The following is a 72,089-nucleotide window of genomic DNA, read 5'->3' as shown; positions in this document are numbered from 1 at the left end:
ACAGGAAAGAGAAAGGAACAAAACCAGGAATGAAATCAACTTACCTTAACTACGGGTTCGCAAATGTAAGTACATGTGCCACCTCCGCTCATGTGCAGGACCTTCCGTGCATGCGCAGAGCATCAGAAAATGGGACATGATGACGTCTCAGCAGGTGGATGGAGCCTCCCACCATCACCTCTATCGGTTCACCCGAACTGGATAGAACCAGCTGAATTGCACCACTGAACAAAACTCACAAGGGTAGCAAATTCTCTTTCTCATTATTCAGTCAACAATTTCCTGATCATTTGTTTTAATCTGAGCTTTGTGTCCCTGAAACTATTCATCTGGATACTTTAATAATTCTTCCTTCGAGAATCTTTAGGTACAATGAGCAGAGGGAACACTTTGCCCACTGGTTTTAGCTACCTGCTCAAAAGTGGGTAATTAAAGTTTCTTGCTGCTAGACTGTAATAGCTATCCAGTCAAAAGGCTGTAGTGAATGAGTTCTTCTGACCAGCTGCAGTGTGCATCCTATTTTGGTTCAAACCACCTTTGAAACGGTGGTCATTGGGCCTAGTCTTCAAAGTCAAAGCATATGCTAAGTGAGCCTGATCATTAAAGCAAAGAGGACCAGAACACAGAAAATGAGAACAGCTACTGCTGTTTATTTGACTTTACATATTTGACACAACCATTCATCAGCCCAAATTATTTACAAGTTCCAGGCAACCTTTGTCAAGGGCATGGAGAATAGAATCAAAGGCCCAGTCCAGCCCACGAAAGCCTGGCTGCAAGCCTACCTCATTATTTTATCAAAGCTCTGGCAGTCAATCAATAGGATATTATCTGTGACGTATTGACATAAATCATAATTGGTTTCTTTTGAATGCCATGCCAAATCCCTAACAGAATGAATTACTATATTCTATATGCTACTTCCCTTTCTTTATCAGTTCACATGAAATCTTCTTCTGAATGCAATCAAAAGGCAAAAGAATCACAAAGATGATTCTCAAGAGACTTCAGGAATGGCGACCTATATCTTTAATCTAGCCTGCCTCCCTCTAGCAATGGCTGATACCTCCGTGCATCAAAACAAATAGAAAGCTGACACATGAGATAGGAAAATAATAGTATCACTCATTTGCACTTCAGCAATTTATATGGAAGAGGGACTTAATGTCTCTTCCGTGACTTACACAAATTGAATGCACCTTGGAATATAAAGTGTCAGTAGCAGCTCAATACTGGGTTTTAGAACAATATTTAAGATGAGCTGTAGTATATATCTATCCCTATATTACTATTAAAATATCCCTCTATTACTATTAAAATATGCAGTTATTCTTGTTAAGAGAATGGAAAGGTAAAAAAATGATGTGCATAAATATATGTGTACATCTTGCACTAATAAAAGTAACGTAGGTAAAAATAATAGCTGCAAAAATATGGTCTGATATTGCCAATTTATAAGATTTGGGAGTTAAAAATTACCACTGTATAATTTTTTTCAATCAACTTCATAGTAACAAGCCTAATCATTTATCTTCTACAGTAGTTTGTACAGAAAATTCTTAGACATCGAAATCAGCTGGATGCAAGTCCCATCCCCAGACCAGTAGACCATCTGATTTAGCTGTAAAAATAATCAATTGTGCTAATCATGTTGTACTTATCGTTCCTTATCCACGGGATTATCTACAATTGATAATGGAATCTATGCAACAATTCAGAATGGTATTCGAGTATCAAATTAACAAGAACAAGATATAGATGATAACATGGAATTTATTTGAAAAGGAACAAAATTTTGTGTTAAACCAATTAAATACTTAGGGCTGTACTTAACTCAAATGAATGAGGATTTATATAAAAGTAATTAACTCCACATTTGGAGGAGGATAATGATTGAGATTAAATGGAAAACATAACTTGGTTGGGAAGAATATTGATAGTAAAAATGAACATAACTTCCAAATAATAGCAATTCATCATTGGGAAAAATATGGATGGACTGAGGATTAAATTTAACATGTAAAAGAATTAAAGATTTAAAATGATCTAAGAGAAATGTGGGAATTGGCAAAACCAAGTTAGATGTTATAATATCAGGCTAGTTGTTTTAACTTGGATTATTGTGTGGATTATTACATCTATGGACACATTTCATTTATAAAAAGTCCAGAACCTATAGATCTACATAAATATCTTTGGACTGATATGAAGATAAGAGTTGCAAGTCTTAGGAGTACACTATCCATAAATAGCTTATTAAAAATATCCGTGGGAGAGATTATCTATATCTATATCTATATCTATATCTATATCTATATCTATATCTATATCTATATCTCTATCTCTATCTCTATCTCTATCTCTATATCTATATCTATATCTATATCTATATCTATATCTATATCTATATCTATATCTATATCTATATCTATATCTATATCTATATCTATATCTATATCTATATCTATATCTATATCTATATCTATATCTATCTATATCTATATCTATATCTATCACACACACACACACACACACACACACACAAACACACACACACACACACACACACACACACATATATATATATATATATATATTCTGAGGTTTTCACGTGTGTTAGTATGTAGGTCTTTGGTTATTCGGGTTTTCTCCTGCATAAAATTGGAGGTGTCTTGGCGACATTTCGATGAAGTCTCATTTGTCATCTTCAGGCTTCGTGTTTCCAGGAGCAAATTCCTTTATATAGTGAATGAATATATACATACATACATACATACATACATACATACATACATACATACATACATACACACATATATATATATATATATATATATATATATATATATATATATATATATAGTGTCACAACCCCTTGTTTATCAACACACACACACACACAAACAAACACACACACACACACACACACATACATATACATACCATCCAGATACCCAATATTTTTACTGTTGCCTTTGTTACATGTGTGTTGTATTTGTACTGATAAATAAATAAAGGGAGACTAGTATAAAGGGTTGTGACATGTAAAAATACAAATCATGAAGAAATGTAAGTCAAAAATTGATCAATGGGGAGAAAACTGGTATATGCATCTACAAGACTTAACTGTTATGAAAATAAAATTGAAATAATTCAGAACTCTATAGTTATCCAAAAGCACTTGAATCTAAATTTTCATTTCTTACTAGAATGCTTGAGTGTGTCAAGGCTATTTAATTCCATTATTTTTTTGCAAGTAACTGTATAGTATGTGACATGGATTTTTTTTCAACTGACAGCAAATCTTGAAAGTATAGTGTGTCCCTATATTTTCAAGAGTTAATATAATGTACAGTCTTGGATTGGAAGGCTGATGATATGAGTAAACTTTTCTTCAAACACATATTGATTAGGAATTTATTGTCCAGGGATAAGGTATAAAAATGTTTGGCTGTACTTACTAAAATGGGTACATTGCTAGATAATATCCCAGGCTGAAGCATTATTACTAGATGATCATCTAGTTATCTATGGCTAGAAGTACTTTTAATTTAATAGGCCTGGTGCCACAGATGCTCCATTCCCCGTTCATTCTTTTGTAAAATACAGCAATATACTACATGGCTCAGCCATTCGCTATCTGAACACATTTGCTATGTAACATTGGTGATGGGGAGGCTGTGTTGTAATCCTGGAGTTAGTTATACCCATTTTTATATTTTGAAAGCTGTTGTGAACAACTGCTTTTGGGAGGAGGAAACTGAGTAAGTCGGGTAAATAAATGAAACCATAATACAGTGGTAGAGAACTGGGAGAGAAAAAATAGAACAGGTGTACAGTCACTGGCAGTTACTTGCTTTAAAGGCTAGTGTAAGTGCAGTGATGTGCAGTGTAGCATGGCAGAGCTCTGGTTAATAAGATTGCAGTTGGCGCTGATGACACTCACAAAGCATTGATCAAAAAGTCACTAATTGGTACAACTGTTCAAGGAATCCTATCATTCTTTTGTATTGTTCGGATATTAACACTGCCAGCAACCTGCACCTTTGCAAATGTTAACAATATTATCATACTGTTTACATCCATAAATATTAGAAATGTTTTCAAGCTTAGAATAGCATAGCAGCCTTCTATACTGGACGAGGAGTCTGGCAATTCTTAATACCCCTCAAAGCTCACCAATTTAGAAATCCGATTCACAATAAATAGTTGGCTTAAAACTGTCATCCATCTCGCCCACCTCAAAAAATATGTAAAGTGAAACTGCAAATCTTTGCAGAGGTTTCTCCCTAGGCAAAATACAAGAGGAATTTTCAGGAATGATAAGCATTAAAAAAATTCCTCAGACAGATTTCACATATCTCCAAGGGAGTCTCTATTTATTATTATGTTGCTACCAAAATCCTCCTAAAGCAAAATTTGAAGCAGATTTGCAGGCTTCTGTTCTAGCAAAACATCTAAGGAATTTCAAGGGGAGCTTAAAATGTTATCTTAAGACTAGCAATGTTTCTTTGGTGATGGTTATTAAGATTTCACATTTTCTTGACAGAAAATAAACTGGCTATGCTTTTTTTCCCTTTACGTGTTGAATCCTAATCAAAAGCACGCTGAAAGTTCATTCACACCTGTCTATTTTCCTGTTTGCTTGTTTGTGTACTTTTATTTTGCCTAAGTGGCAAAAATCATAGAACAGTTTACAAGCATAAACTAGAAAAAACTGTAATAGCCATAAAACCAGACAGTAATATAGCCAATATATTTTTAAAAAAAGAAAAGAAAACCAGCAGTGAAAACTGAGAGAGCTCTTCAACCAGGAGCATTTGCAGGAAGAGGAAAATTTCAGAGTCCAAGCATCAAACCTGCAGATAAAAAAACCATTACAGAAAAGGCTTTTTTTGTTCTAGGTATTTTTTATGCCATGTGGATGTCGTTATCTACAAAAGAACCTCTGTAAATTAGTGGAATGGGTGCCTGTTCAGTTGATGTACTGATCCTAAATCTTTAAGGACTTTCAAGATCAACTCAACTAAATACCACTTTGGATACTTACACCAGCTTTATCCCTGGAGTTGAAGGACTCAAAATGACTTACTAAGTCATGCTGAGTCTTATGAACAGTCTTGCTGTTCTATACTATCCTAACTGGAGTCTTCAGCTTTCTTTAAACATAGCCTTTTCAAACAGTTTTAAATGGCTGGATCTTACTAATGCATTGATCTTTGTCTAGACAGAAGCCACAACTGACAGTTTTATGTTCTGTTTTATTTTAAAGGTTCATCCTGCACTGGAACAATGGAAGTTATATTACCCAAGTCAATTATTAATGGCATCTTAAAATATTTTATAATGTTTAATCCTTTAAGAACATTTTGATACTCCCAGAAAAGTTCAATTCAGCCATTGGAATAATAATCCTAATAGTAAATATCTGGATAACTATGTGATGAACAATAATAACTGACATCATCGCATTGACAAAAATCACCATCAATCAATTGCAAAAAGCAGGTTTACTTGGAACAGCTTACATCCTGCAATGATACTTTTAACACCATGAAGCAGCAACATCTGCCTATCAAGGTGCTTGGGAAGGAGTTGATAGATAGATAATAGTGTCAACTCCAGGCTAAATTTCTGGCTGACTAAATACAAACCACAACAATAATAATAGGCACCAATGCCACTTGGACATAAGCTGGATCAAAAAGCCAAGGTGGCGCAGTGGTTAAATGCAGCACTGCAGGCTACTGCTAGATCAGCAGTTCAGCGGTTCAAATCTCACCGGCTCAGGGTTGACTCAGCCTTCCATCCTTCCGAGGTGGGTAAAATGAGGACCCAGATTGTTGGGGGCAATATGCTGACTCTCTGTAAACCGCTTAGAGAGGGCTGAAAGCCCTATGAAGCAGTATATAAGTCTACTGCTATTGCTATTGCTAAAAAAAGCACTCTCAAAGGACAAAGTTAGTTTTTCTTGGTGGGGGGTAATCCCACTTAAAGCAGAGAAATAAATAATTTATTAATCAAGCAAAGGAACCACAGAATACTCTGTTTATTGCCTTCCATCCAAACTAATCTCAAATGTGTTTTTTTTCCTTCAAAAAGCAACTGGCCTGGTTCCCCCCCCCCCCACTGGAGGAAGAAGAATAAATGTTTTGCTCCTCATCCAAAAAGCTTCATCAGTTCTGATGGTGGGGAGATGGAAGGACAGGTACTAAAGCTGAGCTAGATGGTGGGGTATGTCTGTACAGAAGGATTGTATTTATTTGCAGTTATCTGGTTGTTGACACTCTCTGAGAGCTGTTAAGGCCACTTGGGGAGTTATCTGTCACCCTCAACAACCCAAGTGGCCTCAACAGCTCTGAGAGAGTGCTGCTGACCAGACAACTGCAAAGAAATACAATCCTTCCACCCTACCCCTTACCATCATCAGAACCTATCCTTCCATCGCCCACCAACCAGCTTCAACTATCAGTACCTATCCTTCCAATCCCCCGCCATCAGAACTGATGAAACTTCTTGGACAAGAAGTGAAACATTTTCTTCTTCTTTCCTCAAGGAAAAAAACCAGACCAGTTGTCTTTTGAAGGGAGAAAAAGCACCTTTGAGACAACTGTGACCTGAATGACTGATAATCTCCACAGACATCCAGGCTAATGTTGAATCCAAACAATAGTTCAGAACAGCCACAACCACACCATGATATGATGAAAAAGAGAGATTTACCTATCCTCTGCATAGACAGAATACTCATTTCCCTCTTCTATAGACCTTGCAACACAGCATTCCTCAGCATCCAAAAATTTGCCATCTTCTTATTGTAAGTCACAAAACTTTGTCCCTAATTTCAGCATAACGGGATACTTCAGGAGATACTCTATAGTACAATGGTTTGTATTTTGCATATGATTGTCAAGATACTGGAAAATGTCTATGAACATTTCCCCATCTTAAATTGCACTCAGCTGAAATATGGGTCCTCCAAGTTTTCACTTAAGAGGGAAATCAACATCTGTGAAAATATTTCTAATAATATGTCAGATTTGTACACTTGCAATCTACTTACATAAAAGCTGTAACACATGTCTCTTCTACTTTGCAGAAAGGAAATCAGACTGATAGAAAGTCACTTAGGTAACATCAGATTGACTGAAAAATAGAAGTGTATACACACCATAAATTCAGTGCAATGGTGGGTTGCAGACGGGGTATGCCCTGGTATGGGTGTACCGGAGCCTGCCCGGAGCACCAGGTACTGTTCCGGTATGGTGCTCCAGAGGGCCCAACCACCCGCCCAAGCTCCTTAACTGTCCTTTAAGCCTTTGGCACTTATATGTACACGCATGGTGCTCCACCGAGCAGCTGGAGCATTGAGGAGGCTTGCGGAGGCATCGCAGGCAGGTACGACGCATGCGTGAGCTGTGCGCATCCATGTGGGTGACACCGGGCCCATTCCAACCGTACCGGTTGGAACGAGATCCGGAACCCACCGTGTCAGTGATAAGCTTCTTGTAAAAGCCATCTTATTGCTGTGTTATTTAAAAATGAACAGAGTCCTTTTGCTGTTATTGAACTAGGAAGAACCTGTTTTTCTAGTTGTAAAGAGTAGTAAAGACACAGTTCTTGCCATTGTCTGAATCAATAAGTTACCTGGCCAAACCCAATTGCTTCCTTGCTCCAATATGAATTCCTTAAGAGCTGTGTATATTTCTTCCCCTTCCTCCCTTTCTCCCTCCCTCTCTCTCTTTGTTTTGTATCAATTATAGCCCAGGTGACAGAAGAAGGAGAAAGGAAAAGCAGATGTGTAAATAGGTTTAAAAATCACCCTCAAGCCATATATTTCCTTAATAGGAATGTTGTTGCTTATTTCTAAAGTTCTAATTCTTTGGGAACCAAATAGCTGAAGGGATGCTTCCAACACTACCCAAATGGAGGTATATTCTCATAAAAGAGAGGATTTTTCCAGTGAGTTTGTGCCAGTTATGGAATGACCATTTTAAAGAGACCTTTTTTTTTAATGCCTTGGGTTTCTATATAAACCTGGGAACTTTGGCTTATTTAGAAGCTAAGCACGAATAGCCCTGATTAGTACTTGGGCTGCTAGCTAGACAAGGGAATTTTTAAAACATCCCAGACGACACTGCTGTAATATTGCCAACAAAAGTGCAAAGGCACAGTCACTGGGAATCAAGTTTAACAAGTAGGCTGTTCCTTTTTATAAATCCCATGGCTGAGATTTATAATGTTGTTTAGATATAATTACACCAATGATCAGCTGCTCTCTGTAGGTAGTAACAACTATATGGATTGCTGATGATAGAGTAATGGTAACACAGGGGCAAACATTTGAGGAGGTAGAACACCACCTAACTGAAACCCTGGTAGAGCTAGTTCCATATTATTGTGATAACCAAAGGCCAAATCCAGCAAAAACTCAGATATATGCCTTCTATCTTCATAATAAGCAGGAAGCTGCACATTATATGGAAAGAGATATTATTGGACATTTGCTACAAGCCTACATTTTTAGGGGGAGTCACTCTAGATAGGGCCCTAACATGTAAGTAAGAGTGAACTAACATTAAACTGAAGGTCAGAGGAAGAAATAACATCTCCCAGGAAATTAATGAGCTCTACTTAGGGGGCCAAACCAAAGGTCTTTAAGACAACAATTTTAGCTCTTTGCTACTCAGCAGGTGAACATGCCTGCACATTCAGGGAAAGTAGATGTTGCTCTGAAAGAAGCCAGCAGAATTATTACCAGTTGCCTAACACTTACCCCACTACATAACATCTACCATCTAGCTGGCATTGCTTGCCTGCTGTTAAGAGAAGCAGAGAGAGAGAGGCTCAAATCAGCAGTAAAGAGACAACACCTTTTCTATGGTTTACAACCAATCCATCAGAGATCAAAATCCATTAGGTCAATGTAAGACTTCAAAGAATTTGAAAGCTCCTAAGAAACAACACTGGATGGAGCCAATGGAGGAGCTGGCACTTGGGTGTGGCAAAAGGTGGGAAATATGGAAATTGTTGCACAGACTGTGCACAGGTAAAACAAGATACAGAGACACTCTGAACAAACTGGGCTATCCAATGGCTTCTCCTTTTTGTGATTGTGGTGACAGAAGTATACCTAATTCTTTGTGCTCTGATCAGTCTACACTTCAGTACTTCATGGCAGCATGACAGAACACAATGAATGTTGCTAGTTTCTGGGTAAACTCCTGTTTAACTTGTACATATTTTAATTTTGCATTTTATATTTTAAATATTAAGCTGTATAATATGCTCTATTTTAATTGTGATGCTTCTGTCACGAATAAAGGAAAAAAGATAATTATCATCATCATCATTGCCACCACAAATGAAATTCTGTAATTCCAAATTCATCCAGTTCCTCAATTTCTGTTGGGATATACTTCCCATCATTTCTTGCCATTAGCTATGGATTATGGAGTACTCCAAATCATTGACCGTGTAACCATATTCAAAATTTAAAATCTTCTAGAGTCTTACTGTCAAAGAAATGCACTCTATTTAAAGAAAAGTTTTAGTTAAGCATGCTGAAAGGTCAGGTTAATATAAAAACTCAACATAATCCCTTAACTCTCAAAATCTTAGGTGGGAAAAAAAAGCAGTTGTAATTATAAGCACACATAAAGAATTAATTTGGCTCTAAAATTATGATTAGCAAGTACATAGCAAAATAGTAATCTGTCTTAATGAAATCATTTGCATGTTAAAAGATTTTCGTCCATTTGCACCTCAGTTTCCACAGATATTAGAGGAATATTTTATTGCTTTCCTGACTTTGAAAAATGGTCTTTTATTACAATTTAAAGAAAAGGCAATTAATATTAATATATTGCATTTTAGATTTGACACTACAAAAATTATAAAAGACCATTAATTTGTTATACCGAATAAGGATTCTACAGTCTATTAAGTCAGGAGGACAAGGTTTTATTGATTTATGAAAATAAAGTATTGTTCTCATCCTTCAGTCATTCACCTTATTTTTCCCAATATCTCCCTACTTTGAGCAGCCTCCAAGACCATAGAGAAGTTTGCCGAAGACAACTCGGAAAATATATGAGCTGCATGAACAATATTATTCCCATTATTTCTAGATTCTGCTGTAACATGTAAAGCAATGTTCAATACTTAGGTTCTACTGTAGAGTTGCTTTGATGTCAGTGTTCCCCAAATCAGGCACTTTTGGAGAAGTTTTGAGATTGCAACTGCCACAACTCCTAATTCTGAGCATGGCTTTTTATATAGGACATCTAGAAATTGTACTCTCAATAAATATAGAGTAGTGGTTCCCAACATAGGGCCCACGCCCCACGGCGTGGGTGGGGAGGCAATTTGATTTTTAATGGGGTAATTTGAACCTTGTTTAAACCAAATTAATGGCCTTTTAGGCTTCCTCCACATGAGTAGAGTTCTCTTTTTGAGTGAAGTAAGAATTATATGTCAAAGGGGGGTCATCAGGGTTTTAGAGATACTTAGGTGGGGCATGGCCAAAAAAAAGGTTGGGAACCACTGATATAGAGTGCACCTGACTGCAGAAGTGTACAAGTTTATTTGGTTTTCAAGTACAGCGAGTTTGAAACAAGTGAAACATGGAAGTGACTCAAAATTGTACACCTTCCAGGGGTGGGCTGCTACGGGTTATGGCCATTTCATAGAACCTCCAAATCCCACCCCTGGCTGGCCCTCCCACCCTGCCCTCCCATCCCAGGAGTCTCCATCTGGCCCATTTTGGATGTGAGGTAAGTGCAGGGCCTGCACAGAGGCTCAGGGAGGGGGGAAACAGGCCTTCAGGAAGGCCTCCAAAGCCAGTTTTCACTCTCCCAAGGGCTCGAGGAAAACCTCTGGAACCTGGGGAAGGTGAAAACATCACTCCCCCTGCCGTGGTGCAGGAGGCCAACTAGGCCATGCCTACAATGGCCACGCCCACCCAGCAACTGTCCAGAAAATCCGCTGCTGAAACTTTTGAAGCCCACCCCGCCTTATACCCCTTGTTTCGTTATGCTGACAAATTTTTTTTGTAATTCTTTTCCTAAGCAATATTCTAAAAGGTGTGAAAAAAACAGGAGAAATGTTCGCCCACACAATGAGAAATCCTTATGTGTAATCATGTTTGTGATGAAGCTTATTCTGCTTTCAAGAGTGTTTTGCCACTTACTCCTAAATTGAACTTGACATTTGAATACATTGCAGCACATGAACTTCATAAGGTTTAATGTATCAGTTGCAAAGGAATGATGATCATCATTCCTGCTCCAGAGCCGGACAGCTATGAAACCTTCTTTCAAGTCTCCTTTCTCCTGTTGACATATTGTAACATCAGGGCCACATTAGGCAAGGCATGGTAAGGCCTTCAAGCTGCAGTGGGCTTTCCAGTACTGTTCAGACCCAGATCACTGCTAAGCCTGCTCTCCTTTGAAGTTTAATGCCACCCTTCTAATTCTCTAAGACCAGGAATTCAGAGCCAAGCACTGATGAGAATGCCAAACAATTCTGGCTTTTTTTAACCGCCTCCTATCACAGGCCAATTAATGCAAAGGAGAATCATATCCATCAGCATCCTGGGAATGTTCTCTTCATCCCTTTCATTTCTTAACCCTTCTAAGCAATAGTAACTAAAGTCCTGTTCAAGTCACTGTAAGAAGAAAAAAGTAAAAGGAGTTCTTATAAATGAGACAGTAGAAAGAGTGTAGAGAAGAGCAACAAAGATTATTAGTGGAATGGAGGCTAAAACATATGAAGAATGGTTGCTGGAATTGGGTATGTCTAGTTTAATGAAAAGAAGGATTAGGGGAAACATGAGAGCAGTGTTCCAATATCTCAGGGGCTGCCACAAAGAAGAGGGAGTGAAGCTATTCTCCAAAGTACCTGAGGGCAGGATAAGAAACAATGGGTGGAAACTAATCAAGGAAAGAAGCAACTTAGAACTAAGGAGAAATTTCCTGACAGTTAGAACAATTAATCAGTAGAACAACTTGCCTCCAGCAGTTGTGAGTGCTCCATCACTGGAAGTCTTTAAGAAGATGTTGGATAACTATTTGTCTGAAGAGGTGTAGGGTTTCCTGCCTAAGCAGGGGATTGGTTTAGAAGACCTCCAAGGTCCCTTCCAACTCTGTTATTCTATTCTATTCTATTCTATTCCAGGCTGTTCTGTTCCGTTCCATTCCATTCCAACTGTTTTCCCCCCTAAATGAGTGCTCTCCAAATGTGCTGAATTATAATTTTCATCATCATTTTCCACTATGGCTTTTAATGGAAATTGCAGTCTAATTCCAAGCAGAAATGAAGGTTCATGGTTCTGCTAGTTAGACATCATTCAAACTGAAGAAAGCATAGAACAAGATCTAGGAAGAGAGAAATCCAGGCTTGCGTGATTTAGATGTCTTCCTTTCCTTTCCTTTATTGCTACTTTTATCTGCCTCTTCTGGACCAATTACTCTCTCTTTCCCATAACCCTTGCACTCCTCATATTTGTCAATAACAACAAGTAGGAAAGGATAAAATTACCATATTTTTCGGAGTATAAAATGCACATTTTTCCCCTTTAAAAAGGGTGAAAATTTGGGTCCGTCTTATACGCCCCCACCCTTTGGCCTCTGCCTCCCAGCAATTTACCTCTTTGTAGCAAACATGGGCTTGGGAGACTTCAATAAACTATAGCAATCCCTGTAGCCTGTAACAGCTGATGATCGGGAGAAATTGAAAGTGAAACTTGCTGTTTGGTCCATGTGGCAAATTCCTGGGAGGCAGATTTTTTTTCTTGTGCTAATCAGGCTGTTTGCTGCAAGGAGGTATGTCAACAACTATAAATGCCTATAGTATGTTCAAATTATTAGACCCATTTTTAAAGACTGCTTTATTGTTGTTCTAGACAACTTAACAAAATGAAGAAGCTTTTTAAAACAAATGCTTGATCTGATGAGGCCCAGTACTATTGTATCTTCTTTTAAATAGCAGAGAATAACTATACTTCCAGAAAGCTCATCAATTTTAACAGCATCTGTACAAGTACAGTCTGAAATATAACACTACAAACAGTGTATATTGTCTGTACTGTTTGTTGCAAGGAGGCAAATTGCTGGGAAGCAGAGGCAGATATTTTTCCCTTGTTTTCCTCCCCAAAATCTTGATGTGTCTTATACTTTGGAGCATCTTATACTCCGAAAAATACGGTAAGCTAAATTGGCCCATAGAAATGTCCTTTGTGTGATTATTTATTATTCCTTACTATCAGATTTCAAACAAAATGTCAACAAAGCTATCAACCCAGGTTGGAGGCCCAAGAGCCATGTGCTGGGTGAACTTCCATTCTTTCCCAAGCTCTTGCCCACCTAGCAGTTCAAAAGTATGCCAATGCAAGTAAATAAATAGTACCACTTCGGCGGGTAGGCATTATGTGTGCTTTGCCATGTAGTCATGCTGACCACATGATCATGAAAATGTCTTTGGACAATGCTGGCTCCCTTGGCTAAGAAACAAAGCATCCCAGAGTCAGACACAACTGGACAGGGAAAACCTTTACCTTTATACTGCATAATATATATTTTATATAGGTATAATTAGTTAAACATGTTTTATGTCTATGGAGATTCTCAGCCATCCAGGTCATAGTTGTCCCAAAGGTGCTTTTTCAAGAGGCAACTGGATTTTCTCGCTGTTTTCTGAAGATGCTTTGCTTCTCATCCAAGATGCTTCTTCAGCTCTGACTGGGTGGTGGGAAATGATTTATAGTCCTTGCAGACAGCTAGTAATTTGTATTCTTATGGAGAGTTGTTGAGGCCACCTGGAGGTTTATCTGTGTCATAAGGGTCAGCTGAATAGTGCAAATGGGTGTGGAGTTGTCTTGGAACTGTTGAAAGGACTGTGTTGTAGACTGGACATATATGATGTCATATCCCACCCCCTCTGTTGAGAGAGGGCTGTTCAATTTTGACATAGATGGCCTCTTTGACCCCTCATTAACTGTTTTCTTCTTCATCCTGCCATAAAGAGAAAGAAGAGAACAACAAATGAAGTAACATCATTCCATATGTTGCAGGAATACCAGAAAAGCTCAGGAGGCTCTTCGGCCAACACAAGATACATGCACACTTCAAACCCAAGAATACACTAAGTCAGAAGCTTGTACAACCCAAGGATAAAACACCCAGATACAAACTCAGCAATATGGTATATGCAGTATACCATGTACAGATCTGTACATTGGAGAAACAAAGCAACCACTCCATAAATGCATGGCACAATATAGAACAAACCAAGACAAGATTCAGCAGTCCATCTGTGTTTAAAAGACAAAGCCCACTCTTTTGAAGACAGCAAAGTCCACATTTTGGACAGAGAGGACAGCTAGTTTGAAAAAGAGATCAAAGAGGCTATCTATGTTAAAATTGAACAGCCCATTCTCAAAAGATTCGGGGGGATACAACATCATCTATCTCCAGTCTACCACACAGTTCTTTCAATAATTCCAAGAAGGCTCCACAGCCATTTGCACTATGCAGGTGACCCTGATGACAGAGATAAACCCCTATGTGGCCTCAATGACTCCCTAAAAAAATGCAAATAGCCAGCTGTATGAAAGGAGTATAACTCCTTCCATTGCCCACCATGCAGCCAGAACTGAAGAAGCTTTTTGGATGAGAAGTGAAATGTCTTCAAAGAAACACAAGAAAGTCTAGTTGCCTCTTGAAAAAGCATCTTTGGGTTAAACATGTTTTGTCATCAAATATCACATTGATATTAATAGGAGTTGCCAGGCCAAGAAAATGATACCCTATAAAGTATATTAAGAGAAAACAAGATACAAGGACAAGGATGGGAAAGATCAGAATGAGCAATTGATCTCTATTGCATCAGAAAAATACACATGGTTTCCAAGTTAAGAGAGTACATTTTACAAGCTTGCAGTTCTATAACACTTACTAAGAAATAAAATCCAGGTTTCTATTGTACCAATTATAAGCTGATTCCATCCATTTCTGTTATTTCACATTTTAAAGCACACAAAAATAAATATTGCATTTATTTTCTGGTGAAGTCTCTGTAATTTGGATCCGCTATTAATATTGTATAAATATTGTAGCCCAATGTTTTTTTATTGAATTTGCAAAATATACATTTGCATGTATTTTGTGGAATTAGGAACTGAACTCTAAATTTGCATAAGAATAATTGCATGTGGATTCAAGATTAGTCCAAAACTTGCAAATATGACAAGGCAAAATCTACATATGAGCTCATTTTATATTCTAGAACTCAGGGTGGGGGGGTGTCTAGTTTGAAATAAAATATATGTGCACTTTGTTTCTTCCTTTTCCATATGCTCAACACAGTATATATACTCTAAAAAATTCCAGAAGCATTAATATGTCTAATTATGACAGCACAATCTTATTTGCCAAAACCTCACTGCAGCCACTAGGCAAAGGACCAGCAGGATAGCAGGATATACAATATGACCATGAAATATTCATCTTGTAACAGTGGAAGAGTTCAGACATATTAGAAGAGCCACATCTGTGATGATCAGTAGCAAAGCAAGTACAGATTTTGATATAAACAGTTGCTTAGATCAGTCCCAGTTCACTTTAAAGCACAAAGCAATCACAATTCCTTAATATCCCACCTATATTTTCATCCACCCCTCTGTAAAACCTGATCTCCACCTTAATGGTTTCCTGGTTTCTCATTAATTACCACATGTTCTTTGTGTCCTGATCACTGAAATGTCTTCCTTAGAGCAAAACCTCACTTTGCACAGGTGAGTGTTTTGCATAGCGATGCAATCTTCAAATCAAAGCCAGCTTATTTTAATAAAATTGTCATTTGCCATTGCTAAGTCGTTTAGGTAAATCAAGATAAAATGAATTTATTTAAATTATATACTGTATTTATATTACATTTTTATTCATGACTACTATATCTTGGAGTTAGCAGCAAATGAATTTCAGGTTCTGTGGTTTATCTTCCCATACTCAGGTCCCAAAGCACATTCCAAGATGGCTTTTTTTTTAATCAGCCAAAGTAAACATACATTTTGCCTGTTATAACAGGAGGCACACACCTAAAATGTTCACATATTCAGTCGTACACTGTCCCACACCCAGACTTTAAAATCCTGTAATTTCCTGCCACTGAAGGAGTACATATGTTGAAATATTATAGTTGACAGTCTGATGATTAAAACCACTCTGCTGAAAACACATGTAGATTCCTGCTTTACAAACAAATATTCTGGTAATCCCCTTCATTCCTTCAAAATATTAGGTGGGAAAAGGCGGTGCTTACATAAAATATTTTTTAGCTGCAAGGCTGATGTTACTCTGAAGAGTGGTCTTCTTTGCATGTGAAAAATAATTCTTGCTTTTTTTTCCACACTGAATTTGTGTCTCAGATAAAGTTCTGAGGGTGCCAATTGAGTGTGATTTTTAAATTCCAGAAAGATGTATTTAACAATCATTTTTAATTGGCTGAAGAGAGGGTGTAACATGTTTTGCTTTTCAGAAGTAATAAAACATTAAAATAAGAAAAAAGTCACAGTATATTATCCCATTTTAAGTAACTTCCACTAGAAAGCAGAAAAAACAAAAAACAAAACAAAGATAAAACAAAGATAAAATACTGTACTATAACAAATTATTGTTTATAATAAAAGAAAGCAAATTAATAATTAGAGTTTGGCTTATGAGAGTCCTTCCTTCCTTCCTTCCTTCCTTCCTTCCTTCCTTCCTTCCTTCCTTCCTTCCTTCCTTCCACAAAGACTTAGACTTTACCCAGTTACAAAAAGCAACTTGAAGTGAAGCCCCTGGCAATATTACTCACAATTAATTATCTGATGGGATGAAAATGAACTGGATTGATACAAACAGTCCTCCATGGGAAAGACAAGGAGGCAAATGAGGACATATGAATGATGGTGTAACCAGCAAATGACATGACCTACATACAACACTTCCATCAAGTATTTTTGACAGTGGAAAACAGCTCCATGTTTACTCCAGAGGAAAAAAAAATAAAGGCAGCTTCTTAACCTTGAGCAACCCAAATGATTTAGCCCCCAATCTTTTCTCTAAATGAGGGATAGTCCAAATGGTAGTTGATGATTCGATTCCCAACCTCCCCCCTCCCTTTCTGTTGATGCTTTCAGGCCATACTCCTGGTGGCTTCCTGGACGAGTCCTTGCAGTTCTCTTGACAAGATTTTCAGAAGTGTTTTGCCCTCGCTTTCTTCTCAGGGCTGAAAGAGACTAGCTGGTCCAAGGTCGCCCCTGGGGCTTCGTGCCTAAGGTGGAACTAGAACTCACATTCTCACGGCTTCTATCCTAATGCCTTAATCACCATGCCAAGCTGTCACTCTTGACTCCACATTAGCTCTATCAAATGTTATTCAAATTATGTTAAGATCTGTCTAAAGTTTTATTGCTAACAACAAAAGAAAGCATGCTCAGTTGTAAGAAATGACGTTCCATGGAGCAGGTAGTTCATCTGAAAATGCATGTTTGCATGTAATGTCCAGGCTCTCATCAGCTATTGCAAATTAGATAGCAGTTGTTTTCATTAAATGTGTGATTCCTTTTTCATTAGTTTTAGCACTCAACAAATACAATTAATCTTTACCAAATATTACCCATCAGTTATGGAATCATTTGTTTTATAGTCAGAGGAAAAGAAATTCCTGTCATTTCAGGAGTGGAAAAAATAATAAAAAAGCAACTGTAATATAATGAGAGCTACACTATTAGTGACAGTGACGTGCGGTGAGGATTATGGGTGGTGAGGCAAGAGCGCGACAGTGGCAATAAGCAACGTCCCCGCCACTGTGTCAAACAGGCCAGGCATCTCGCGTTTATGGCGGACATAAACGTGAGACGCCTGTCAGACACAGTGGCGAGAACGTCGCTGCCACTGCCGCGCTCCGCCACCTCGCCCCCCGCCTCCTCCGACCCCACCGCTGTGAAGAAAGAAAAACACGCACACACACACAGAGACACAAATTCCTCACAATAAAAAATTACAAATTAAATTACAATAATTTTGAATCCCCCCCCTTCCATCCGATCCACATGCCTTTTCTACCTGTGGATTTCAACTCTCCTCTTGTCCACCCACCATGATGAAAATGTAAAAAATTAAATAAAGCTACTTAGGCACAATTTGCTGCTGCCAGATCAGGAGGCAGAGAACCACGTGCCTCCTTTGCATAAGGAATTTTTCACCTTTTAACCCTTGCTTAAATTCCTTATGCAAAGAAGGACCGTAGTTCTCTTGCTTCCCCCTGCAGTTAGCACTAAGCAGACTCCACTGTGACTCTGGAGTCTGGCAGCAACTACCTTAGTCTTTTTCCTTTTAATTATTCTTTTCTTTTCCTCATGACATTGGTGAGGCCCCACCTCCCCTGCCTCCACTGACTGCACATCCCTGATTAGTGAGCATATAGATTATATAGGGTCACAAGATCTGGGTTTAAGAAATGTATAACCATTAAAAGGCTACAAAAAAACCCTCAACAAAGTAAGGCAAAAATGATATGACCAACAATCATGGATATTCACCTCAGATTAAATGAACACCAACACACCATGAATAACCTCAAGGAACATCTGGGAACATACCATGACCCCAGAGTACACTAAAATGTTGACAACCACCATCAAGACTATATACTTAAGACAAGCTGAAAAAAGACAAACAAAATTCCAAACTGAAATGTTTATGCTAAATCCCAGAAACAAAGAAGTACCTGAAACTCATTGGGTTACCAATATGTACAGTCATCCATTATCCACTGCAGAATACAATTTATTTATAAATTTATTAAAACATTTATATAGCCATCCATCTTATAACAAACTCTGGACAGCTCCAATCCTACAGAAAGACCTCTTCTATAACATAGATTATACTAAAACAGTTAAAATCCTTTGTAGTCTTACAAGCAGTACTTAAAAACACAGGACTTGCCATAGAGGTCCAAGAAAACACAAGGCAAATCACAGACCAGAAGAACATAGAATCAAAACTAATTCAAAGCAGAGGATAGAGCAATGTTCAAAAACCTAAAGATCAAGCCATCATCATCCTTCCAGCAGACAAAGGCCAAATCACAGCTATAATGGACAGCTCACAATTCATATAAAAAGCCAAATAATTGCAGAAAGACAAAGAATCTATGTCCCCAAATAAACACCAACCCAATACAGAAACTAGATGACCTGATCAAACTTTAATGACCAAACTAAGAAAGATAAATCACAAAAGAAGAACAATATCAAAAGCAGTTACTCATCTTCTCATGCTTCTATGGATGCCCAAAAATACACAAGCCCAATATACCTCTTCATCCAATTGCATCATTGCTAGGGACTCATAGCTAAATAACTTACAAAAAAACTTGGACATCTCATGGGGGAAAATATTTCTTCAACTCTCCAGAGTGCCTTCAAAAAAAATCAAAAAGCTTATAATGAAGATGAGTATAGTTTCATTTCATCACCTCACAATTTTCTTCCATAGACCCAGAACTCATGAAAGTCAGTCAACAACCAAATATCCAGGGATTAACACCAGACAATCAATTTAAGGTTTTAACTGATGGTAACCTACCCTCTTTGACCCCAATAAAAATTGTTACTCTAGTCAAGGAACTACAGCTCAGACAAACAGTCAAGCAGTAAACAACAGCTTAATCAAGAAACTATCATGGAAACATCCAACAATGCTAGCAGGGCAAACCACTGTATATAAACCAGGCATGAAATCCTCTTACCTTCGCTTACCACATGCGCCCGCGCTCTCGCTTCACTTACATGTGGTACTTCTGCTCATGTGCAGAACCTTCTGCTCATGCACAGATCATTCTTGATGACATCTGGGCAGGTGGGCAGAGCCTCCCACCACTGCTGCTACTGGTTCACCCAAACCGGGACGAACCGGTGGAATACCACCTCTGATATAAACTCTTCAATTACTGAAGATATTACCTAGTCTGATAACAAAACATCTGTAAGCAAACAACCGAACTCAGACACCATCAAGGACTCCACAGTTCAATCCTGAACTACATATATTCTCTTCTATTAGAAAATACTTCATTCGCATTAGTGCTCAGCTAGTTTTTTGCTAGATTTAATAAGGATCAGTTTTCAATAACACATCTTACAAAATTCAGCATGGAAAAAGGCTTCTTTTAAAAGTCATCCACAGTTCCCCTCCTATTTCTTAAGCAAGATCTCTTCAAATTTTAAAACATTTAAGAACAGAAGCGGTTGGCAAGAAATCTGTTTCAGACAGTATCTTCCCTGAGTTTTCCATGAATAATTCACAGCAAACTATGTTGTAGGAAATCTCTGTGTGTGTCCATGCATGTCTTTGAAAGCACATTTAAACTCCTAAGGTTTCTGACTTGGACAATGAATTATTTTGTTTGCATTTCTGTAATACTATAATATTTGGTAACTGATTGGGCAAATTCAAATCTGGGGTTTAAAAATTAGCTTCCTTTATAAACATTTGTATGTTGAATCACCAAGTCATGTCATTCCATCTCATACCTGGGCTTTTAAAAATATCTGACAAGAATTTTTCCTCATTTGAAGGGCATATGAAGGGCATCAACTTATTATTTTAATATTTTCCTTGCCTGATACAAACATTATATGTTATAAATCTCAGCAATTGGGATAAATCAGATCATACCTTAAAACCCTTATCAGCTAATTAGATGTTAATGTAGTCATTTGTAAGACTATCAAAATACAAGAGATGAACTTTGGATACATAACTCATCCTGTTTTAATTTGAGATGTCACATAAAGCATCTGCCTTGACTTCCAATCCATTAAAAACCTGCTAAAATAACACAAAGAAAACTTCATACCTCCATCACATGGAAGAAAACGACTTGTTTTCTTTTTTTTCAGCTGTGTGGGATTTTTTTAAAAAAGTTCTGATTTTGGTTTTAAGGATGAGAATCCTGCTCTAATCTTGTATTCCTTTGGTCCCAAGGCCCAAAGACAGGAGATGGTATCCAAATCAGGATTACCTTGAAAAGAAAGAGTCTTTCTGAAGCCTTTCTGAAAGGAAGCAATGGAACACATGCTCATGGTCCCATTTACAGACGAAAGGGTCAAAATAATACAGTATTTCAGTAATTAAAACAATCACATAGTGACGCTTTTCCACTCAAGTCAATATCACAAATCAGTTGAAATGCAGTTTTCCAAAATAGATCAAAAGGAACAAGGGTGGTAGAGCAGGAGGAAGAGGAAGAAAAAGAATCATAGGAGTTTGTTTATGAAATTTATATGGGTATCCAATTCACACATGCTGACTCTAGGCAGCTTATAGAATTAAAAATTCACAATACAGAAACACATAAACCCCATAAAGGGAGCAGCAGCTGTGAATGGACTCATACAAACATTTTTTTCCTACTGGGTTCTGTGGGCATGGCTTGGTGGTGGTAGTGGTGGCATGTGACTGAGTTGGCGTGGCCATGAGTGACATTGAGTTGGCCACACCCACTCAGTCACAGGACCCCACCACCAAGCCACACCCACAAAACCAGTAGTAAAAAAAATGAATTTCACCACTGAATTAAACTCAAGTTATTTAAGCTAGTGAGCCAGTTACCTATACCGCCTCTCCTCTTTCATTAGGTAGCTTACTTGTGATCATCACTGAAGTGCCTTAAAAGTGAAGTATTTTGAAGAGCTTCCTTCAGTGAGAGTTTCAAAAGATTGAATTTGCTCCTTTAGCATGATGATCCTTTGTTGAATGGCACTATTGCTTGAAATGAGTGTAAACATCCCGCATGTCTATGACTATCTTTGAAGGATGTTTCAACCATTTTATAACAAGGGCTATCCATAGACAAGTGAGATTTTTGTCTATCCAGAAAGCATTCCATACAATGACAAAAGACAAGGGAGAAGACAAAATTCAATTTATATAAATGCAACTTAAACAAAAATATGTAAAGTAGAACACAATGAATACAGCACACATTTTCTTGCATGGTTGTTTCTCTGGTACTGTTTGATAAACGAACATTTAATGGTATGTTTATTATAAAGATAATTACTGAAATTGTCTCTAAATCTTAGTGAAATGATAAAGGTTTCCACTTGGGGGCAGATATTTCTTTTAAAAAAACTGTAGCATATCAAGGAATATAAAATGTATAGTTGAAGTTTTTATTAATAAAAGTGTTGCTCTTATGTGAGAGTCAATAAAAAACCGGCCAGTCCCCCAAAGGAATGATTGGATGTATGAGCCCTCAGCAATGAATGGAAGATTATGCATTAAGTACAGATTGTTTTAAATTGAAAAGACAGTTTGATATAGTGATGAAGACATTAGACTAGAAACTGGAGTCCTGCCTTAGACTCAAAACCAACTGGGTGACTTTAGGCCAGTCACTCTTTCTCAATTCTAGGAAACAAGCAATGGCAAACTACTCAGCCGCCCTGAGTCTCTTGAGAGTGGGCGGCATACAAATCCTAATAAACCGTAAACCGTACTTTTGAATCTTGCCTAGAAAACTGACCAGTCCAGACAGTCACAGGAGTCAGCACTGACTAGAAGGCACCAAAACAACAAATAATGTTATCTTCTGGCTAGCATTTGAATATTTTTTCAAGAAACGGCTCATGAACTATAAAGTTTTCAGCAATAAGACACCTGTACAATTCTTAACTTTTGGTATAAAATTCTGGATGTTCTGTGCTTCCTCCAATTCAAATATTACAAAGGACACTGAACTTAAGGAAAGAGAAGTACAAAACCTTTGTTAGATGATTCTGATTATCATCATCTGATGTAAGTGTAGAGCTATAGATCCTGGAGTTTTGTAATAATAATAATAATAATAATAATAATAATAATAATAACAACAACAACAACAACAACAATAACAACAACAACTCCGACGTTGCCGGTCCCAAGCCCGGATGAGAAAGGAGGAGGGTTGGGGTCAGATTGGCAACTGGCCCCATAAAAAAAACCCCGCCAACCATACAATATGGTGAAAGAAACGAATAAAAATTTTACACTGCATCGGTCGTCGCACGGGTTAACAAGGGCCGCAGTGGATGTTGGGGTCCCTGGACATCCATCGACAAGTGGGCTACAAGTGGACCAGCCAACAAAACGACAAAAATATAGTGCAGATGAAAACCGTGCCATAATGGCCTGTTACTACAACTCAGAGCCAGAAAAAAGAGGTTATTTAAAGCGAATGTATGAATTATGGAAAGAACAATATCCAGATTCAAATGTTAGTGAACAATGACTAGCAGATCAAAGGCGATTTATTATACGGAATAAAGTGTTTAGTGAAGTTGAACATGAGGAAATTCAGGCAAATTGCAAAACCAAAAAAACAATATCACAAGCAGAAATAACTGATATTCAAGACACAACTAAAGACATTATAGTAGAACTCCCAGAAGAAGCTCTCGGGGAAGAAATAACACCACCACCACTAGAACCAGTTATCACTGAACCAACTGATGAACTAACTCAAAAACAAAAAGAATTGAAGGATAAGATCATGGAGCATTTTCTGCTTAATGAGGAAAGGCAACGTTTACCATCACTAAAAACTGTGCCTAAGAAAATTTTGGCCCCCATCATGAAAATGGTTATTGCAGGGTTTTCAACAATTGAATCAGGATCCATATTGGAAACGAACCAGTTAATGTACAACGCAGCTGTAATAGTCACTAATGAACTAGGCATTAAAATCAAAGTACCTAGTCACACAACAGAAAAAGCATCAAAGTCAAAGTGGAAAATCCGATTAGAACAAAAAGTCAAAAAATTAAGGGCAGATGCTAGTAACTTAAAGAACATGCATGAGCAATGGCTTAAAAATAACAAAACCATAGATCGGCTAATCAGAAGATATAGATTGGATACAAGAAACATCAATGAAGCTGTAGAGATTGTAAAACAGCGGATAACAGCAACAGCTAGAAAAATTGAAAGATATGAGGCACGAATCATCCAATATAAACAAAATCAGCAATTTTGATCAGACCAATGGCGTTTTTATCAAAGTCTTAATGTGAATGGTGACACCAAAAGGGAAAAACCAGAAAAGCAGGCCACAGTTGAATTCTGGAAAGAATTGTGGGAAAATGCAAAGGACTACAATAAGGAAGCAAAGTGGATACATGACTTTGAGAAAAGCATTGGCAACAAACAAATGCAAGTATTAGAAATAACAACTGAGATGGTCAAAAATCGAGTAAAAAAGGTAAAGAATTGGACATCACCTGGAAAGGACCAATTACATGGTTTCTGGCTCAAATATCTGACCAGTTTACATGCAATATTGGCCAGGCAACTGAATGAAATTTTACAAAAGGGCCAAATTGATGAATGGTTGACAACTGGAAAAACATACTTGATTCAGAAAGATGCAACTAAAGGAACAACACCTGAAAACTACAGACCAATAACATGCTTGCCAACAACCTTCAAATTACTCACAGGCATTATTGAAGATAACATGATGGATTATTTGGAAACAAACAACATCTTGCCAGTAGAGCAAAAAGGCAACAAAAGAAGGAGCAGGGGCATAAAAGATCAGCTCCTAATTGATAAAATGATATTAGAAAATTGTAAGAACAGAAAAACGAACTTGAATATGGTCTTGATTGATTACAAAAAGGCATTTGACTCACTGCAACATAGTTGGATCATAAAATGCTTAGAAACAACAGGCATTAGCAAAAATATTACATCCTTTACTGAAAAGGCGATGAAACAATGGAGAACTGAGTTTGCAGTAGGGAATGAGATCTATGGAATGGTTAATATCAAGCGAGGAATTTTCCAGGGTGATTTACTTTCACCTCTTCTCTTCATCATCGCAATGATCCCACTATCAGTAATCTTAAAAAAAATGAAATTAGGCTACCAAACAGCCAAAGAAGCTGAAAAAATTTCGCATTTACTATATATGGATGATTTGAAACTCTATGGAAAGTCAGAAATAGAAATCCAATCATTGACAAATACAGTCCGAGTATTCAGCACTGATATTTCAATGCAGTTTGGCATGGAAAAATGCGCCACTGTATCAATAAAAAGGGGCAAAATCACTGCATGTGAGGGAATTGAAATGCCCAATGGCCAATTAATTAAATGCAATGAAAATGAAGCCTACAAATACTTAGGCATTCTGCAGTTGGATAATATCAAGCATGGAGAAGTAAAAACTATTGTCAGGCGAGAGTACACCAACAGAGTTAGGAAAATTTTGAAATCTAAATTGAATGGTGGAAATACAATCAAGGCCATAAATACCTGGGCAATACCAGTTATAAGATACACAGCTGGTATAGTTAACTGGACACAAGCTGATTTGGACATTTTGGACCGAAAAACCAGGAAACTAATGACAATGCACTACAGTTTACATCCACATGGTGATACCTGATAGACTATACCTGCCCCGAAAATCAGGGGGCAGAGGATTATTACAAGTGAAGCAAACAGTTGAAGAAGAAAAATATGCACTGGCTGATTATTTAAAAGAAAGTCAAGAACATCTATTAATTGAAGTAAAGAACAAAAAACTACTGAAGGCCCAACAGACGAAATAAGAATACAGAAAAGATGTGATAAAATCAAGAATGGAGAGTTGGCAGAACAAAGCACTGCATGGCCAATTTCTGGAAAAAATAAAAGATAAAGTGGACATTGAATAAACTTGGTTATGGTTAACAACAGGTACATTAAAGAAAGAAACAGAGTCACTAATCCTGGCTGCGCAAGAACAAGCTATCCGCACAAATGCCATTAAGGCCAAAATCGAAAAATCCTCTGATGATGCCAAATGCAGACTTTGCAAAGAAGCTGATGAAACTGTTGATCACATACTCAGCTGCTGTAAAAAAATTGCGCAGACTGATTATAAATTGTGGCACAATTCAGTAGCACAAATGATCCACTGGAATTTGTGCAAAAATTATAATATTAAAACAGCAACAAACTGGTGGGAACATCAGCCTGAGAAAGTCATCGAAAATCAGATGGTCAAGATCTTGTGGGATTTCCGTATACAAACGGACAAAATACTGGCGCATAATACACCAGACATCACACTGGTTGAGAAAAACAAGGTTACAATCATAGACATTGCAATACCAGGTGATAGCAGGGTCGCTGAGAAGGAACATGAAAAAATCGCAAAACACCAGGACTTAAAAATCGAAATTCAACAACTATGGCACAAAGCAGCAGTGATAATTCCAGTGGTAATTGGCACACTAGGTGCTATTCCAAAAGCACTGGAATTACATTTAAAACAGTTAAAAATTGACAAAATCACCATCAGTCAAATGCAAAAAGCCGCACTGCTTGGATCTGCATGCATATTACGAAAATATGTTACGACGTCCTAGGCCCCTGGGTGGGGCCCGACTAGTAACCAATGCCAAATGCGGCGAAACAACTGGCCGCTGTGATACAATTGTATAACAACAACAACAACTACTACTACTACTACTACTACTACTACTACTACTACTACTACTACTACTTTACCTTGTCCCCTCCGAGGAGCTTTACCTTGTCGTGGTGGAGGGGCTTGCATGCTGTAATGATCCTAAGGGATATGCTGAACAGGTACAATCATCTCAGACAGATCTTAGGTGAAGGGCCAAACAAAATTTGCTCCACAACCCATTCAAACATGGTGAATATGGAAAAAATGAAATTTATGTCAGCTGAACTGTCGCCCGGATTAACAAGGGTTCCGTTGGATGCTATAGCTCCTGGGCATTCTACGCAAAATGAGCTACAGGGCTCAGCTCCCTCTGCTGGGCAACCAGGGCATGGAGCTGACAAGCTACTGGGAGAAAAAGCGAAAAAGCAAAAAATCTGGACTAGAGAAGAACATCTCTATTATGAAAGCTTACTATCAGTCTGAGCCAGCAAAACGTGGATTTCAAAAATGAATGTAACAGATTTGGAAGGTGAACCACATGGAGTGTGATATCAGTGAACAAAGACTAATGGACCAATGACGTGTAATTCTAAGCCACAGATTTTTCACTACAGCAGAATTAATAGGAATCAAAGAGAAAGCCACAAATGGTCTGAATATACCAACAAAGAAGAGTAACCTCAAGAATGATTTGCAGACTTAAAAGCAAACTGAGGAAGAAAGGGAGGAAGAGAATGCTGAAATGGATGAAGATAAAGAACAGGGAAGCACTGAAGAACAAATACCAACAGATATTGCTCAATTAGCTGAGAAAATAAAGCATCAAATGGAAGATGCTGAAAGAACACGTTTACCAAAGCTGAACCAAGTGAACCGGAAAGAATTGAGAAAGGTACTAAAAAAGGTCAATGAGGCTGTGCAAACCATTCAAACCACTACATTAGCTGAAACAAACCAGCTGATATATGCAGCAGCCTTCATAACCACCAAAAAATTGGGTTTGAAAATACAAAAGAACCAAAGAGGCAAGAAGAGGAAGCCTAAATGGAAAATTCGGTTGGAATTGAAGATCAAAAATTTTTGTGGAGACTTGAGCAACTTGAAGAACCTAAGGCAAGGTCAGCTAAAGAACAAGCAGGTCAAAAGCAGCCTGGAAGCAAGATACGATTTGGAAAATAAAGAGATTGCGATAGTAATTGAAGAGCTGAAGAAGAGGGTTGTTGCTGTTGCTGAAAGATTTAAAAAATATGAAAGCTGAGTAACTCAATTCAAGGAAAACTCACAGTTCAGAGCAAATCAGCAGCAGTTTTAAAAGAGCTTAGAAAGTGGAGATGGAGTAACAACAAATGAAAAGCCTGATAAAGAGAAAGCTCTGAAATTCTGAAAGAATTTGTGGGAAAACAACAAGAAGCACAACAGAAATGCAAAATGGATCAAATAGATTGAGAATTCTATTAAAGTGCATAAAATGGAAGATGTGAAAATAACAAAAGAAATGGTGCAAAGACAGTCAAGAAAAGTGAAGAACTGGAGTGCACCTGGACCAGACGAATTATATGGGTTCTGGTTAAAGGCACTTACAAATGTGCACAAAAGATTGGCAGCCCAAATGAACCAGATCTTAAACACACCTGAAAATGATTAATGGATGACAACTGGAAGGACATTTTTGATCCAAAAAGATAAAGGAAAGGAGCCTGGAAACTAAAGGCCAATCACCTGTTTGCCAACAACATACAAGCTCCTTACTGGTATCATTGCAAACCAAATTTATGGATACTTGGAAAGAAATAACTTGCTTCCAATAGAACAGAAAGGATGCTGCAAAAATTCAAGAGGAACAAAGGACCAACTGCTGATTAACAAACTAATCCTAAAGAATTCAAATAAAAGACGAACCAACCTGTTCATGGCTTGGATAGACTATAAGAAAGCATTTGATTCAGTTCCCCATAGCTGGATCAAGAAATGCCTGAAAATCTTTGGCATCAACAGCAACATACAAAAATTCATGGAAACTTCAATGAACCTCTGGAAAACAAAGCTTACAGCTAATGAAGAAGTACTGGCTGTTAATACCACTTTATAATGCCTTGGTAAGGCCACACTTGGAATACTGCATTCAGGTTTAGTCGCCACGATGTGGAGACTCTAGAAAGAGTGCAGAAAAGAGCATGATTAGGGGACTGGAGACTGAAACATATGAAGAATGGTTACAGGAACTAGGTATGTCTAATTTAATGAAAAGAAGGACTAGGGGAGACATGATAGCAGTGATCCAATATCTCAGGGGTTGACATAAAGAAGAGGGAGTCAAACTATTCTCCAAGGCACCTGAGGGTAGAACAAGAAGCAATGGGTGGAAACTAATCAAGGAGAGAAGCAACTTAGAATTGAGGATAAATTTCCTGACAGTTAGAACCATTAATCAGTGGAACAGCTTGCCTACAGAAGTTGTGAATGCCCCAACACTGGAAATCTTTAAGAAGATGTTGGATAGCCATTTGTCTGAAATGGTATAGGGTTTCCTGCCTAGGCAAGAGGTTGGATTAGAAGACCTCCAAGGTCCCTTTACAACTCTGCTATTGTATTGTATTTTATTGTAATCCCATGACTTCTGGAGTGATATCAATTTGTTATCCCTGCTCTGAATAGTATGATTAGCAAATATTCTTTCCTCAGCTTTCAATTCCTCCCTAATCTGTGTATCTGAATGTGTCTTCTGACACTACACAACAAATAATTAAGAAGAAAAGGCAAGTCAGAGGGGGGAAATCCCATTGACATACTGCTAAGATTCTGCCCTGTTTCTGTGCTATCAAAGATATTATAAACAAATTGAGAAACAACTGAACACAGCTCTGTTGACTTTCCAGGTGGATGCATTCAAAATCTTTACTTGTTCATTCAATGAAATTAGAAGAGATTCAAGTATAGAGCTGCTATAGATAAATATTTTTTTACTCAGAAGAAAACCGATGTCATATCTTCCTAATCTAACCAGGAAAGATTTCAACTTCCTCAGGTCACTTATCAATAATTGACTTTTTTTTTTTGCACCATTCCTATTTGTCCTTCTACATTAGTGGAGATCTCTAACGAAGACTAGCTGAAATAGGAAAAACCACTAAGCCCTAAGTCTATGTTGTGTTATACCATTGGTTCAAAATTAAGTGCACACACATACACAAAAGCATCTGCAAAGTAAGTAGCAAATTCATCATAGCAAGCAGAACATGATTCATTTAAGGCAAGACAGCCTAGATTAATTAGGATACTCACCATCCTGAAGAGCTCCTCTGGGATAGACTGTGCAGATGTTATGACAGAAGATAAAAGAGATTGATATCTCAGCTGCCAGAGCCTCTACAATTAGTCTGCTTTGGCACTAGTCATATACCACTTGCCCTCAAATTGCCTGGCTCTGTGGTTGTCCACCTTAGTTTGTAGGTGAAAAGAGACTGACAACTAGAAAGCTGTAAAAGATGAACCCAAGCCCCATCACTTACCACTGTAGTCTTTAACTCTGGTTATTGATTTATTCATAAAGTTATATAGTCATGCAATTCACATAAATGCAATTCTGGGCAGCATGCATCAATATAAGACATAAATCAAGTACAATTAAACTATAGCAGGACCAATTAATAGAACAGAAACTTCAATATCCACTATACCGCACAAGGTAGAATCTTTTATCATCCTGGCCCAACCTCTGCGAGAAAAATCTAACTTTTTGATGCCTTGGTAAAAGCTGTGAGGATCTGGGCTCACTGTATGCTGGAAAAGGTGGGGCTTATTCCAAAAGGGCATGTGTTACATCTGAAATGGCAAAACTTCTAGTTCCTATCAGATGACACTGTTTCTAGGAAGGAACCTGAAGTGCACCTACCCTATTATAGTATGTGGGCCAAGTTTATTCTTTTTCTAAATGTAAAAATGATGTCCTATTTCATAACTCTGTGAAGCGGTAAGCAGTCCTGAAACAGAAGGCACTCTGCAACTATGTAAATGGTAAAAATGTAGGTCACATAATTCTAAAAATAGCATGAGCTATTCCACTTCTACAGTTGTAACTCCAAAACAGTACCCCCAACCTAGTATCTTCTAGGCTTGTTGGAATAAAACTTCCATGATTGAGGGTATCCACTGGCTTGTGGAGATTAAAGAAATTCAATATAAAATAATTCAAGGGCACCAGATTTGCAAATTAGTAGTAGTATTAAATTAGTAGTAGTAGTAGTAGTAGTAGTAGTAGTAGTAGTAGTAGTAGTAGTAGTATGTCCTGGCTAAATGGCAAACATCCACTGCCTCAGCCTATTTCCTGTGACAATCTACACTTTTTTATTTTTCCATTTTAATAATTATGTTCCCCTTCTTCTATTTTTCTTAAACTTGCCAGATATAAACTTTTTTCTTTTCAATATGCTTACATCATATTCTCAAAGCTGCTTGTTGATCCTAAAGGGTGTAGTGATCTAAATTGGGTCCAGAATCGATTGATAGTTCTTCTTGCAATACACTGTGCTCTTAGTAAACTTCCAAATTCATGATTCAGTGCATTGTTTCTCTCTTTCTCAATGTCCAGTTTTCAAAGCTGCATGCTACTGCTGAAAAATATTCTACGTTGCATTGAAATGCCTTCTTCTTCTCCCTACATTTTGTCATAAGTCTTCCACCCTAGAATTAATTTACCTTTATTTCTTGTGTGCAGTGTCCATCTTTACCTATTCTTGAACTGAAGAAAAAAAGTTTTCAACCACCTTTAATTTTTTTGCCATCCACTATCTCTTGTCAACATTAAACATTGACCTTGATTTTTTTTTACTTTCTATGTTTACATCTGTAATTAACTGTTTTAAATCGTCTTTACTTTCAGCTAGGAAACTTGTCTTAACCATATATCTCAACTTTTTAATGTTTTATCCTTCAATATTGATTCAAATTATCATCTCTTCCAGTTCTGTCATTCAAATAATATATTCATTCCTTCCCCTATGCTGAGCTGCTCTTTTTCTCTAAACTCAATTCTTAGAGTAGCTTCTTGTTCATTATAAAGGTTGCTTAGAAGAATAATCAGGTGTTCATTAAACTTAATATCATCCACATTTTGGCATGATATACACAAAGAACTTGCTGAAGTTAGTAAGTTGTAAGTTATCTTGCTTACTGTCTATTATTATCTCTACTTATTATTCATCTTATATTAGCAATTTGATCTTGTGCATCTTTGCCTGTTCTGGTGGCATTTCTTTCTATATGTTCAGCTGTATTCTTCTTTATGAGATGCTAAGCAAAATTGGCATGATGAATCAATCCAAGAATTTAGTAATTTGCACACAATCTTGCATGTTTCTTCTGCCAACTTTTGCCAATCTCAAAGCCACACATACTTGCTCTACATATGTTGATACAGGACTATTATCACTTTACCTACAACTTTAAACAGTTCACTACGCATGTAGCTTTCCCATTTACTAGTTGGTATTATTTCTATTATAATCAATTTCTGAATCTATACTTCCTATACAAATATGTACAATATTGTATTATCTCATTTATGTTCCAGTATAGACTTTCATATTTCCTTTGCCTTTATTAATATTCTTCCATAATTATTATTGAGAAGTGCTACTAGCTATAAATTTTAATTTGCCCAATCTTTTAAAAAAATCTCATTTTTTTATCAGTTTCTTACATTTATTATTCAGATAGTAAATAATATTTTATCTATTTATTATTATTATTTAATTGATATATATTTTGTATCCTTGTGGCTGGATGCGGAGATTCTCCGCATCTGCATTCAATCATTAGATATTTATCTTCTTGCCCAAGGCTTTCATCCTCTGTCTTTCCCTGAATACCATCTGAGCTCTTTTTTCTCTGAAATTTTGGGGATGCTTGGCTGAATTATGCATTTCCATCTTCTGTTTCCTATTTGATTCTAATGTTATATGTCAAATGGTGCACAAATGTACAGTCTGTCCTTCTTTAGTTTGAAGCCCATATTAGCAGTAACAAAATGTCTTCAAAACTGAATTAATTTGTCTCATGATTATTTTATGTATTCAATCAACATGATATAAGATAAGAAGATGATAAGAGAAGAGAAGGTAGAAGAGAAGAGAAGAGAAGAGAAAAGAGAAGAGAAGACAACTTTTATTGTCACTTTTTTCTGTGTACACTCTGGCACACATTAAAAAAAGGAAATTCTGATGCCTGCTCTCAAAGAACACACACACACACAAACACACACACACTAGAATACATAGCAGAAAAAAAGAGTCTTGAGAGTTTCAAGGTTCTTGAATCTGTTCTGCTTTGGATACCACAAAACCTCTTCCCAGAAGGTAACAAAGAAAACTCACTTTCTGCACAGCCTTCCTGTCCAAATCATTAAATATCTCCAAACCACACAATAATACAATAACCATACTGTAATACAATTAATATAATAGAATATTCCAGTGATTCTAGCTTCTTTTATTCATCCAACTTTCGTGTTCCAAATTGTACTACGTTCTTTCTAAATATAGCATTAAGTTCATCCTGAAATTTCCCTAGTTTAGAACTTTACACCAATATAGCTTTAGGAAGGGATACTGGGTATCACCCTAGTCTACTTACTGGATATCAACTTATTATGATAGAAATGACACTACAATTTGCTGGAGTTTAACCCATCTTAAGTAAAATCTGAGTCTCGTCTATCCTTTTATCCTTTCATATGATCTCAGGCCCTGATTAAAGTAGCCCATTCCTATCCACCAAACATCACCTATTCCTAAAAGTATTCAGGGAGAGAAACAACCTAGATTGAAGGAAAAATTTCCTGACAGTTAGCACAAGTAATCAGGGGAACGGTTTGCCTTCCGAAATTGTGAGTGATCCATCACTGGAAATTTTTAAGAAGAGATTGGACAGCCATTTAACTGAAATGATACAGGGTCTTCTGCTTGAGCAGGAGGCTGGGCTAAAAGACCTCCAAGATCCTTTCCAAATCTGTTATTTTTGGGAAACTTCATCATTCTCACTTTCCTTTTCATTCTCACTTAAATATTTCAGATACTTCTGTACAGCTTTGTTGACAACAGCAAATATACGATTACCTTGCTCCAGTTTGATTTTAAGTTCTTTCTCCTAGGTAGTTTGCCTTCTTGCACACCTGCAGAATTCTATCCTCCCTGACTGCTGTTACTTTAGAGAGCAGGGAAAATATATTTTATGTCTATCTGAAGTAGAAAATATGCAGGAGACGCTTGGGCAGACATTTCCCTAATTCACATGAGTATAAGAAAGGGAGGAAATATAGGACTTGCAAGGTTCTGTTGTTATAGCTACATTTAATAAAGCTAGTTTTAGACTTTCTGTGGTATTGATTTCTGGTCTAGTCTATCTAGTGCAGGGATGTCAAGTACAAAGCCCACGGGCCAAATTCAGTCAACAGGGTGCTTAGATCTGGCTTGCAGGACCACTCTGAAAAAAAGTGGCCTGCTGTGCCTCTGCTAGAGAAAATGGAGCTTGGGGGGACGGTTCCTGGGCTCCATTTTCACTGGCAGAGGGCTAACAAAAGAAAGGAACAACAAAACAAAAGAAGAAATGTTTCCCCTTTTGCATCTGAGCATGCAAGAAGGGATAGGAAAGGAGAAAGGGAAAGAGGAAAGACAGAGAAAAAGATGGAAAGAGAGCAAGTAAGGAAAAATAAGGAAAAAGAGGAAGGAAGAAGAAAGGAGAATGAAAAGGAAAGGAAAAAAGGAAGGAAGGAAGGAAGGAAGGAAGGAAGGAAGGAAGGAAGGAAGGAAGGAAGGAAGGAAGGAAGGAAGGAAGGAAGGAAGGAAGGAGATTATAATGAGACTGAGGGAGAGTCTAAAGGAAGTCCTGCCTTAGCACTTTGCCACCACAGGTGGCCCCAACACAAGTGACATTGAGCTGGCCATGTCCATCCTGGCCACGCCCACCCTCGCCCCCTGAGGTCCAACACAAACTTGATGCAGCCCTCAATGAAATCAATTTTGACACCCCTGCTCTAGTGGCACTGATAGTTGCTGTTAACTTCACTCCTACCCTTTTGATCTAACTGACATCAATCTTAGAGTCATTAAAGCTACTTAATTATCTTAACATACCAAGCAGATAATTCCCTGAGAAGGTCAAATTGAGGAAAACTGTTCTAAATGAAGACTGGGGCATAACCTGCTCCCCTGTGCACCCTGCTTCTTCCCCGGTCATCTTTTAACTCATATTGCTGTATTTTCATTATTTATTTTTATTGTTTCAGTGTTTTACTACTGTTATGTTTACATTTTTATAATTTTATCTTCTACTGGTATAAGCACTCAGAGTAGCCAGGGGTGGGCTGCTGGGGGTTTGCAAGGGTTGGGGAGAACCTCTAATTAAGATTATGTGCAGTTTGGAGAACCCCCAAACCCCACTCCTGGCTGGCCCTGCCCACCCACCCCCGCCCCTCCCAGGAGTCCCCATACAACCTGTTTTGAATGCAGGTAAGTGCAGCGCACGAACGGAGGCTCAGGGAGGGTGAAAAACAGGCCTACCAGAAGTTTGGGAAAGTCAGAAATGGGCCCATTTCTGGCCTCCGGAGGGTCTCCGGAGCCTGAGGAGGCTGTTTTCGCCCTCCTGGAGGGTCAAGGAAAGCCTCAAGAGCCCAGGGAGGGTAAAAATGCCCCCCCTGCTATGGTGCAGGAGAGTAACTAGGTCACTCCCACTATGGCCACTCCCACCCAACAACTGGGCAGAGAACCCATTGCTAAAAATTTTGAAGCCCACCCCTGGAGTAGCCACATGACAAGATCGGTGGCAAATAAATTTAATAATAAATAAAAATACAAAACAGATGCTCCATTTTCAGTAGACTTTCTATGTCAGCTCTGTTACAAGACACTGGCATATCCCAAAAGGAATAATTGCATGGAGTGTACTTTCAATCCAGTTTAAAAATTAATAAAATGCTTTGGAACACTGTTTACTGCATTAAATGAATATTTCTAATAAAAACATGTGACACATTTTGTTGTCCTTCTCTCATACTCTTGCCAAGTGAACATTTCCTTTACAATGACTTTTGGAATCCACCACCAAGTTTTTAAACACATATAAAGCTTTTTGGCAGTCACTCCGCATAATTAAAAATAAAGCCAACCACTGCCCAAAAATTGGCAATATTTCAGAACATTCGTATTGTTTTTGCACATTTTCTACATTCCGGAAAAAAATATTTATAATGAGATTTCCTTTCATGTAAGAAAGGTATGTGAGTATCAGAGGGAACATTCCTATTTTATATTTATGTAATAGATTACTATTTGTAAGCCTTCAAGTTATAACAAACAAAGCCCTAGCATTTAAACTGGAAAGATTTGATTCATCTTTCAAAGATTCCAGTTTTAGATATAAGTTTAGAATAGAAGCAGGAACATTACCAAATAAGCACAACTACTGCTACAACTACTGCTAGGATCAAAAATCTTGAAAAAGACTGCATTTTTCCCATTAGTTCCCATTCAAGTTGATGACCAAAAAATTTCTTTAAAGTTTTGTAATTTAACTTTTAAGCAAAATTGTCAAGTGTGGAATATGATGGTCACTCATTTACTTCAAAAGAGGACAGGAGAAAGCAGTGGTGGGTTGCTGCATGGTCACACGGGTTTGGGGGAATCCTTAGCTGTGATTGCTGGCCCCACCCACCCTTGTGTTATGCTTTCCATTTATAACTACCATATATTTCAGCGTATAAGACGCACCTTTTTCCCCTCAAAAAAGAGGCTGAAAATCTGAATGCGCCTTATATAATGAGTACAACATTTTTTGCCTCCCGAAACCACACTCCCTTCACCAAAATGGCCATGCATAGCCTTTAGAAGTTTCCAGAGTACTCCTAGGGGCTGAGGAGGGCAGAAATGAGCGAAAAACAGGCCTTTTTTGCTCAATTTTGCCCCCCAAACCCCCCAAAGCACTCTATAAATCTCCTAAAGGCTATGTTTGCCCTTTTTTGATGAAAAATGGGCCACTTTTGCTCATGGGGGGGGCACCTGCCAGGAGCACTCTACAAGCCTTCTAAAGGCTATTCAGGGCCTCTTTTTGGGGGGGGGGGGGAACCAGGCCTGTTTTCATGAACAACGAGCCGTTTTTGGGAGGTCTGCAGAGTGCAAAAACTTTTTTTTTTATTTGCCTCTTCAAAATCTTGGTGCATGTTATAGTCCAGTGTGTCTTATACTCTGAAAAATATGGTAATTTTCTGTTTCATTCCCATTGCCCATGCCTCCTCCCTCCCTCCCTCCCCCCTCTCTCAAACACACACAAACACACACAGACACAGACACACACACACAGACACACACACACACACACACACACACACAGAAGTTAGATTGGACTATCTCTCCTACCCCCTTCCCTCTCTCACTCACTCTCTCTCAAACAAACACACACACACACACACAAAGTTGGATTGGAGGGAGAGCACCAGCGAGGAGACCACAGGAAGAGGCAGGAAGCCAGTCAAAGAGCCATACTGAAACACACACACTTTCCCCCAGCCCTGGAAGGATCCAGCCCAGCTTCACTGATTACAGGTTTGAAAAGGCAACGTGGCTCTACCAGTTCACTGACAAAAGGGCAACCGACAAAAGCGCGCCCGACTAAACTGCGGTGACAAAACTGCAAGTTCTAAACTGCGCCGTCGAATGAGCGCTGAAGCGCACTGACAACAGCCCACCGACAGAAGCATGCTCTAACCCTAACCCTAACCCTAACCCTAACCCTAAACCTAAACCTAAACCTAAACCTAAACCTAAACCTAAACCTAAACCTAACCCTAAACCTAACCCTAACCCAATCCTAATCCTAATCCTAATCCTAACCCTAACCCTAACCCTAACCCTAACCCTAACCCTAACCCTAACCCTAACCCTAACCCTAACCCTAACCCTAACCCTAACCCTAACCCTTAACTTAAATCATGCTTCTGTCAGCACGCTGTTGTCGGCGCACTGTTGTCGGCGCATTGATGATGTCGCAGTTTTAGCGCCACGGTTTTGTCATGCGCGCATTTGTCGGGTCACGGGCTCTGCCTGCAATCAAATTACATTTGGGGAGGGACAGCACAAGCGAGCCAGGGTCCTTCCCTCCAGCCTTTGCCCAAAGCCCCGCACAGCATCAGGAGGATGAAGTTTGAATTTCTCCCCCTCCCTCCAACCCACACATACCTTTTCCAGCTGCTTCAGAGAGGACTTCAACTCTACTCTTGCCTCAGCTCCTCTGAAGAAGCCCCGCCCAAATGAGCACCCTCTATTATAGCAATAGCAATAGCAGTAGACTTATATACCGCTTCATAGGGCTTTCAGCCCTCTCTAAGCGGTTTACAGAGAGTCAGCATATTGCCCCCAACAATCTGGGTCCTCATTTTACCCACCTCGGAAGGATGGAAGGCTGAGTCAACCTTGAGCCGGTGAGATTTGAACCGCTGAACTGCTGATCTAGCAGTAGCCTGCAGTGCTGCATTTGACCACTGCGCCACCTTGGCTCTTATGAGGCAGGAGAACTGCGTGCCTCACCTATGTCAGGAATTTTGGGGCTCTTAAGCCTCTGCTTAACTGCCCAAGCTATCATAAAACACCTAAAAAGTCAGACTAGAAGAGGCACGCAGTTCTCCTGCCTCATACTAGAGGGCTCTTTTAGAAGCTTTTTTAAACAGTTAAGCAGAGTCAGCCACGGTGGGGCAGCAACTAGCTCAGCCTCACCTCAGCTCTCGTCTTTTTCCTTTTACATTTTTTTTCTTTTCATCATGACAGTGGTGAGGCTGTGCCTTACCTGACTGCACGTCACTGCCTGAATTGCCAGCTGAACTAAGTCTGAGAAAGCATAAATAGCAAAGGATACAAGCGAAGTCAATGAACAGGGTTATGGATGAAGTCATCCTTGTGAGCAGGAAGATTTGCAAAGCCCTTGGGTTCAGTTCTTGGGTGAAACACTGACTCTTCACAAGTCCTTGGATAGGCCTGCTTAAACTTAAACTATGTTTCTGTCAGAATTCAAAATCTATGGCTGACTTTTAGACTTTTTTTTTTGAAGATTGGGTGCAACTTTATCTTCAGCAGAGCCAACAAGCTTATGATTGGCCATAAGACTCTTTGGGATGAAAGGGTAGTATATAGATTTAGACTCTAAGATAGCTCAGAGTTTTTTGCCTTTTGACAGAATAAACAAAACATCATGTCCAGATGTATTATTAGAGAAGAACTCTCTGTTTTTAAACTGTGGTTACTCAAGAAATTAAGGTGAAAGAAAATATTGAAAAAAGGAATGCACAAAATAAGAAAGCTGGACCCATTTTATCAATAATTCAATTGCAACAGGATTCTTAAAAATGCTACAACTTTCTGAACCCTGTAAGGGTTTTGGAGCAAGTATGAAAAGTCTGGGGTCCTTCCATTAAATCAGTCGTCTTCCTCTCACAATGGTGTTGTTTCATTTCAGGCAATGCCGGTTCCAAATAATTTGTAAAATAGTCAGAACTCTTTTTCTGAGTTATGGTGTACTGTTATTGCCAGTACACACCAGAAGGTTCTATCATTTTAGTGGTCTTGGGATTTTTTTATGATTCAGATATTTTGACATGATTTTAATGATTTAGAATATTTTTTTGGTTTTTTCTAAATGATGTTCTTCGTGGCTGCTACACCATTGCTACAGTGATTAGAATGCTACCCCTGTCTTATTGATATATAGTAATGACATCTGGTGTCTGTTATAATTGCTGAAACATCTCTGTTCAGCAGAGGTATGAGTGGAAGAACTGGACAGATGAACCAGAAAAACAGAATAATAGAGTTGGAAGGGACCTTGGAGGTTTTCTAGTCCAACCCCCTGCTTAGGAAGATAATCCTACACCACTTCAGACAAATAGTTATTCAATCTCTTCTTTAAAACTTTCAGTGTTGGAGCATTCACAACTTCTGGAGGCAACTGATTAATTGTTCTCTTAGGAAATTTTTCCTCAGTTCTAAGTTGCTTCTCCCCTTGATTAGTTTCCACCATTACTTCTTATTACCTCAGGTGCTTTGGAGAATAATTTGATTCCCTCTTCCCTCTTCTTTGTGGCAGCCCCTGAGATACTGGAACACTGCTATCATGTCTTCCCTAGTCCTTCTTTTCATTAAACTAGACATACCCAGTTCCTGCAACCGTTCCTCATATATTTTAGCCTCCAGTCCCCTAATCATCTTTGTTGCTCTTCTCTGCACTCTTTCTAGAGTCTCCACATCTTTTTTACATCATGGCAATCAAAACTGAATGCATATTCCAAGTGTGGCCTTACTAATGCATTATAAAGTGGTATTAACACTTCACAAGATCTAGATTCTATCCAGTGGTGGGTTCTGGATCCTGTTCCGGGTCCAGCGGGGCACACATGGACCTGCACAGCACGCATGCACACACACGCAGTGTGCACATGCATCTTAGCACCTCCGCGAGCCTCTGGACACTCCAGCTCCTCAGCGGAGCGTCGCGCAGGCGCTTTATGTGCCGTGTGCGTTTGTGGAAGTGTTGAAGACTTAAAAGACCGGTAAGGAGCTCAGGCGGGTGGTTGGGCCCTCCGGAGCACCGTACTGGAACTGTATCCAGTGCTCTGGGCAGGCTCCGGTATGCCCGTACCTGGGCGTACCACCTGCAACCCATCACTGATTCTATCCCTCTATTTACGCATCCTAGAACTGTATTGGCTTTTTTGGCAGCTGCTGCACACTGCTGGCTCATATTTAAATGGTTGTCCACTAGGACTCCAAGATCCCTCTCACAGTTACTACTATTGAACGATTAGGGTTGAACCAACCTAAAGGCATCCTAGAACTTACGTTTCTCTTGTCCTACCTTGCTATTTTCTAGAAATGGGAGCAAATCCAATCACTGCATAAACTGAAACTCAGTTATATTTTCAGTTTTCACAGTTCTGGTTCACAGAACTGGACTGATCAGAAAAAAAAATAAACCTAGAAATATGTATATTGATGAAAACCACATCTTTGGGGAAGTATATATTATTTTTCAAATGGACTTCAAAATGTAGAAGTGGGGTGGAATACATTTAGAACTTAAATTGTAAGAAATCATTATTGATAAATTCATGTATTGTTATCGTTCTCATTTGCTCATGTAGAGTGTCATTTTCATAGCATGAAGAATGAAGTTTCAGTTCTTTTCCCTCCTGTGTGCTCAGATATTCCCTACTGTGTCTGAAATCCTATTACAGTAAGAGTAGTATTAGCCTATCTATTTTTTCAGTTTGCTTGAAACATTTTTACAAGGGAGTTCATTTTAATGTAGATACCAATGTACAAAATAAGTTTGAATTTTGTTCACTATTCCATTGTGGTTTGGTCCAATTTCACAATTTAATTCCAGGGAAATTATTAATTCAAGGGAAAGTCTATTGCCCAAACACCAGACCCATGATTAATTTAAAAAGTATGGTAGGAATTATGAAAATTTGTTAAATTAGAAACAAATAGCATTTAAGCCATGTAATTTGTAATAATTTTGCCCTTTGATTCTGTTTTTAAGAAAGAAGAGGCTGCTATATTAAAAAAAGAAAAAAAGAAACATGCCTGTAATATTGGTGAAGATAACCAATGGTAAAAAAAAAAAAGAAATGGTAAAACCTGTGTTTGGGGTAAAAAGGGGAATCAACCTAGAACTCCTTCCCTTGAGTTCCATTGATACTTATCTAACTATAACCATGTGCTGAATGTTAGTTAGGAAGATTCCTGTGCATAGACATTTAGCAATAAATCAGCTTAATTGAACCTTCACATGTGGACCTGGTACTTTATGTTTGATATAGACCAAATTTTAACAAAATTATTGTTTACCTGTTACATATTTCTAGAAGTTCTGAACTCAAAAACCATTTTCCATTTGTTTAGAGGATGCAAAGCCAGTTTGGCGCAGTGGTTAAGGTGCTGGCCTAGAAACCAGGAGATCCTAAGTTCTAGTCCTAATTTAGGCATGAAAGGTGGCTGGCTTTGGCCAGTTAGTCTCTCTCAGTCCAACCCAGTGTAGGTATGTACACTGTCTTAAGTCACTCATAAAGGAATAAAACCAGGATAAAACAATGTTTTTAAAAAGTTAGGAGTTAATTAGGCTATTAGGATGTAGCAGGTAACACAGAAATAGGGAGACCCATTTCAAAGTATGGATAAGTACTGGGAACAACCAAAGAAACTGGGGATTTTTCATTCAAGGTAATAAAACATGTAAATAAAATATAATTTAGAAAATCCTATTTGAGTATTTTGGATCCGCACTCAAATTTCCAGGCACTGGACCCCCAAATTCAATAGGCAAAAATTAATAGAGACAGAGAAGTCATATCAATATGCAATAGGAAGAAAATGGAGTTGGAAGTCTAATGAACATCCTGTTTCCTAATCAACATTTTTGAAAAGACCTAAAAGGAAGATTTCTGAAGGATTAAGTGGCATTCTATATGCCTATTTATCATATTATGGCACTTCAGATTGTGCTCATCACTTCCTAGGCTCCAGAGCCACAGCAGGAATTGTTTTAGATGTTTTTTAATGATCCTATATGCATCAATATTGTTAGAGAGTGTGATGCAAATCAGCTAAAACACCAAACACTGAAGAACTACAAAAGAGAATATTTAAAAAATCCAATGCATTGTTTAAGAACAAGATCAGGAAATTCAAACATTTGGAAAGAGAAACATTTGGAAGCATTGGCCAAAATAAATATTTAAGAGTGTATTAGATTGATTCATAATAACTTGTCATGGAGTAGTATCACAACTTAAACAGAGCAGTTTTATGCTTATGAATAGTCCCAGTGAAGATATCATCATGTAACAAAGCTAGATTGCCGATTTAATTTTAACCTAAACATTTGTATTGTTTATTAAACAATTGCTTTAAACTGTTGCTGATCACAGACTGTACTTAAATAGCAATAAAGCATTTTGTAATACAATCAGGTTTTTATTTTAAGGATTATACAATAAAGATTCCATTTCAAAAGGAGTATAAAATATATAATTATAAAAAAAATAAAGATTTTCTTTTGATCACAGAACAAAAGAAAAAAATCAATTTTTGGAAGTACTTTTTCATCACTTTATCAAGGAAATGATCTTTCACCCACAAGTTTAAAAAATAATTGTACATACAAATAATAATTATTATAATTCCTTTATTTTTTTCATCTGTAAAAATGAGTTAGGAAATTATCTACATACATTCTTCGGGGGGGAAATCAATCTAACAGCATATCATAAATTGTCAGGTCTAACGCCTAGTCCTGATTCGTATCAAGAGAGGTTATAAAAAGGACTTCATGCCCATCAATAAAATTCCACAAGGTTAAAGAGGCACCCCTTTTGTTCTTTACGCTTTAGAATCTGCTTTGTTCCCTGCCCACCACAAAAAGCACTCCTTCCTCATTACCTTATCTTCCACACATTCCACAGTTACTCAGCCACAATGAGATGCTAGTTCAATCAATTCAAATTGCCACTGAAATCATGTCTTCAAAGAAAACTTGAAGAGAACTATGAAGTACATTCCATATCTGTAGCCCAGCAGATGCAAAAGCATGAACATAATAGTCTGGTTCCAAATCTGTCTATTAGAGGGTTACTGTAAGGTCCCCCTTACTATATAAAAATCTCTCTAGGTCAGTGTTTCTCAACCTTGGCGACTTGAAGTCCACAGGACTTCAAGTCACCAAGGTTGAGAAACACTGCTCTAGGTTTTAGCTTAAATTACTCAAATATTGATTCTCATCCATGAACCAAGAAGTCTGATGACCATTTGCTCTTTGAGCCCAATCCAAGGGGTTTGCTATAATATAGTACAGTTTACACCCGGATTATTGCAGGATTGCCAACTCTATCACTTTTAGACCTTCAACGGAGCACTCTTTATAAGTCCTGCTATGATGACATTTAATATAGTCAGTTAATTCTTTTTTTTAATAGTAGGATCTACTGTATACTATGAAATTACTTGCTTTGGAGTTGAAACTGGTCTCCTTCCTTTTTCATTCAGGAATTTTTAGTGATTGTCATTGCTGGACGGAATTTTATTGTGAAGCCTACAACCAGAAAATGGAACTAGAAAAAAATCAGAAAGAATCTTGTAACACTTCTTCAGAGCAATAAATTTTATTAAAAGAATAAGGTTTCATAAGATATAGATCACCTCATTGGATGCATAGAATGGTTAGAGCTGCTATGGAGAAATAGAATACAGTAGTATATATATATCTGGAGAAAAGAAGGACATTATAGCAGTATTCCAGTATTTGAGAGGCTGCCACAAAGAGGAGGGAGTCAACTTATTTTCCTAATCACCAAAGGGCAGGACAAGAAACAATGGATTGAAACTAATCAAGGAAAGAATCAACCTAGAATTAAAAGAGAAACTTCCTCACAGTGAAGACAATTAACCAGTGGAACAGCTTGCCTTCAGAAGTTATGGATGCTTCATCACTGGAAGATTTGAAGAAAAGAGTTGACAGCCACTTTCCTGGAATGGTTCAGGGTCTCCTGCTTGAACAGGAGGTTGGACTAGAAGACTTCCAAGACTTCCCTTTGAGCTTTGTTCAGATGGATGGATGGATGGGGTGAGGTGGGAGGAAGGAAGGAAAAACAATACAAAATAGTTACCTAGATAATGGTTATATGTAAAACAAATTACAAGTATCTTATCAACTGACAACCGTAATTTGTTAAAAACTCATTATGCTTGTTGAAGCTTCTTCCCTCTCCTACATACAGACCTGCATAGTTACACATAAGGATTCACATAACTATTCAGTGGGTCCTTCACCTCCTGATATTAGAAAGCACTTTTCACTTTTACCTTAATTTAACTTCAGCCAACACTGTACAAAACCCAAATTACAGAAGGCAGCCTTTCTAACCAGGCTGAAAACAAATTAACAGCTTAATCAATTCCATATAGAATGAGAGTAGAGCATGTGTGCAGGGGGGTTTCATTAAGATGAGGCAGAAAATCTGAAGCTGCTTTCCAGAACCCATATTTCTGCCCAAAATGTTGAAAGGGTTTTTCAAATTTCTGTCATTTTTCATTGCTAATTGTAGTTTCCTAATTCTTGCTGGCACTCAGATATTTTTCCATTTCCTGGTTAATAGCCTACGTGATGAAATGCCACCTGCATTCTTAATAGATAGAAAAGTAAGATTTAGTATTAGACAATTATTTTCTGAAGTGGGGGTGGGAGATCATTAACTTTCAAAAGAAAAAAAATAAAATAAAAACAAAGTTCATAGTCTGCTCTGTTGCATTCCTTTATCCCCTCAATCTATTCAATTTAGCCCATTCCCATGCATTTGCACCATGCTATTTTTAATTAAAGAGTGGGAAAAGTCAAAGAAATCACAACTCTTTAAAAAACATAGAAACCCACATTGAATAATTAATTTTTCAAAATTACTTAAAATATATGGAGCCCATAAGAAGATTAAAGCTTCATGTGAGATAGATGAACACATACCTGTTGTATCCGCTGTTGCAGAGGCTTAAAGCTTGTTATCGGATTATAAAATTATCAGTGCCACATAGCCGAGTTTGTCAAAGTGGCAGCTTATACATTTATCATGTCGAGGTAAAGAGGTGCAACTAATTTCACTGGGAGGAACCAGCATTTCTTATGGCAATGACAGGTCCACCTGTTTCAAGTTATCATTAAGCTGTCCTCTTTGTTCAAATGAATGGGGAATTTCTGCTAGGTAAAAGGGATGCATGATAGTTTAATCTCCTCTTGGGTATAAAATGCTCAATTTGATTAGAGCAAGTTGTGGAAACAACAACATAAACAACATAAACAAACTCACATTGGTAGAATTCCCTTTTCTGTCAGGTGACAAGCTCTTTAAATGTCAGAAGTGCACGCATGAAAGAATGTGGAATTGTTAAAATAAAACACGCAATGTGGAACATTACTTTCTCTTACTATGGAAGAAGAGAAAGAGGGGATTGAATATACCATTTTTCCCTGAAAATAAGACAGGGTCTTATTTTCTTTAGACCCACAAAATAAACACTTGGCCTTATTTTCAGGGAGGTCTTATTATTTTTGGGGTGCAGGAGACGGCTAGCGTGGTCACCTCATGGCTGCTGCTGTGTTGCAATATTTTTGGGGAAAGCTTATTTTGGGAGGAGGGATAATTTTAGTGCATGTGCTCAAAAGCCTGATTGGGCTTATTATCTGGGGAGGTCTATTTTCGGGAAAACAGGGCATTTTCCCATTATTGTGTGGCATATTTACAGAAATGATAAAATAAATTTCATCTCCAGATTATGGCCTAGATCTATAAATAAAGAAGTCCTTCTGGTTCAGCAGAGGCTCTTGCTGGCAGATAGAATATTTTTGTAACTTTGCCTGAAAGTCTCTGTACCCATGGGTATAAACATTTATTTATTTAACACATGTCTAGGCCAAACAACTCCAAAACAATTCTGAGTGGCTTCCCAGGTTAAAAGAAACAACTTTATATAAAAGCAAAGGCCATTTCAGAAAACAAAAGATAATGTTTCCACCACTTCCTACAATGTAAAAGGTATGGGGGGAAAGGCACATATGCCCGGAGACAAGCCCCCAGTCGTGGATTGCGCTAAATGGTATCATCAGACTGACTACAAGTGTGATTTCAACAAATGAAAACATTTCCTGACATTCAAACTCCTAAGGCTATGGCAATAACTGATGCTTGTCTTCTCCCAACCCCAAAAAGCTGTAGTAAGAACCAGCAAAATCACCACAGGGCAGCAAAGAGAAGGAAGAGATGGGGATCTCTCTCTTTCTCTCTCTCTCCATCCCTCACTCTCTCATTCTTTCTCTGTCTCTCCCTCCCTCCCCCCCTCTCTCTCCCTCGTGTCTCTGCCCTTTCCATTTGTCCCTCTTTATCAAAGTCATGGACCAACCAGGTTTGGGGTTTTTTTTAGTTAGTTCTAAAACTAACTCAGCTTCATGGTCTGTGGCCTGTAGTCTTACTGAAGATTAAAAACTGGTGGTATATGTAGTATGGGCCATACTATGAATTGCTCAGCTGAATTATGAGTAGCAAAAGAATGTCTGTAATGTATGTGGGAATGTCTTTAGGAGACAGTGGGAAGAGCCACAGCCGGGGCAGGGTCAGATAAGAGGCAGCTTAGCCCCTAAGCTAAGAAGGAAGCCTCCCTAATTTCTTGGTCTGTAATGGTGAAGGATGAGAAATGTGCTTGGAGACTTGCAAGATTCTGTCAAAAGAACTTTACAATAAAATAGAATTAGTTCATCCTTCTAGACTACCTTGCAAAGCTGTCATCAATCTTTAAAATCTAAAAGTGCATAGCAATAGCACTTAGACTTATATACCATTTCACAATGCTTTACAGCCCTCTCTAAGTGGTTTACAGAGTCAGCCTATTGCCCCCAACAATCTTGGTCCTCATTTTACCCACCTCGGAAGAATGGTATGAACCACAGTGGGGCAGTGATTAGAGTGTAGTACTGCAGGCTATTTCTGCTGATCACTGGCTGCCAGCAGTTTGGCAGATTGAATCTCACCATGCCAGACTCAGCCCTCCATCCTTCCAACATGGGTAAAATGAGGACCCAGATTGTTGGGAGCAGTAGGCTGACTCTGTAAACCACTTAGAGATGGCTGTAAAGCACTGTGAAGCTGTATATAAGTCTATGGAATGCTGACTCAGGATTGAACTCCTGGAGTGAGCAGTGAATGAACCCTATAGTACTGCCTTCTAACCACTGTGCCACCACAGCTCTTGCCTTTATAATCCTTGAAACTTGGGTGGTTCCCTTTTGAGATGTTCATCATACTCCAATTCCTTATGCGGTTAAGCTGCCTATTATTTGACCATTCCCCTTATTTATTATTTATTTATTTATTAGACTTATATACTGCTTCATAGGGCTTTCAGCCCTCTCTAAGCGGTTTACAGATTTTTAGCAAATTGAGTCAGCAAATTGCCCCCACAGTCTGGGTCCTCATTTCACCCACCTCGGAAGGATGGAAGGCTGAGTCAATCTTGAGCCGGTGAGATTTGAACCGCTGAACTGCAGATAACAGTCAGCTGAAGTGGCCTGCAGTACTGCACCCGAACCACTGCACCACCTCAGCTCTTATCTTATCTTGCTTCTTTCTCCTGTATCCCAAGGTTATTCTCACGAACATTATAGAATCTTTACAACTTAGAGCTTTGGATACGACTGCAAAGCAGAAGCTATTTAGGAAGATGGAGAGCATCTTCCTACTTGAAAGCAAACCTATGCATAAGTGTCTTCATGTAACTTACATGCAAAAATGGGCAATTTTTATTGCAGCTTTTGCTGATCAGCCAATGAGATGAATACTTTTCTTCCAAACACTTTAAGAGAGAAGGACGTTAATGAAGCAAATATGGAAATATTCTGAAAACATTAAACAGGTGCCAGCATTCCAGTTTGTACCATGACTGCCATCCCGTAACTGCCATCCCATAACTGCCGTAACTGTAGCTAGTTAAAATGAGGAAACATTTATTCCTGTTTTTCAGAAGACAGAAACATTTTTTTTAAAGGCTAGAATAGTACTGGCCATCTTACCATTTATTCAATCTACCCTGTCAGTTTGTTGCTTCCTGTGGCCATCTTGAATATGTTCATCCAGAGCATTTGACAAAGCACATGTGGGTTAGTAGAAGTATTCTAGATTTCATTCAGATGTTATATCTCTCAATTCTTCCTGCAATGACAAAATAATTAAAACTCAATTTCTATGATTTCATTTTCAACTTCTAAATGAAGGGGTTTGGTACATCTATTATTGTGACGGCATTTTGATCTCTCCCCGTATTTAAGTAATAAGTTTAGACCCATATTTGACAGTTCCCTCCAAGGGAAAAAACAAATCATTAGAAATTTCTTTCCTTTACTACTAGCCGTAGCCCTGGGATAGAATTCTGTTCATAAAATCTCCAGATACATGCTATAAATTTTAAAGTGTGCACCTGAGATGATTTTTGCCCTCATAGCTCAATCTAGGCATTGTCCAAATGAACATGAAGTATTCTGGGAACTGAATTATTAGATACACCATTGTACATACGCTTATTACATTGATTGAATCCTACAAACAATCCCCTCCCTGAAGAAACACAATTGTTAGTCCAAGAACATGTAACCCTAAATAACCTTGTCTCTGCCTAAAAAGGTCTGTTTTTACAAGTCACTGCCTACATTTGGATTATGGGGTTTTTTTCAGTAGATGTTTCCAAAAATAAGCTTCGGAATCATGAAAATATTTTAACTTGCTACTCAGTGTCCCATAACATTCCTCAACAGCTTTCTACATAACTCAGGCATTTCCTCATAGTTTTATAATTGCCATACTTCCTGTAAATTTTTAAGTTCCAGAAATAAACAGGAAGGGTGACAGGATTCTGAGGAAAGAATTTCCCTGCTACTTAAACACTTCCCCCTCCTCTTCTGACAAGATGCTTGGTTTATTACCAAAGCCACAAGTTTGGGGATGTGGAGAAAAACAGTGGGAAATACAGTCTTCCTCTGTTCACTAAATAAACTGAGGGTAAAGAATAACAAATAAAAGATCTCCATTCAAAAATGGCATACTGAGATGCACTTACCCAACTGAATTACATGTTGTTTTCAAACAGACAATGAAAAGTCAGGATTATTGCAAAGTTTATCTGTTAAGAGTACAGAATTTATTTACTTGGAAATTTTATATGGCTTCCCACTCACTTTCAATGACTCTGGACAGCTTAAAAAAATAGAATGGCCTATTCATTGATAACAGTCTGTTTGGAACATATGATTATTTCTCTTTCTGCTATGATTATATCTAGTTGTATGTGCAAATTTTCAATCTCAATATTTTCAAATGGGTTTGCTTTTTCAAGCAGAACACTGTAGGTATATAATTGCACTGGGCTGACTTGCTAAATGTTGCAGTATGAAGAACCAAACTCAACCCAAGAAATTAGATATTTAGGTTATATTCTGTGGCATTACAGTATCTTTCTGGTGCCTAAAAGTGGTTATTCCTTCAACATATAGGGTAGATTATGATCTCCTGGAAATTCTAGAATGCAGCAAATGTCACAAACAGATCTTCTCTTCCTCCTCTGGTGTTGGCATCACTAGATTTCTTTGAATAAAAATGCCTTTAGTAGATTTCTCTTTGAATAGATTCACCTACTGTGCTGTGAGATGGTATAATTTCTGCCCCAGGTCAAATTATATACAGCCACCAAGCATATAAAAGATAAAGAAAATAAACTCCTCTTTCTTTAGGAACAGTCATGACAGAGGTCTTGATGTTGATTTCTGATGACAGAACATTTCTGAGTAATATTAGGATGCTTCCCCTTGTTCACAAGACTGCCACTCCTGAAATCTCTTCTCATTAATCTTCCTGTTGGGAGTTTGAAGTCCAATACCTCTAGATCAATGACTTAGGAATGGAAGGAAGAGGGAATATTATATTCATGATAGCCTGATTTACACACTTCTAAACTCATGAAGCCTCCAATTCAGAGAGTTCTATGTAGAATTCACATGAATGTGGATAGAAAAGGCCTTGACTTTTTATACTGGAAGATCGAAATCCTGAGCAGGCAGGTCATAAAGTTTTCATAGTTTTAGTCCTCACCTATTGAGGACACAGTAGCTCAGTGGCTAAGAAGCTGAGCTTGTTGATCAGAAAGGTTGGCAGTTCGGTGGTTCGAATCCCTAGCACCACATAATGGAGTGAGCTCCCGTTACGTGTCCCAGCTTCTGCCAACCTAGCAGTTCAAAAGCACATAAAAATGCAAGTATAAAAATAGGAACCACCTTTGGTGGAAAGGTAACAGCATTCCATTCACCTTCAGCATTTAGTCATGCCAGCCACATGACCATGAAGACATCTTCAGACAGTGCTGGCTTTTCAGCTTTGAAATGGAGATGAGCACCACCCTCTAGAGTCAGGAATGACTAGCACATATGGGCAAGAGGAACATCTACCATTACCTTTTTATTGAGGCAGATGAATGATAGAAGGCATATTCTTGAAAAAAGTGGCTAAGGACTAAGCCCTATGAGAACAACTTCCACAACTTACTTTTCAGTAGACTCTGAATCTCCTTCTCCTCTTACTCAAAACCTCTGGTCAGGAAAACATTGGGAATTGCTGATGGAGAGATATATTCTGAATTGGGTAAATTGTTTTCATAGATGAACTGAGACTAAAAAACAATGACTCCTTCCTCTTCTCTCCATCTTTACTGCATCTTTCTCATCTGTCTCCCTTGCCATACCATAAGTAACATCCAAATTGTAATCAAAATCACAAGGCAAGAATCATCTTGAGCTTGTGATATATTCCAAATTCATTCTGAAACCAGGAATTGGCTAATGCCCACATAACAGCACACATGAGTAATGACTTGCAAGTCTCTCTGAAATAATTGAGCTTGGAACAAAAGGAAAATATTCTTAGAAAAAATGGAGAAATACTTGATAGAAACCATTTGAAGATAACTTGCACTGGGGATCAAATATAAACTTCTCAGTTGCAGCTCATGGATAAAATTCCACACATACCCAAATGCAGATGGTGGTCTATCTTATGAAAGCAAATCTATAGTTGCTGTTTTTTGTGGCTTGTATTTTTAATCTTATCTATTGCAACGGTAAATTAACTGTATGGGGACTGAATGAACACTCTCTGTAGCATAATGTAATAAAAGGGCTAAATAAATCTGAAGAGATTAGCTTTTTTATTTGCCTATGGGAAAATGACAACATTAATAGTGTGTTTTCCAGACCAATAGTCTTTCTGTATTTACTTTTATTCAGTTGTGAGAGACATTTTGTTATCCTGTTGAACTTTCCCACTTCCCTATGGATTGCCTCTCTTCCACTCCACTCACCACATCACAAGTAATTATCAACCGCCACTACATCCCTCAGAATTTTTAAAAACACAGAAACCGTTTAGCTTGTTGATCATCTGCTGCCTTGACATATCTTATTCACATAGATAAATTTACCTCAGAGAACTGATGTAATCTTAACTAAATGAAATAAATCTATTCTAAAGCTCCATTGTTCTCCTAATCTGTACACAAACATACTGTACATCAAAAAAACTTTTTCTTGACAGGTCCCTACTTATTTTTATTAAATGGTCCAAAATGGAAAACATCACACAGAACCATAGAAGCCTTGCCAGATTTTGGCCAATAATTTCATTGTCCTTAGCTTTTCTCAAAAGGTAAAGTATATTAAATGTCCTCTCAAAGAGAAACAGAGTTTAAGCTTAAAATTAAAAATGCATATTGTTATTAAAACTGTGTAATTCCTTTTTTAAATGTTTAGCAGATAAAACAATGGTAAAAACAGGTGTTACTCAAGACATTGCATCACTTTTCTCACCAAACTCATATATACACTGAAAAAGAACCAGTGAGCAATCTTTCTTGCCATGTTTATCAGCATTTCTGAAATGTTTTCTAGAACCATTTCTAGAATCGTTGAGACATTGATCGAATTTTCCAGGATGTTATTTTTAGACCATAACAAATGAGGACACAGGGTCAGATAGGTAAACAGTTCAGGCATGAGCATGATTTATTATCTGAAAATAATCATAAAATCACCAGAATTGCTGGTGGGCATGAGGTGGTACATGAAGAACCGTCAATACGCCCAAGCTTCAGGGAACAAAATCTAAATGACAGGTGAAATGGGATGGGAAAATAAGGAATATCCCAGATGTGAAAAACAAGAAGGTTTGAGGCAAGGCGACAAAGCTAAAAGACAAAGCTAAAAGACGAAGCTAAAAAGACCAGGAGATCATTTCTTAGACTGGGAAACCAGAACTGTGAAGCTCTCACCCCAGTGATAAATTAGACCTTCCAAGGCCAAGACTGAAAGTGAGATATATTAAGCTCTTTCAGCATTGCGGAAAGACATTAAATTGATGCTAAGATGTCTTATCAGCCACAGAGCTTATCACAAATATCTCCACAATCGATCTGCTGCCAAAAAAGACAACCAGGGGGTGGAACTGTCAAGAAATCATGTAAAAAGCCATTGATATGTATAGAGCTGTGTGCCATTGAAAAAGACTGTTCTCAGCCATCACATTCTGCAGACTTTCATCAAACCTACTTTGAATGACGATGACAAGGATCAGGACTCTGTCACACACACACACACACACACACACACACACACACACACACACACACACTTTTGATGATATAGGAACTTCCATTCCAAAATCTGTTTTACCAGATTTCTCCCCAACTTCATCTTCCCAACATTTAGATGGATGTTTCTCTGATTTATCAAGTTTTGTACAGAGTATCTACTTTCAATAAAATTAAGTCCAAAAGGTGAAAGATTTTTTTCCTTGGGAGTTACATTCTGCATTACTGGTTTTGAAAAAGAGCCCCCAGCAAAAACAACAACAATCTTGAAAATAATTCTGTCATTTCAGTTTAAAATTGAGCCATCATGACTCCTGTACATGTTGCATCAGCACTGATTTCATGGAAAGCCTATCTATTGGGAAATATCCCTTTTAAAAAGTTAATTCCTTCTTGTTTCAGCAGGTCTAATAAATTTGTCTATTTCCATTTTATGATTTGGATTAACTAGAAGAACATTTACATGTATATTTATGTTCCAAGGATGGCTGTCACTGATCTGGCTGGGAACACATTAATCTTGATTTTAATTATCAAAGTCAAACAAAGAAACCTTTCTTTCAGTTGTAACTATGTGCGGCTGAAATCTGCAGCTGCCTGATATCTCACAGGACTGCCCTATTGGAAGCTGTTTAGCTTCCCCAAAAACATACAATGGAGTTTACTTTATTTTTTCCTGAAAATCCCAACCATTCAAGAAACTAATGCATATTTCAATCATAACAAGCAGTCTGTTTATGCAGCCCCTAGAGATGCCTCAACTGCCATTTTCAGGGTTTGTTTCTTGAATCCATATGGATAGTATAGAAAGCAAACATAAATTTTCAAGTCTCAATATCTCTTCTTTTCTCTTCTCTTCTCTTGCCCATCTCTTATTTTAATCAAATAAATCTTGATAAAGGTAAAGGTTCCCCTCACACATATGTGCTAGTCGTTCCAGACTCTAGGGGTTGGTGCTCATCTCCAATTCAAAGCCGAAGAACCAGCGCTGTCCGAAGACATCTCCATGGTCATGTGGCTGGCTTGACTAGACACCAAAGGCTCATGGAACGCTGTTACCTTCCCACCAAAGGTGGTCCCTATTTTTCTACTTGCATTTTTGCATGCTTTTGAACTGTTAGGTTGGCAGAAGCTGGAACAAGTAACAGAAGCTCACTCTGTTACGTGGTGCTAGGGATTCAAACCGCTGAACTGCCAACCTTTCTGATTGACAAGCTTAGTGTCTTAGCCACTGAGCTACTGCGTCCCAAAAATTAGGCAGAAGAAATTAAACATGGTGTTGTTAATATAAGGAATTATTATCTCCAGGGCTAGATAGTATTCTTATAAGATGTGATAAAGAACACACAGATGTTTTGGCTCCTAAACATTTTTTCAGAACATGTTTAAATCTGCTCATCATGAAGTTTATAGTACTGACATTCCTGAATCAAACAGAGGCCTTTTTGTAATTAAAGGTAGATATTAAACTATGATTGGAGCATCTAGAAGGTATTAGCAAGGGTGGTACGCCTTCCTCAAGTAGGATTTCTTCCTTATAGACAAGGCCTGACAATTTGAGACTAGTAATAATTCTTAAACTTATCACAGAGCTAAGGTGGATCCAGCTGTAATGATTTAATTGGATTCAGAGAAAGCCTTTGATAAAATCTATTGGCACAGCCTATGTTTTATATTCTCGCAATATTCTTTTCCTAAGAAATGTTTAAATGACTATATAATTTATTATATTTCAAAAAACTTAAATTGGACTATATCTGAACATTTTCTATCAGAAAAGAGCAATACAGTTGAGTTGTCTTCTAGCTATTTTTTGTTTATGAAACTGATTTGAGTTTGGAATTTAATGTGTGTTTGATTAGACAGAATAAAGTGATTCATAAGCTAGTGAATCATATAGATGAGAAATGCACAAAAGTCTTCTCTACAGATGATATGCTGATGTTTCCTGATAAAATTGAGCCTCTAGATTTGAGAGTGTCTTTTCTAAACATGATTATTTAATCTGAATCTAAGTTGAAGCCACATTACAAAAATTACTTTTTTCTGAACAGATTGTAGTCATAAGAAATATTTTTTTCTTGAAATGAAAATATCTTGAGTGATATCTAAGAATGTTGAGAAAACCAATGCAATATATTGATTAAATCTTGGATTGACACTGAGAAGATCCTAGTTTTAATTCATTCCTAGCCATGAAACCTTTCTGAGTGATTTATTCTTTGGGCCAGTTATTCTCTCTCCATTCAGTTCAGTCCAACTGAACTGAGGGTTCAAGGGTTGTCATTATGAGGGGAAAGGGAAAAAGATTGCTATGTAGGTCACCCTTGAATTCCTGTACAAAATCTAGCAATGAAACATATACAGTATGTCAGATTATTAAACTGAATTTTAAACAATTTAGATAAATTATCTACAATATTAGCTACAAGGTTATTAGCTAGATCCCCTTATAGTATTTACATTAATGCTAACTTTATAATGGAACTCATCTTTTTGGAAAAATGGAAATTGTTTTGAGTTTGAGAACCTGGGAGGCATGAAGTGTGTATTTTAGGCAATTAAGATAGGTCATGTTGTAGCATTAATGTTCTTAGCCAAAAGGTGAAATTTATTTGATAGTCCTTTAGGGTCTCAGAAACTTCCGTAGCACTAGAGGATTTAACTTTTTCTTTACAAAATAATAAGTTAGTAATTGTCATTTATGAATGATAGTTGGAACACCCCATAAATATATGTTCAAGAGCAAATGAAAGTATGGAATATGGAAGCAGCATGTCTTCTATACAAATGTCAGTGAAAAACTATTTTGGCATCAATATCATGGTTGGGGAACCTACAGTTAAATAAACTGACTTAAATGATAATAATGTAATGGAATAACAAGAATATGTACTAGGTTGATTAGTACTTGAGTTAGGTATGCTATTTTGAAAATCTCCCTTTTCCCCTTCTCTGTCTCTTTTTCTTTCTTTTCTTTTCCTTTGTGTAGGGCTTTTTGCAGATATACTTTTAAAAGAAAAAAATGTATTAACAAAGTGTATACTGTTCCCTTAGTAGCAAATGCAATAAATTGTTTTTTGGCTGTAAACTCCAGGTCAGCTTAATAGATGACACATGAAGCTCATATCTTCCATCTTGCAATTTCATCATTTTATCCAGCTTGAAATGTTAAGCCACATTATTAACTGAATAGTATTTGCCCAGTAATTTTTCCAAATGCTGTCAGAATATAGTCTTGGAACACATGAAGTAATACCACACAGATGAGCTAACACCTTTTAGCACATGCAGAGGTCTTCCACTCCATAGACTGGCCAGCTGCAAATCATTGTGCATGACGTCAGAGGAATGTGGGACATAACTTCAGGGACATTGGAGCAGCACTTAAGCAATGAAAAATTTAAATGCAACTGTCTTAACCCATGGATGTACTCTCACCTTTATATCTTTGAACTTTTCCTCCTTTCCAAATAAAACCCTTGGGAATTTCGAATGAGGTGAGAAGCACCTCTCTCTCCCTCCCTCCCTCCCTCCCTCCCTCCCTCCCTCCCTCTCTCTCTCTCTCTCTCAGTTCATGCCAACCAAAACTAATTGCAAGAACTGTTAGTTTCATCGAAACTCAAGGCTTAGGATTGAATTATACCCTTAAGGAAAGAGTTTCTTTCTAGATGCCAGCATGCACACCCATGTACACCATGCTTGCTTTCCAAAAGTGAGGCTGCAAGCCCAGGAATATCTGCTTCTACCCTAGGCAGTAAGGTCTAATCTGGATTTCTCCAGGCAAGTGATCTGATGCCTAAATGGAGCTTTGTTGCCTAGTTTTCTAGAGAAATAGGGAAGACACATCTTTCTTTAGACCCCGCTAGTCTTGTCCCCTTTCTAAGTGGACTTTGAGCACGAGGGAGTGAATGTATTGGCAAGAATAGAAGTTTCATTCTTGGTAAAGGAAGTATTTTCTTGTTAAAAGGAAAGATGTAATTGTCACTGATTAATTATATTTTATATGTGCTGAAGTCTATTAAGGAAGAAAAAGTTGCCCTTTAAACTTCATTTATTTAATATGCTCCTACCAGTACTTTCTGTGCTAGAAAATGTTCTGACTTATTAATTCACTGGTTTTTTTTAAGTATATACAGGAGGGGTTTTTTTGTCTAAAAAATTTCAGATTGTTTAAGAACTACAGACCCTCTCTCAATCCTGCTAACAGGTTCATCTTTTTTTATTATTATTATTAACTGTTGTTTTCCAGTAAATCTTAGGACATTCTCTGGTGCAACATTAGCAGCATTTACAGGAGGAAACTGGTTCAGAAGTGCACTTCTAGTAATAAATTGGAGTGTTACATTGCTTTATTTTCGATTAAGGTACGCTTCTGATATCTTAATTGTAAGTGACTTTGACAGTTTTATTTGCCCAGTTCAGCACTGTTAGCAGCAAGACAAATTTTGCATATCTCCATGGCACCCAGTTGTCAGGCTGGATGCTTTATAAATTGTTTTATATAAGAAGCTTTATAACTGATTCCCCAAGAAAATGCCATCCAGATCACAATTATTCCTTCCATATATTTTTTTAAAAACTCAGTTTTCAATATTTCCTTTGATTTTTATTAAAGCACACTGGACTTTGATCAAATGCACATCCTGATCCCTGTGGGCCCATCATTTGTGGAACACCTTGTAATCATCAATTTTATCCTTTTCAGATGAGACACCTGGACAGTTTATCATAATCAGCCTGCTCACATATATCCAGCTATTTTAAAATTTGGTGGTTTAGAAGCATTTTAAGGATAGCTCACGTTGATTCATAGACCCAGGAAATTGGAAACCAAATTACAGGTAGTCCTTGATTTACAACCACAATTGTGCCCAACATTTCTGTTGTTAAGTGAGACAGTTGTTAAGTGAATTTTGCTCTATTTTAAAACCTTTCTTGCCACAGTCAGTAAGTGAATCACTATGGTTGTTAAGTCAGTAACACAGTTGTAAAGTGAATCTGGCTTTTCCATTGACTTTGCTTGTAAAAAAGTTGAAAAAGGCAATCACGTGATGCTGAGACACCACAGCTAGCATAAATGTGAGCCAGTTACCATGTGTTCAAATTTTAATAGGTGGACATGGCAATGCTGCAACAATCGTCAGTGTAAAAAAAAAGTCATAAATCACTTTTTTCAGTGACACTGTAACTTCATACAGTCACTAAATGAATTGTTGTGGGTCTAGGACTACTTGTATTTTATTGGTTGGTTGATTTTGGAGGGAGGGAGAAGGAAGGAAGGAAGGAAGGAAGGAAGGAAGGAAGGAAGGAAGGAAGGAAGGAAGGAAGGAAGGAAGGAAGGAAGGAAGGAAGGAAGGAAGGAAAAACCTCCAAATGTTGAGCCATATTTTAAAAACATGTTTGCACCTTTAAAAATTATGACTGTTCCGCAAAACACCTTAAAATATGTATTGTATTAAAACAAACACTTATAATAGTACTGGTAGGACAATACTCAACTTAATAATCCTCTTTAATTGTCTTTTTTAAATCCTGTGTATTTGGAATCGTCCAAAACACATTTCAGAGCTGACAGAAATTCAAGATGCTACTAATAATGTATGGAACAAATTGTGAAATCAAAATATACTGAAATTAATAAACAGCCATTTCCAGTTTTAGACAATCTACATCCCCATTGTAATAACTCAAAAGCCTGAAAAACATGTCTGTCAATTAGGTGTTTCAAAAGCATTAATATTTCTATTAAGCATATAATTTTTTAAAATGTGATTTTCAAATTCAAATACATTCAAGTATAATAATGAGACTAAGTGAAAATGATCCTTTTGACCCTACATTCTCCAAATATATGTTGCATCTATTTGTACGGGAAATGAAATAGTAATTTGATTTAGGAAAAAAAAGCCTTCTGCTATATTATCAAAGGATACACATAACTTTACAATTCATTTGTATCCCAGAGACAAATACAGTAAAAAAAAAAACACAACTTAATGTTAAACCTTAATTTTAAGAAAGTTAAAATCATCATCACTGTATGAAAACTGTAATTTAAGTAAAGAAGATGTGGTGGTTTATGGGAGTGAGGTATATGTGTTCAGATCTGATGAAGGAAAGGTATTTAGGATTTGAGGTGAGTGCCTTAGCTGTACTTATCAGCAGCTAAGTAATTCGAGGAAAATGCACAATTAGGTTCCTCTGTACTATATCAAAGGCCTTTTCCATGAGTCTAAAACTGCCAATTCCCGTTCTTTGAATTGATACCAAAAATATTGATGAATAACCTAATGTTATCGCTGAGATGTCTCATCTGAGTATGAAATGAGACTGCACATATGAAATTGCTATTGATACAGTCTATAATATGGCAGAATTGCTTTTAAATTATTTAACTGGGAAATCAGACTTCTCCAACCTCAGAATGTTTACCAGCCTTCAAAATCAATTATATAACCCTCATTAAAATAACCTGGAAAAACTTTATTCCAAACAGCATCCCCATAGTCTGTCAAAAACAATTAATTGTACAGCTAAAAATGATAGGCCCCAGAAGTAGGAGCCTTCTCTATTTTCCTATGTAATCATAAGAACAGCTCTGTTAGTAAAGGTAAATCTAGGGAAGTGCCATTGAACAAATTTCTGAGTAAAAAAGCTTCAAGATTGAATAGTTGCATAATTCTCTTGGGAAAAATATTTGGCTTTGAGGAAGGAAAGAAGGAATCTAAGCTCTCCTTTCTCCCTCCCCCTCAACCCAAATGGTTATCAAATCTTCCAAGATGCTGGAAGGATTGTTAGACACAATGAAGAATTAGATAGATTGACATTAGCCTCATTTCAAAGAAAATGAGCTAGTCTTTTTCTAAAGCCCTGTTGACATTGTCCTTTGGAAGGCATTTTTGCTTTTGAAGGCTAATCTTTTTTTTTAAGCCTAACACCCATTTGTGATTTCTTTGCTGTTGTGGTTTTTTAATAAACTTCCTGTGATACCTAAAGTGCATATTGTGTGCCAATTTGTGGCTGTGAGCTTTATTATGTGCTAATATGCCTCAGATGACCTAGCTTTCTCCAGATGGGTTACAAGATGCTGGGTTTAAGATATGCTTGTGTTCTTCTGTTAGCAAAAAAAACAACCAAAAAAAAACAAAAGGAAACCATTTCCTTCTTTTGGCTTTACACTTAAAATCCTGGTTAGGGGAAGAAAATACAGCTGCAAAAAAATGCTGAATCAGGCTATCCAGACTGTGTGGGTCAGACAAGGTGGTAGAAGATTATGTTGCATGTTTCTGAAAATTGCACATAACAAGAAGCAAGTACATTTTAAAAAAACAGCTTACATCTGGAAATTACATGTAAAAGCTTTCACTGGGGAACTATATGTAATCACGAATGACATTAGGAAAGGTTTGGAGGGAATTTACATAGCATTATTTACATTAGGGGAAGCTGCAGACAGAACTTTCATCCATTAAGGAGAAATGTGAAAACAGATGGATGGAGATCTTTATAGATTGGAACAAAAAGTCTCTAACATTGTGATGGAGTCTAATATTGTCTTAGTAATACAGTAACAAAAGAAATTAGATTTATACTGATCCTCAAATCCCTAAATTAGATTTGGGCTTCAAGGTTTTCATAAATACAAAAGATTTTGTTGTTCTTGGGGGAATTATAATGCTCAGGGTGAGTCACGGAGCACATTAAACAACCCGTATGAATAGATACAGCAGTGTTCCAAGCAGACGAGTGTTCTTGATAATGTGTATCGCAACTTTACCACATCTAGCCCTGGAACTGTCTCTGCCTATTTGTTTGCTTGTCAGCATCTCGACTGAGAAATTGGACAGATTTCAGCTGCTGCAAATATCTTCTTTGTAATCTGGAGACTGTGCCTACACAATTCAGTTCTTTTATATATATATAAATTGAATGTGGATGAATTAATTAGACACAAATAGTTGAAGGCCATACATAACATTTAGGGGAAGAAAGAGTTGCCGTGGTATCAGGGCAGTGTTATATAACATACATGGGAAGATATACAATGTTTATGTTTGTTGAATGTTTATTTCATTTGTATGCCGCCCTTTTCCCCCGAAGGGGGGACTCAGGGCGGCTCACAACTCAAACTAGGGAAGGGGGATACAGACAAATTAACAACACAAAACAATACATAATTTAAAAACACGCAACAATCATACCATTCGAGATAGGGGCAACGGTTCTTTAGCCCCAGGCCTGTCGGAACAGCCATATTTTCCTCCCCAGCCCCTTGCATCTGAGACATATTAGATTTTGTGACTGTTTGTATAAAACTGTCCTAAACCAGCTTATGCTGCAATTTTATGGATTTCCTGCATCAGAATAAAAGGAAATAACAACATTGATTTTTCCACAATTGAATCTGAGAACTACCATAAAGATGTTGTATAGTTAGAGTGAACAAATCATTTTTAAAACTCTCACAGAGTACTTCTAGTTACAACTTCCCTATCCTTATATACTTGTTCAAAAAGTTGTAGGCCTCAGCCACTCAGAATGTTTCATTATGTCAGTATATTCTGATTCCAAACAAGAAAGAACATTTTAATTATTGAGGCATATATTTGTAGAAAATGAGGTGAGGTGATTATTTACCTGAAGTGCATTTCAAAGAAAATAGTGCTTTAAGATAAATATTTTTTTCTATGCCTAAATTCTATATCTGCTCATAGAAATAGCTATAAATAGTAATAACATTTTAAAGTTCAGTGGTCTTAGAATGTACTTGTTTTCCAGTGAAACAAGCATTTCTTTTAATGGTTATCATTACTTATTATTTGTGGTTACATTTATTAAATTTCATTATGCATTTCATTATTCATTTTACTTTCTTGTTTCCAACCCCAGATAGAAAATTTAGATAGCAGAAGTTATAATTCTCACAACTTTATTAATCTTTGCCAGATTCAGATGAAAATTTGCTGTATGCACTAAGGTACTGTGCAATAATTCCACAAAGTTTGCCTTGTTACAATTTATTCTAGTTCTGGAAAGTGTTCTAAACAAATGGCTTTAATTAAAAAGATAATCGAGATAATTGGTTTGGTTGGAATCATAATTGTGTAGCATGTGAATTGGTTGATCCTCTCTTTGTCTGCACAAGCCGCAGGGGGAACTTGTGGTACCCAAAACTAGAACCCCTGATTTCTATATTTAAACCTTAAATATTGAAGTGGCCCATTTCTTCCCGATTTCCAATGAAACCATTCCATTTACTGTCACACAAATCTCTCTTGCGGGTACGACAGATTCCTTCCCCCCCCCCATGTATTTCCCACCCGCCTCCTCAGCTTCCCTGCTGCATTTATGATTGGCAGGGTGCTCTTCTCTCTGGGGCCAGGGAGCAGCCTGAGCACTGGCAGCAGGAAGGGCAGCAGCAGAAAAATCTGGGCCAGAGGTTTGGGGGGGGGCAGAGGGAGGGAAGATGTGGTTTTGGAGGAGAATAAAGCTCTGTCGCCATGCAGGAAGGCCTCTGCCTTTACATCACTAGGTCTCCCTGCAGCCCCCTTTGCATGTTTGCCTTCCCTCAAAACCTGCTCCGCCTCACCTTTGACTTGCTCCGTGCTTAATGAAATCGGTGGGGCCTGGCTGAAGCAGCCGGGGGGGCACTGCCGGCTTGACATGCGGTGGGCCGAGATGGGTGGGCATGTGGGAGAGAAAAAGAAGCTTTAATGGCGGGACGGGCGGCGCCCTCCTTCCCGCTGCCGGCTGGCAAGGGATGCAGTTCAAGCGCAGTCCGGCAGAGAAAGAGAGGCAGCCTGTCCTCTGCCTCCTCTTGCAAAGAGACTCAGTAGCCCTCCAGGACCCTCTTTCTCTCTCTCCAACCTGGGCTTAGGAACCCACCTCTCCACTCTCCCACTTCCGGGCTGCAAAGCAGACGGGAGGCCGATAAGCTCGGGCTTTGGTGCCTTAACTCGCTGAAGGAAGTTCCTATGGGGACCCTGGATCGCTTTTTTCAATCTGGGTTTTTAAAAAATAAATAAATCAGAGAGGATGGGAATAGCCAGGCAAAGCCCTTGCTTTGTGGGTAAGAATTTCAAGAGGAGCTCCCAAGCGGGGAGAAGGAGCCTTGGGAAAGAAACAAGTTGGCTTCTCCACTTTGTTTTTAAATGCACCCATAGGTTTGCGTTTCTTCATTGTCTTCCTTATCGCTGGTATGAGGCTCTCGCTGGAGGCTGGATGGCCTTTCTGGGGCTTGTTATTTACACACAACACACTATATCCCCTTCTATGGCTCTGTCATTCCAAGTAGAGTCTTGCACCCTGTGAGGGGGCCACCTCCAGCACTCCTCTGCCGCCCCCCTTGCCTCTTAGCGCCCCCTGCTGCCCCCCTTGCCTCTTAGCACCCCCCTAAGTCATTCCCCCCCAGGGGGCGGTACTGCCCACTTTGGGAACCACTGCTCTAGATGATGAAGAAATACAGTATGTTTTCAATCCTTAATCTCTAAAAAGATTAGGCTGCAAAGAGTGTGGTAGTATCATGATTCCCTTTCTCTACATATTCTCCTATCAGTTCTCTGCAATATATTAACTTTTGCCAATGCCATACCTCTGGAATGTATAGGGCACCTTCCCCAGCAATAAAATACAAATTAAGTAAAGGTAAAGTTTCCCTTCGCACATATGTGCTAATCATTCCCGACTTTAGGGCGCAGCGCTCATCTCCAAAGCCGAAGAGTCAGCACTGTCTGAAGACGTGGTCATATAGCTGGCATGACTAAATGCCAAAAGCCCACAGAACGCTGTTATCTTCCCACCAAAGGTGGCTCCTATTTTTCTACTTGCATTTTTTATGTGCTTTCGAACTGCTAGATTGGCAGAAACTGGGACAAGTAATGGGAGGTCACTCTGTTATACAACGCTAGGGTTCGAACTGCCGACCTTTCTGATCAACAAGCTCAGCATCTTAGCCACTGAGCCACTATGTCCCCAATAATACAAATTAGTTTCCATTTATTAAAATAAATGTATTGCCAACATTGTACCATAGACAGTTTACTTCAAAATGTAATCAACCATCCCTATTTTTTTTTCAATGCATGCTTTGGCACAGAAAAACCAACTATCTAAGCCACAAAATATAGAATAGCAAAACCAGATTTTCTTAAATGGAAATCATTACTGTTTGCCTCTCCTTTCAGTATGGTTCTTACACACTTTAGTACTGAGTACATGGCTAAGCTAACATTTATAATAAAATGATCTGTTCTCTGTGTTAACTTTTAAGGAGGGAAAAAAGTACATTATTCAATGATAATTCAAAACTACTGAAATAGTTTCCATGTTTCCCTCTAAGTTCTTTTATAGATTTCACTGTGATCGAGAGCTTTGAAAAATAAGCAAGGCTGACAGAAGGAGTCTAGCCTAATATGATGAATTCCTTCTTATATTAAAGGCTTAGATTTGGCTACTGGGAATGGGGTCAAAGAGTCAAAGATAAGGTCACTGTCTTGTTTTATTCCTTACTTCCCAGAGAACATAGAATGTGTTTTAATCTGTAATGGCATGTGGGAAAGACCTTGGGAGATGAAGCAAAGGGATGCTGCCTCAGAATGGTTAAACAAGAGAGGGCATAGCCTGCAGCTGGATAGTGGGCAAAGCAAGAAACTCAGAAGAAAATCTCCCTTGCTCCTCAGGCAACAAAGGAGACAGCAGGGGGTCTGTACTTTCAGACTTGCAAGATTCTATGAATGTAGCCTTACAATAGAGTAGAATTGGGTTTTTTTTAACATATCATACTACATTTGTCATGCTTTGACCATAGCTAATGACCTCAGTCAATATTTGGTTTAATAGCATTATGTGATACTGCAATTCACGTCCAGGTTAATTTACAGTACTGTCAGCAGCTATCTTGGCCAGCTGGCTGCTAGAGCCCATTTTTCCCCTGATCTCTTTTAGCTAAGGGCTTCAGGGAGCAATCCATCACACAAAAGCATTTCTAAAGATATTTCTTTTAGAGGTAAAATGAGCAGTTTTGTTTTACTGTTCGTTTTAGGGAACAGAGGGTTTTTGCTTTACATAGTCATCCAGGTCAATGCCAAGATTGTGCGTGAAGAAAACAACAACACTCCGCATTAATAAATAGCAAACTAATCAGAAAAAGGACAGAGGAATCTCAAAAGGCCAGTTCAGTCAACATGGAAGGTTCCAGTTTGATTGTTTTTCCTATGCCCATTAGGCACTCCTGCTATAGCTTAGGTACAGAGCATCTTCTGTCTAAATATAACCCTGAATCAGCTTGCCAATTGTTTTCTGGGCCCATTAAACGTCTTTCTGTCTATTCATATTACAAAGCCAATCTGCTCATATACTGCCCAAACATAAAAGATTGCATCTATGCCAAGGATCTGTCCTTATCTCTCAGTCAAGTGCACAGCTGACAAAGGAGATGACAAGATTTATTAAAACTTCCTGATAATGTGCTGTCTTTTAGTTGCATGATTTTGACTCTTGAATACTTTCTCTAAAGCTTTATTAGACCTTTTTTTTGTCTTATCTTCCAAAGATATCCAGTTATGGTTATGTATTCCACCTGGATATAAGCCATAGGACTCAGATTTCTGGTTTTAATTTAATCATCATTGCATAATCCTCATGAAGTCCTTCATCATTCCCACCCAACAGTGGAGGCAAACTAACATTGTGCTTAAATTTTCCAGTTTTAAAATTGTGTTTTGCCTCTGCTCACAACTGTCTTGTTTGTGAAGATGATAGGAAGCTTCCTCAAAACTACGTTTGATGATATCATCATGATTTAGGTTTTTCCCAGTTTCTATTGGTCACTTTGGTCTTCAAGGGAGCATTCCCCTCTATGGTCATTTCTATTTGAGTTATAGAAGAGACCTGACATCTAGTTTCTCCAAAATCTGCCTGAGTAATACTTATCCAGCTCTTTCCAAAGCACTTATTAGATCTTTTATTTTTATTTATTATACTTTTATGCCACTCCCTCTCCCCTCTAAGGTGACTCTAAGGTGACTTAGAGCTAAATCTTACCCAGATTCCTTATTTAAACTGGTTAAAAGCTCTTTTGAATGAGAGAGAGACCTACATTCATGAAATAGGATTATTGTTCTTTTGACTGGTTTAAGCAGAAAAAGAAAGCTGGATTCCTGTTTTAATTGGATGCAGTACCGGTTTTATGCTGCTTCTCCTGATTATTGTACTTTTTATTGCTTTAACTATCTCATGTGATGCCATTTTTCCAATCTCTGCACCATTTTGCATATTCAGTGGGATACTTCTTGGAGCTTCCAAGCTTAAGCTTCATCACTTGCTGCCATTGCTGCCATTCACTTGCATCAAACCACAGAATCATTGGAGAAATTTGATAATACATACAACAGTAGGTACATGTTGCTATCAATGAAAATAGTTACTGAATAGCATGGTCAGAAATAGCACAGAAGGTGGAAGTGCAAAGAAACACTCCTGGCCAGCACTTCTCTGTGTTTGCCCTTTGTTGCTTGTGCTGTTACTAAATATGGATAGAGTGCTCTTCTTTTTTTAATCAGTCACTGGAGTTTTATATTTAATTTATCTCAGGCAAAATAAGCAACACTGCTTTAAACCCACATACCAAACACAGTTTTCTAAACTTGTTTATACATTATATATATATATATATATATATATATATATATATATATATATATATATATATATATATATATATATATATATATATATATATATATATATATATATATATATATATACACACATACATACATACATACATACATACATACATACATACATACATACGGGCATACCAGGGGTTGTGACACAATACATGCCTATTTCCCTGGCTTAGCTGATAAAGGAGGAGAGCCTGTGGCCTAGTGGCTAATACAACTACCTAATATGTAATACAGTCCAGGTTTGAATCCCAGTAAGGGTATGGCTAGCTGATGAAAGCTAAATAGCTTGAAATAGATCTATACTAGTCGCCCTTTATTTATTTATCAGCACAAATGCAACACAAATGTAACAAAGGCAACAGTAAAAAATGGCTTTCTGTCTGGATGGTCTCTTCTGATGAGCCGATAGACAGAGAAAGGAAGCAGTATGCTTCCTCCCACATTTGGGCATACCAGGGGTTGTGACACCATACATACATACATACATACATACATACATACATACATACATACATACGCACATACATATATATTATATTATATTATATTATTTGTTTACATATAAATATATTGAATGCAGTGAATTGAATTCTCCTGGTATTTCACTTTCCATAAAAACTAAAGTGAAAACAAATAACATGGGCTAAACTCATGTCCTGCATAAGGAGTGGTGGCATAAAATCAGATTGCAGAGTTGTCCATGCTTGTGATTTGTTACTCAGGCTATTTGAAAAGAGGATAAGCTTCTATACAGTCACATTACCTCAATCTTGCTTCCCCACACATCCAGAAGAAAAATGAAGCTGCTGGAATCCACCAATATTTGTCTTTTAATTTGTCCTGCATTAAAGCTGTAGCATTTCTCTAGCATAGGACTCAACAGTCAGGGCAATACAATTTTAGAGTGGCATACCATTCTGGCAACTCAAAGATGGGAGAGTATTATGGTAACGTGACCATGACCCTGAGCTAGAAGAAACAAAATTATATCAGTGTTACATAGTAATCCAGATTTTATGCCCATTTGAAGAAGAGGGAGCAGAATAATATATAGCAGAAATTGCAGGAAATTACATCCTCTTGGGGTTTTAGAAAGTGTTTTAATCAGGATGGTAAGGGGAGTTGAAATTGATTCTAATAGTAATTGTTAATCTTGGAAAGCTTGAGAAGATTAGACCTGGTATATGAAAGTATATGGAAGGGAGGTTCATTGGAGAAATCCAGCACTGTAGGTTAGACTGGAGAATAAAATGTAGTTCTGAAAAGAGAAAATCACTTTTTTCTTTCTGCCCCAAAATGAAAACCCTACAAAATCATTTCCAATAAGCCTGGAACAGCTGAGCTCCATTAAAAAGAGGCCTTACCTTAATTGAGCTAGCAAAAAGTCTACAATTCCAGAAGCAAATGTGCAGTTCAACTGAATATGAGCAATAGAAAGTCAAAATAATGCAAATGTTTATTATATTAGCTGATGAAAGAACTGTTGGATCATCATTATGAAAGTATATTGAGCTATCAACCTGGTCATGTGTACAGTATATATTTTTTTCCCATTCCTTACTCTAAAAGTTACCTTTCCTACCTGCCCAGATGGCTCTGGTATTCCCTTCAAGATGACCAAGATGAAGAGAATGCTGGTAGTTCAGCAGCAAGCCCCTATGCTTTGCATGCAGGTTAATCCCTTCTTCTCCAAATAGGGATGCCTAAATCTGCCTAGCCCTTTATGAGCTAATTCAATCTGGTTCAGTATGAGACAGCTTCCCACGTTTCTCATTTAGAGCAGTGTTTCTCAACCTTGGCAACTTGAAGATGTATGGACTTTAACTTTGAGAATTCTGGGCTGGGGATATTTTTCTGATAAGTCATGTGAAGTTGTTAAATGCATGATAGAGATGCTATCCAATATAGTCTTAAAATGCTACGCATGGTCTCTCTCTCTCTCTCTCTCTCTCTCTCTCTCTCTCTCTCTCTCTCTCTCTCTCTCTCTCTCTCTCTCTCTCTCTCTCTCTCTCTCTCTCTCTCTCTCAACAAAGCAAACATATAAGGAAAATGTGAGGCATGTTTTACAACCACATTAAAAATATTAGCTTCCATCCCAAGCTTGGGGAAGTTCCCAGAGAGGCACACATGCAAAACAGTTCGCTGTGCTTGTGGGTAAGCAGTGGCTTGATAGATGCAAATTTCTTATTTTCCCTTTGAGTTTTGTTTTTTAAAAGTAGGTAAACAATAATCACATGCAGAAAAAACTTAACAAGTATTCAGTAAGACAATATATTGGCTAAGAAAGTTAGATTTGTGGATTTAAAAAGGGGTTGGGGAGGTGGTTTTGCTTTGTTTAGGGTATTTGGTGGTTTAGGGGGGAGGGGGAGAAACAGTGTCAGAGGCTTATTGCTCTCCTCAGCACATTGAGTTCAACCCGACAAGCAGACTAGCCTCTTATGAACTTTGACTCCAGTAAACACCAGAGAAGTACAGCAGAGTGGCTGAATTCCTATTACTGAAATTTCTTTTTTTTTTTTAATGGCAAATACTGGTGAGAAATTAGCCCTGCTAAAACAGAAAAGAAGCAGAGAGATTTATTCAGTGCTAAGTACAGGTCTACTGAGAAACAAGTCCTATCAAGTTAATAACATATATTTTATCATAAATGGATGTAGGACTGAAACTCAAAGTCCTGGTTCAGCTGTTATGAGCTGTGGTGGCGCAGTGGTTAGAATGCAGTACTGTAGGCTACTTCTGCTGACTACCAACTACCTGCAGTTTGACAGTTCGATTCTCACCTGCTTAACTCCATCCTTCCAAGGTCAGTGAAATTCAGATTGTTGGGGACAATATGCTGATTCTGTAAACTGCTTAGAGAGGGCTGTAAAGCAATGTGAAGTGGTATATAAGTCTAAATGCTTTGCTATTGCTATTAAATGGACTGGTAGCTTACAAATAGGGGATTACTTCACTTATGGATTCTTTCAGTTTCTTAAGCAGCTCTTTTTTCCAATCAGAATCCACACTTAGCCATGGAAGTGCACTAGGTGACTATGGACCAATCATACTCTGTCCTTCAGCCTACCCTACCAGGCTGTTGTGGTAGTAGAAAAAGGGAAGGTGAGGTGAATTCATGAGGTGAGATTTCTTTGAGTTCACGGAGGAAACAATCTAACAATTTAAGCAATAAATGTGTATCAAAAGGTTTGCAGCATCCAAAGTATTGGATTCACCTCCATTGTGGCAAAGACATACAGAGATCCATGTAGTTACATCTTAACAGTGAAAGAATGCTATGGGAACCAGAGTTCAAAACAACTGGAGCATAACTGGTTGGAAAACTCTTCAAACCAGTTGTACAAAGTGGTGTTTCAGTAGCTATGTTTAATTGAAGCGTTAGTTCAACTTTATTGCAATAATTTGTATGCCTCTGTGTATTTGCTGCACAATGTTTAAAAATGAAAATCACATAAGACAGCCCTCCATTTTTCTTTCAAGATCTTACATAAATGCCTAACGATTTTTTGCTTCTGTATTCAACAATCCATAAACAAAGTAACTGTTTTCCTTATAAAGACATAAAACAAGAACAAAAACTTGCTGCTTCCATTGCAAAAAAATCCCAAAGCTGTATCTACCTTCAAAGAAAGTTTCAGATTTAAATAAATCAATTGTCATCTATTGGCAAAATTACCCTTAAAAGTGGAGGATGAGTTCTAAAACAATGCTAATCTAATTCCATGATATGGTGTACACTTGATTTTCAAACAGAAATTAGAGCAAGTTATCTTTTATGTGGTTGCTGTTTATATTTACAATTATAAATAAAAAGGAATGCAGTTGATACATGAATCAATTAACTAAAATCAAGCAATAATAATTAGATTAACACCCATATTCTATTTCCTGAAACCAAACAGTTATCTAAAAGGGGGTTGTTAAACATTTTATATTCATTAAGTTAATAAAGGTAAGATCCTCATTTATATGAGCATACATCAAAAGAGAGTTTGCATAATGAAGTAAAATATTTTACTCCTTTTCACAATGCAGAGATTCCCAGAGCAGGCACAACCCCAGAGGAAAAGGTTATTTAAAAAGTAGAAGAAAACAAGAGAAGTTACTGTTCCATTCAATTCACTATTTTAAAAACTCAATTCTTTTTTTATAATGACTAGGTAAAATAGAAATAGTTTAGAAAGAGAAGCATCTCAAGCAGCTAGTCCCTCAGCCCTCATGACTCTGTTTCACACTTACTAATTTACAGCAGGGGTGAAATTCAGCAGGTTCTGACAGGTGCTAGAGAATTGGTAGCAAAAATTTTGAGTGGTTTGGAGAACTGGCAAATACCACCTCTGGCTGGACCCAGAAGTGGGGTGGGAATGGGGATTTTGCAACATCCTTCCCCTGCCATGCCCACCAAGCCACACCCACAGAACCAATAGTAAAAAAAAATTGAATTTCACCAGTGATTTACAGTATTATTAGTGGCCATTTGCAATACCATTGATACTGGCATTATAACAATATTTGCTTATTTTTTTTATTCTAAGTGACTATTCACATCATTCTGCCATATTGAAGCCAAATGAAGATCGCATAAGATAACTTTTCTGAATCAGGCCATATCCAGATAATACGTGTGGCAGGAATTCCCAGATTCCTAAAGCATATAAAGAATGGTTTCTGGAATTGGGTATGTCTAGTTTAACATCAGTGTTCCAATATCTCATGGGTGGCCACAAAGAAGAAGGAGTCAACCTATTGTTCAACATATCTGAAGGCATGACAAGAAGAAATGGATGGAAACTAATCAAGGAAAGACGCAATCTAGATCAGTGGTTCCCAAAGTGGACGATACCGCCCCCTGGGGGGCGGTGGGCTGACTTAGGGGGGGCGCTAAGAGGTAAGGGGGTGGCAGAGGAGTGCTGGAGGTGGCCCCCTCACAGGGCGCAAGACGCTATTTGGAAAGACAGAGCCATAGAAGGGGATATAGTGTGTTGTGTGTAAATAAGAAAGGCCATCCAGCCTCCAGCGAGAGCCTCATACCAGCGATAGGGAAGACAATGGAGAAACGCACACCTATGGGTGCATTTAAAAGCAAAGTAGAGAAGCCAACTCATTTCTTTCCCAAGGCTCCTTCTTCCCACTTGGGAGCTCCTCTCGAAATTCTTACCCACAAAGCAAGGGCTTTGCCTGGCTATTCCATTTTGTGCCCATCCTCTCTGATTTATTTATTTTTTTAAAACCCAGATTGAAAAAAGTGAGCTTCCTTCAGCGAGTTGAGGCATCAAAGCGCAAGCTTATCGGCCTCCTGTCTGCTATGCAGCCCGGAGGTGGGAGAGCGGAGAGGCAGGTTCCTAAGCCCAGGAGGGAAAGGGAGAGAGAGAGAAGAGGGTCTTGGAGGGCTACTGAGTCTCTTTGCAAGAGAAGGCAGAGGATGGGCTGCCTCTCTTTCTCTGCTGGTCGGCACTGGAGCAGCAGCCCTTGCCAGCTGGCAGCATGGAAAGAGGGAGCCGCCCATCCCACCATTAGAGCCTCTGTTTCTCTCCCACCCACCCATCCACCTCGGCCCACCACATGTCAAGCCTGCAGCATCCTCCAGCTGCTTTAGTCAGGCCCCACCAATTTCATTAAGCACAGAGCAGGTCAAAGGTGAGGCGGA

The sequence above is a fragment of the Thamnophis sirtalis genome, unplaced genomic scaffold (assembly GCF_051295495.1).
Source record: "Thamnophis sirtalis isolate CommonGarterSnake01/CBP01778 unplaced genomic scaffold, rThaSir2_p1.2 scaffold_6, whole genome shotgun sequence".
In the NCBI taxonomy this organism is placed as follows: Eukaryota; Metazoa; Chordata; class Lepidosauria; order Squamata; family Natricidae; genus Thamnophis; species Thamnophis sirtalis.
This window is presented reverse-complemented; position numbering follows the sequence as displayed.